This window comes from Magnolia sinica, chromosome 11 (assembly GCF_029962835.1).
Source record: "Magnolia sinica isolate HGM2019 chromosome 11, MsV1, whole genome shotgun sequence".
Classification (NCBI taxonomy): Eukaryota; Viridiplantae; Streptophyta; class Magnoliopsida; order Magnoliales; family Magnoliaceae; genus Magnolia; species Magnolia sinica.
The window spans coordinates 47718198-47790286 of record NC_080583.1 but is presented as its reverse complement, the minus strand read 5'-3'; the positions used below and the strand labels follow the sequence as shown (position 1 = coordinate 47790286).

At 41.7% G+C, this 72089-nt stretch overlaps 1 protein-coding gene across 2 annotated transcripts; it reads left to right on the top strand.

Moving 5' to 3' along the window:
- The first annotated feature begins 22723 nt into the window (after window positions 1–22723).
- On the top strand, window positions 22724–58854 carry LOC131219095 (homeobox protein HOX1A-like). Of its 2 annotated transcripts, none has more exons than XM_058214094.1 (9): window positions 22724–23032; window positions 34782–35553; window positions 45018–45183; window positions 45310–45433; window positions 45537–45649; window positions 46113–46700; window positions 47965–48426; window positions 57351–57440; window positions 57922–58854. In XM_058214094.1, the coding sequence occupies exons 2-9, from the start codon at window positions 34958–34960 to the stop codon at window positions 58348–58350; spliced, it is 2568 nt and encodes an 855-aa protein (XP_058070077.1). In that variant the 5' UTR covers window positions 22724–23032; window positions 34782–34957; the 3' UTR covers window positions 58351–58854. The 2 variants fall into 2 exon arrangements, with proteins under 2 accessions (XP_058070077.1, XP_058070078.1); XM_058214095.1 differs by having other exon boundaries at window positions 34772–35553.
- The last annotated feature ends 13235 nt before the right edge of the window (window positions 58855–72089 follow it).

Genomic DNA, 72089 nt, shown 5'->3' with positions numbered 1-72089 from the left:
AGGTTAACATGTTATCAATTCAATCAAGTAGAAATAATAAAGCAATACAACAATCAAGCCCTAAATACTCTTATTAATGCAAAGATGGTATGATATGATGCATGCCCTCACCTGCACTCCCTCTGCGAACTTCATCTCGCGGTCGTGGCATGCACCACTCTAGACACATGCTACTTCCTCGCCAAAGCACCGTGCGATGCAATGTTATGATCGTGTTAACCAAGTTCTTACTTAGGTTTATTCATACAGCAGGGTTAGGAAGCTAAGGTACCTCCCTTATATCAATTCCCAAACAATGATCTATTCTAGGGTCGTCAGTCCTAGTAAATCTCATACGATATTGCGGTTCTAGGTCACTACAAAGGGCTCGTCACCTGATCAGTGTAGGCCTAGTTTATACTTTAGTTGCTATGGAAAGACTCGTCGCCTTAACGCAGTCTCAAAGTATGCTCGAGGTCACTACAAAGGGCTCGTCACCTGATCAGTGTAGGTCGACAGCTCGAATACAGTGTCCCATACTATCGTATTTAGCTCACGAGGCGGTGTTGCTCACTAGTCCCTATGGGGAGGCTCGTCGCCCCAGCGTAGGCCGATAACTCGACCACGGTGTCCCATACCACCATGTCTGGCTCATGAGTCTTAGCAGATCGAGGTACCAAAGTTAAACGAGTTTTCTACTGGTGAGTTTGGTACCTTATATTCAAGCAGTAGCATCAATACATGGTGAACATACATCGGGCCAATCGGGTTACTTGACAAGCTCGACTAGTACGAGCATATATCGAGCCGATCGACATGGAGCGCGTAAGCACTCCGCGTGGCCTAACCACTGTCGACTAGCAACGTACGACTCGGATTCCTTGAACGTATCTGGTGTGGTGAAACAACCTCGGCCGCCAAACCAGGACGTGTTACCGATTGCCTGGACTATTTCATAGTCCAACCACACTCGATTCCAACAAGTAATCACATAAAGTAGTAAATGCAGTATTGAACAAATAATTCAGATCCTACAACCATTTAGCTTTTATGAAATACAACATAAACATGGATTCTCACATACGCATTCCATAAGTAAAACAGACAATATAGTGCAGGTTGCATGGAGAGATTTATACACACAGTTAAGGTAGTTGAGCATCTTTTCTTGACACCCGTATAAAGTATAATGCACCAAATACTTACTCATACCGACATTTTTACAAACACTTAGACTACACATATCAACATGCATAACATACGTTGATTATAACATATACTTGGACAGATCCTTCCAACAAGGAGCTGTCACATACACAACAATCATGTATTTGCATTCCATAGACACGGCAGGCACAAATCATAATCCCATATTCATTCAGTCATTTCAACAAACACTTAGACTATACACTATAACATACATGACTTATGTTGGCCATAACATGTATTAGGGTAAATCCATTCGCCAAGGGGCTGTCGCACATATAAGAACCCTATATCCATGACAGATAATCATGTCAAACACGAGCCCAAATTCTATACGCATTCAATCATTTTAACTAACACATGGAGTACACTACACTCAACATAATTCATATATATGTGTAAAGCGTGGGAAACATCGTATCTAAGCAGGTGATAGCATACAAGGTAGTCATAAATCATTAACTAACATTGAAAGCCTTGAAAACTATAACATAAACATTTATAGTCCACACCTTTTGCCGGTAGACTCGTAACGAACTCAGTTTAAACACTAAGCCTTTGTCTACGGTACAACGGCAACCTATAGCATGAAATAGGTTAGCTATTTCATATAATACACCATTTGGAAACCTAAAACAGATTAGGGTTAGGATTTCTTACCTAAGAATTAAACCAAAATCGTTGGTATAGCGACACGGTAGCGGTGTTTCGATACATAGAGCGGCAGGGAACGATCTCTATTGCAAAACCCTAACTTCCCTCACACTTTCTCTCTCTTTCCTTATCTTTCTTTTCTCTTCTCTCACCTAGGTTAGTAAATTCGTATGGAGTGAGAGAGAGGACGTTTTAAGCCTTTATATAGGCCTAGGACTGATGGAAATGGCCCAAGGGCCAAGGTATACTTAGGTTATTTCCAAAAGGGCTTTTGTTTCAGTTCAACGGAACACTTCTAGTGGCCTCCCTTCAGCATGCGATCGGACTGAAGCTCCCTGACATTGGATCTAGGTCAAGCTAAATTTTCAGTTTGATCGGATTTACAAATCGACCGTGGTGGACCAATTTCAGTTCAATAGTCACCGTTACTCGAACAGGGCCACAAGTGCACCAACATGAGTTGAAAATTTTTCCTGATCCGAGGGTGTAATTGGGTCAGATTCTGACAGTCTAAATCTTTAGATTTGGCCTGCAAGCGAACGACTCAATTCACTTAAATCTGGGTTCATTTTCTGAAGATATTCGCGTTTCTCACACACTTCGGTCCGGGTTCAAGTTATGCGTTTCTGGATACTGTTAGGACTTGATTTCCAAGATGGTTGTCAAGCCCAGAAAAGTAGTCATATTCGTATAGTTTCACGGTCATCAGACTTTTGACATGCGGTCCAGGTCCAATACGGAGTTTCGAGATGCTCCCAAGAGTAACCAGGTCTAGAGATTAATTCTAGATTTCAGGGTAAAGTAGCGACAATGATTCTACACATTTTAGGTCTTGCAGATCATATTTAAAGTGATTAGTGCTAATTTTACAGGTACTCTAGTATAGCACTAGCTAATTCTCATCTAATTTCTAAAGGATTTGGTCCTGAGTGATTTCTGCCTAAGGTGATACTCGGGTCCTTGTACGGATTTTTCCGAGACATTACAATCTACCCCCTTTAAAAAAATTCATCCTCGAAATTAGTACCTTCTCGTACTCCTCGAGAATCTGAGGGTAGTTTTTACAGACGTCAGCTTCAGTTTCCCAAGTAGCCTCTTCCTCAGTGTGATGCCTCTACAATACCTTCACAAGTGGGATAACCTTGCTACGCAATACCTGCTCCTTCCTATCTAGGATCCATGTCGGTCGCAGTACATATGTAGCGTCCTTACTCAACTGTACCTGCTCCCATTTGATAATGTGGGAATGATCGGGAATGTTTTTCTTCAGCATAGATACATGAAATACGTTATGCACGACCGCAAGTAGTGTGGGCAAAGTAAGACGGTATGCCACCACACTTACTCAATCAAGTATCTGAAATGGGCTAATGAATCTTGGCGTACGCTTCCCCTTCTTGCCAAACCGAAGGACTTTCATAGGGGAAACTCTGAGGAACACATGGTCTCTAACCTCAAACTCAAGCGGTCGCTGCCTCATATCGGCATAGCTCTTATGTCTGCTCTGTGCTGCCTGAAGTCAACGTCTGATGATATCGATCTTCTCTGAGGTCGCCTGTACTAACTTTGGGCCAATCAGACTCTTCTCACCAACCTCTGCCCAGCAATGTGGTGCTCGACAGGGGCGCCCATACAAGGCCTGATAGGGAGCCATGCCAGTACTTGCTTGGAAACTGTTGTTATAAGCAAACTCTGCATATGGGAGACAGTCATCCCAACTGTCCTTGAAATCAAGTACACAAGCTTGCAGCATATCTTCCAACACCTGATTCACCCGTTCTGTCTGCCCGTCAGTCTGTGGGTGGAACGCGGTACTGAACTTCAGTTTTACACCCATCGCTTCCTGGATACGAGTCCAGAAGATAGATGTGAATCGCGTGTCTCGGTCCGACACAATCTCCAAGGGAACTCCATGCAGACGCACAATCTCCTTGATGTACAACCTGACCAACTCGTCTGCACAGTTGGAGACTTTAATCGGGAGGAAGTGGGCCGATTTCATCAACCGGTCCACGATCACCCAAATAGAGTCATGTCCTTTTCTCATCTTTGGTAGCCCTGAGATAAAATCCATAGAGATGAAATCTCACTTCCATTCAGCTATAGGTATGGGCTGAAGCAGTCCAGGAGGTCAGTGGTGTTCAGCCTTGAACTTCTGGGACGTGAGACAATGGGACACATAATCTGCTATGTGGGCCTTCATATTATCCCACCAGTATGATCTCTTCATATCTCGATACTTTTTCGTGCTTTCAGGATGCATCGCCAATTTCGAAATATGTGTAGCCTCGAGAACCTCCTGTCTCAAATCATGAAGAATTGGGACGCATAAGCGGCCACAGTAATGTAAGCCTCCATCCGTACCAACTCTCCACTTGGCATCCTCATCGTCTCTAGCCTGCTCTCGAAGTTCAAAAAATCATTCATCATCCTTCTGGGCCTCAATGATCATATCATCAATAAGTGGCCGCACATGAACGTGCGTGACACTCTCAAACGGCTCCTCCACAGTGAGCTTCTGCTCGAAGTCTCGCACGAACTCTACCATACCATATTCTGCCACCATCAGTGGAGCCGCAAAATCTATAGTCTTCTTGTGGCTCAACGGGTCAACTACAAGGTTAGCCTTGCCCGGATGGTAGGAAACCTTGAACTTGAAGTCCTTCAAGGTTTCTATCCATCGCCGCTACCTCATATTTAGGTCCTGCTAAGTGAATATATATCTGAGGCTCTTATGGTCGCAAAAGAGCTCGAACTCCTCTCCGTAGAGGTAATGTCTCCAAAGCTTCAGTGCAAAGAGGACGGCTGCCAACTCTAGGTCATGTGTAGGGTAGTTCTCCTCATGTTTCCTCAACTGTCTCAAGGCGTAAGCAATCACCCTGTCCTTCTACATAAGGACACAACCCAGACCAATGTGAGACGCGTCAGTGTATATAGTACACTTAACCCCTTGCTTTGGTAATACTAGCACAGGGGCGGACGTTAACCTGTCTTTCAGCTCCTGAAAAGCTGCTTCCGCCTTCTCATTCCAGGTGAACTTCAGATCCTTCTATGTCAACTGAGATAACGGTCTGGCAATCTTAGAGAAGTCCCTAATAAATTGATGGTAGTACCCTGCCAGACCAAGAAAGCTGCTCACCTTAGTAACCGAACAGGGTTGCTCCCAGTCCTGAACCATGGCTACCTTAGCGAGGTTAACTGTTATCCCTTCCTTGGACACCAATGTCCCAGGAACTTAACTTCCTCTTTCCAGAAGTCGCACTTCTTATACTTTGCAAACAAATGGTTCTTCTTCAGAGTACCCAAGACTGCTCGCAGGTGTTCCTCGTGCTCTTCTCGACTCTTGGAGTATATCAGGATGTCATCTATAAATACGATGATGAATCGAAAAAGAAACGGCCGAAACACCCTGTTCATCAAGTCCATGAACATGGCCGGTGCATTCATGAGGTCGAACGACATAACAAGAAACTCATAATGCCCAAAACTGGTCCCGAAGGCTGTCTTCTACACGTCCTCATCCCTGACGCGCAACTGATGATACCCTGACTGCAGATCGATCTTCGAGAAGTATCATGCCCCCTTCAACTAATCAAACAGATCATCTATCCTAGGCAAAGGATACTTGTTCTTCACCGTCACCTGATTCAACCTGCGATAATCAATACATAATCGCAGTGAACCATCTTTCTTATTCACGAATAACACAGGCACTCCCCAAGGGGACACACTCGGTTGTATGAAACCTACCTCCAACAAGTCATTAATCTACCTACTCAGTTCCTCCATCTCGCATGGAGGCATGCGATATGTCGGTAGCGAAATGGGTGTCGCACCGGGCGCCTGGTCGATAGTAAAGTCGACTCTTGCCGAGGAGGTAGTCCAGGTATCGCCCTGAACACGTCCATTGACTCCTATGCCACTAGTGTGTTCCCCAACGTTGGGCCCAACTCATGCTCTAACAAGGCAGTGTAGCAATCAACTCGACAGGGCCAACTAACCTGAACTGGGAAAGTAAAGACCGTGCCCTCAGGTCTGTAGGCTGTCATGACCCTGGTCTCGAAATCTATCTTTGCCCTCATCTCGGTGAGCCAATCCATACCGAGGATAATATCATAGTGCCATAGCGGGGTGACGATTAGGTCGACATGCACTGTCCTGCTACCCAAGTCTAATGAACACGCCTCACACATCTTGGTAACATCTGACGAGGTCCCTGTAGCGGTGAGGATCCTCACTCCCCTCGTAGGAGTAGTGACCAATCCCAGCCGATTGACAATGGCGCATGATATGATCGAAACAGTGGACCCGGTGTCCACCAATAGAAAGACGGGCGTACCTTGAATCCGAGTCGTGACTTCAAAAGCCACAGGTGCTACGTCTGATGCCTTGGATGCCTCAGCTGTAAGTGAGTGCACCTAAGCCTGTTGTGAACGGTTCGGCTTAGGCACCATAGGCCGCTATGGCAGCCTAAAGCAAGGTGCAGATGATCAAAAGGAGGGGTGTACAGGTGTTGTCCATAGAGGTGGAGCGAAAATAGCCTAAGGCATTAAGCAGTTGATCCTCTGAGGCGGTGTGAACCTGCTATCCCTCATCCTGGTGAAACAATTCACCTCTGTGTGGCCCGGCCTCTTGTAATAGCTGCACCACAAATCTACCCATCGCAGCTGAACCGGCGGAGCCGCAAGCCCAGGAGGTGAATCTGTACGCGACCTCTTACTGAGGAATGGCCTGCTTGGCATGTCTGGTCACGACCTAGGTACCATAGGCACGCCAGTGCGGGATAACCTATCCCCATTCTGCTTCGCTCGCAAAGACATGTATATTAGCTCAGCATAAGTGAGTATACTAGCACAACACATCTTCGAGCGAATCTCGGATCGCAGACCCTCAGAAAATCGCCGCATCCTGATCGGCTCATCGGCAAGTATTAGAGGAGCATACCTAGCCAGCTCCATGAACCGGTTCTCATACTATGCCACTGTCATCCCTCCTTGTCAGAGGCGAAGGAACTCATTCTCCTTCTCGTGGCGATAAGTGAGGGAATAGTACTTCTCGTGGAAGTAGGTCTCAAAGGCTGCCCACGTCCATACATGTCCGACCACAACAGTGCGGAGAATACTGTCCTACTATAAGCTGGCCTCCTTCTCAAACATGAAGGTGACCAACTCCACCTGCTCTGCCTCAGTGCAGTGGAGTGGCTTAAGCATCTTAGAGATGCGATCAAGCCAATACTCGGCTTCCTCGGGTCGATGAGTACCCACGAAAGTAGGAGGCCGCAAGCGCTGAAATCGCTTAAAATGGCCGCTAGCACCCGCATTCCCAGCAGGGTGCACAGGTGATGCAGGTGGAGCCACACCCATACTCTGGGCAAAGACCTCCGCCATGATAGCCAGAAACTGTTACTGCTGCTGTTGTTGTTGTATCTACTACTGCTGCATCAACAGCAACTACTCTAACTATCTGGAGGAGGGGCCGTCTGAGGCAGGTAAGGTGTCGAGGTGGACGCACAGTTCTGCTCAGGAACCGGTGTAGCAGGTGTCGGCCCATTAGTGGGGCCAGTGGTCGGCTGAGAATCCGGCATGGTCTCATGAGTCGGGCTCAAGCTGGGGTCCGTATGGCTATCGCTTAGGGGAGGAGCCCCGTCAAAGGATTGCCCAGCATGAGACATGCCGTACTCCGAGCGGCCTTAGGTGGCATTCCCTATATACAGCATAGGGTGTAACCCAGGTCAAATTTAACATACTCACAACTCAACTACACAGCATTCATATTACGGCTCAAAGAAACTTCATGCATTTCATTTAACAAAATTGCCACAATACATATGATACAGTGTTACATGAATCATGACAGAAGATGCATATGAGCTAATACAATCAAGGCTTCAAACACTAAAACATACTACCAAACTACCACACCACTAAGCCTATCGAGGCTACACATAGAAACAAGAAAATAAAGTAAAATAAAAGACGACTGCATGCACGACTAGTTGTCAGAATTCGGCGATGGTGGAGGTACACCCATGTCCTACACACAGTACAGGATAACCCTCAAAGCACAAGACACCTTGCTAAATTTCCCCTTCATGAAGGCCTGAGTCTCTTCAACCTTGGCTTGGGTCTGTGTGATCTCCTGTTTCAGGGCAACTTGGCCCTCTTCAAGTTGAGCCAAGCGTACTTGTATAGTAGCCCGATCACCATCGCGGCCCTGCATAGTAGGAGGAGAGCCCTCATCAGTGTCTTGGGCCTCCTCTTCTTCCTCTGCCTGCTCTTCTTCTATTTCATCTCTACCTTCTTCATCACTCTCTTCCTCTTCACTTTCTGATTCATCCTCACTCTCGTCGAGTCAGGCTTGATGCTGTCGTGGCCCAATCTCCATATTGTTGGGAGTGGTGTCATTGATGAAATAGATCGGCATAGGGACTTTTACGCCAAGTCTGTAGGCGAACTCATGTGCAAGCTTGCATATAAGTCGACTGAATGGGAGTGAAATGGACATCCTGGAAGAGCGCGCAATCTACACTATCTATAGCAGCACATACGTAGGCACGCATAGCTTCTCTCCCTGCCCAGCTTGGTACAGAAAGTCTACCATCAGGTGTGTGCACTTGCTGCGATTACTCCACCTAGGATACACGTTGTACGTGAAGATGTGATGGAGCAAGAGGAAGTCGTCAGTCATATTGGTCGCTAGGAGGCTATTGTTTGGATTCCAGTGGGCCAGTTGGCCACAAAGGAATCACGTGCGGTGATCTTTTTCACGTGCACTCCGAAGATTCTTCTCACTTGCATGGACCTCACCAAGCTGCATTCCCATAACTCGGGCTATCAAGGCAGCATTGACTGTGAGATCCCACCTCCCCATAGGGAATTTGAACTACAAAGGCTCCAGCGTTGGCTCCTGAATGTGCGCATAGAAGGCTCAGATGGTGTTCACATTCACACGAGACTTGCCCTCAAATATGGGACCCCACCCAGCCTCGACCAGGCGGTCCATCAACAGATATTCCCCAAAGAGCTTCTCGTCCACGTGTGCTTCAAAAAGAATCCTACGACCCTGGAATCTTCCATGAGACAGATCCGCTACTAAAGCTCTCTCGAGGGGAGCCTGGGGATCGAGGTCTCACTTTATCCTTATCTCTCCATCACGGCTTGTACTAGCGGTGGTGCCTCTCGGTCTCCTTGAACGAGTAGGGCGACTAGGCCCAGCCTCCTCTATAGGAGTCCTCTTCTTTCCCATGAGAGAAAGAAGCGTGAAAATGGAGAAGATGGCCATCACAAGCTCGAAACAAGCCATGGAAGTGGAATAATATGAGGAAATAGGATGGGTTGTAGAACTTGAAGATATATGAGTCACAAATGGAATGTTTGTACACTCAAATCGAAGAAAATGAGAGAGATAGGAGGTGGGTGTTGATGAAAATGGTGGAGGGGTGTATGAAATGAAGGAAAAAGAGGAAATATGAGGATGGAGGGACGATTTGAGAGAGGAGAAATGGTTTTTGAAGAGAAAGGGAAGCTTGGAGGGGTGGGAAATGAAGTGGGGGAGCAAATGGAACAAATAAGGGGGGTCCCACGTGATTCCGTGGTACCCACAGCGTCCCACCTAGATTGGCCCGCCCGGCCCATGCCGGCCTGATAGGCCCAGTGCGCCCGACCAGCGATGACATCACCGGTCCCTAGAGGTCCCGATGATGCCACCCTCCCCCCCTGGGGGTGCCAGAAACATGCTGGGTCCACTCTGGGTCCCCCCGATTTGTACGATTTTGGCCCCGGAGTCCATTCGAGTCATTTCGGGTCCTATCTCATGTACATTCACATTTTTCGAGCCGTTTAAGGTTGGAATGGGTTAAATATTCATCTAAACCCGTCGATGATGGTCTAGAAGTGATTCAGGATCGCCTCAAGTGATCACGGGTGTGTACAGGCCCAATCTCAGCGCTCGATTTAGGTAAATTTCACCGATTGGCGAAACTGGGAATCCTATGCCTGTTCCTACATTTTATCGCTCCCTCCTAAGTCAAAGTACATCAGTGTGCATCATGTGACCATAACCCAGGTCCAGTTTAATCCAAATCATGCTCTGATACCAACTTGTAATGCCCTGAAAATCAGGGGTCGAGCAGGAGCCCAACTCCCAAGTCCCAAAACATCACTTATGCAACATATATGATGATGATTGAATGTTGTCTGTATTAGTGCATTAAACATGAGTGGGATTATACCAAATCAGTATATCATACTCCAGAGGCAGTTAAATAACGCAAGCAGAAGATTGAGAGATGTATATATGCATATATGGAACGTATAGACCATTGTCGGTCTCTAGAGTATGAATACATTGCCAAGTTAAATGATTACATGTATTAGTTCAAAATACAAAATATTAAAGATAGTCTAACTACAAATGATAAACCCTGTAGCCTCCGTCGATCAGGACGGTCTAAGTAAACTCACCTGATAACTGCATGAAAGAGAACTCCTCCTCCTCGTCGTAGAAGTCAGGCTCCACCTCATACATCGCGACACCATCTACAACTAAGACAGAGTCTGGTTGGTGTTTAAAACACCGTCCCAGAACGTGGGAGTGAGTGATCAACTCAGTGGACCTATAAGGTAAAGGTTAACATGTTATCAATTCAATCAAGTAGAAATGATAAAGCAGTACAACAATCAAGCCCTAAATACTCTTGTTAATGCAAAGATGGTATGATATGAATCATGCCCTCGCCTGCACTCATTCTGCGAACTTCATCTCACAGTCGCGGCATGCACCACTCCAGACACATGCTACTTCCTCGCCAAAGCACCGTGCAATGCAATGTTATGATCGTGTTAACCAAGTTCTTACTTAAGTTTATTCATACAGCAGGGTTGGGAAGCTAAGGTACCTCCCTTATATCAATTCCCAAACAATGATCCATTCTAGGGTCGTCAGTCCTAGTAAATTTCATACGATGTTGCAGTTCTAGGTCACTACAAAGGGCTCGTCACCTGATCAATGTATGCCTAGTTTATACTCTAGTTGCTACGGAAAGACTTGTCGCCTCGACGCAGTCTCAGAGTATGTTCAAGGTCACTACAAATGGCTCGTCACCTGATCAGTGTAGCCCGACAGCTCGAATATAGTGTCTCATACCACCGTATTAACTCACGAGGTGGTGTTGCTCACTAGTCACTACAGGGAGGCTCATCACCCAGCGTAGGCCGACAACTCGACCACGGTGTCTCATACCACCATGTCCAGCTCATGAGTCTTAGCGGATTGAGGTACCAAAGTTAAACGGATTTTCCACTGGTGAGTTTGGTACCTTAGATTCAAGCAATAGCGTCCATACATGGTGAACATACATTGGGCCAATCGAGTTACTTGGCAAGCTCGACTGGTACGAGCATACGTCGAGCTGATCGACATAGAGTGCGTAAGCACGCCACGTGGCCTAACCACTGTCGACTAGCAGCATACGACTCGGATTCCTCGAACGTGTTTGGTGTGGCGAAACAACCTCGGCCGCTAAAACAGGACGTGTTACCAATTGCCTGGACTATTTCATAGTCCCAACCACATTCGATTCCAACAAGTAATCACATAAAGTAGTAAATGCAATATTGAACAAATAATTCAGATCCTACAACCATTTAGCATTTTATGAAATACAGCATAAACATGAATTCCCACATACGCATTCCATAAGTAAAACAGACAATATAGTGCAGGTTGCATGGAGAGATTTATACACACAGTTAAGGTAGTTGAGAATTTTATCTCGACACCCGTATAAAGTACAATGCACCAAATACTTACTCATACCGACATTTTTACAAACACTTAGACTACACATATCAACATATATAACATATATTGATTATAACATATACTTGGACAGATCCTTCCAACAAGGAGTTGTGACATACACAACAATCATGTATTTGCATTCCATAGACACAGCAGGCACAAATCATAATCTTATATTCATTTAGTCATTTCAACAAACACTTAGACTACACACTATAACATACATGATGTATGTTGGCCATAACATGTATTAGGGCAAATCCCTTCGCCAAGGGGCTGTCACACATACAACAACCCTATATCCACGATGGATAATCATGTAAAATATGAGTCCAAATTCTATACGGATTCAATCATTTCAACTAATACATGGAGTACACTACACTCAACATAGTTCATATATATGTGTAAAGCACGGGAAACATCGTATCTAAGCATGTGATAGCATTCAAGTCAGTCATAAATCATTAACTGACATTGAAAGCCTTAAAAACCATAACCTAAACATTTATAGTCCACACCTTTCGCCGGAAGACTCGTAACAAACTCAATTTAAACACTAAGCCTTTGTCTACGGTAAAACGACAACCTATAGCATGAAATAGATTAGCTATTTCATCTAATACACCATTTAAAAACCTAAAACAGATTAGGGTTAGGATTTCTTACCTAAGAACTGAACCAGAATCGCTGGTATAGCGACACGGTAGTGGTGTTTCGATACTTAGAGCGCAGGGAACGATATCTGTAGCAAAACCCTAACTTCCCTCACACTTTCTCTCTCTTTCCTTCTCTTTCTTTTTTCTTCTCTCACTTAGGTTAGAAAATTCGTATGGAGTGAGAGAGAGAGGGGGTTTTAAGCCTTTATATAGGCCCAGGACTGATGGAAATGGCCCGAGGGCAAAGGTATACTTAGGTTATATCCAAAAGGGCGCCTAGTTCAATTTAACGGAGCACTTTTGGTGGCCTCCCTTCAGCATGCGGTCGGACTTAAGCTTCCTGACATTAGATCTAGGTCAAGCTAAATTTTCAGTCCGATCGAATTTATAAATCGACCTTGGCGGACCAGTTTCAGTTCAACGGTCACCGTTACTCGATCAGGGCTACAAGTGCACCGACATGAGTTGAAAATTTTCCCTGATCCGAGGGTGTAATTGGGTCAGATTCTGATGGTCTGAATCTTTAGGTTTATCCTACAAGCGAACGACTCAATTCACTTAAATCTGGGTTCGTTTTCTAAAGATATTCGCGTTTCTCACACACTTCGCTTCGAGCTCAAGTTGTGCATTTCTGGACACTGTTAGGACTTGATTTCTGAGATAGTTGTCAAGCCCAGAAAAGTGGTCATATTCATGTAGTTTCACGGTCATCCGACAATTGACGCACGATCCAGGTCTGATACGGAGTTTCAAGGTGCTCCCGAGAGTAACCGGGTCTAGAGATTGATTCTAGATTTCAGAGTAAAGTAGCGACAATGATTCTGCACATTTTGGGTCTTGCAGATCATATTTAAAGTGATTAGTGCTAATTTTACAGGTACTCTAGTGTAGCACTAGCTAATTCTCGTTTAATTTCTAAAGGATTTGGTCCTGAGTGATTTCTGCCTTAGGTGATACTCGGGTCATTATACGGATTTTTCTGAGACGTTACAATTGCACCTTCACCAAGGAAATGATTCGGAGGTGAAGGTGCAATGGGGTCATCATTTGGAGGCAGATGCATCTTGGGAACACGAGGCCGAGATTAGAGAGTGTTATCCCTATTTGTTTGATGATTGAGATATATATATATATATATGATGTTTATGCATTCTTATTGCTTCGATTTTGTTAATTTTGACAACAAAATTTCTTTGTTGGTGGGGAGGATTGTGAGACCCGACCTGAGTTCGCATATGTGCATGTGTGTGTGAGTGTGCATCTCATTCATTTTGGTCCCGCGGTCCTACTGGTCAAATTTCGATGACCCGCGACCTTCGGGTAGTGTTTACGGTTATCCTTGAGTTTGGTCACGTAGATCCGACTCGGATCGACCCGAGACCTATGCCATTGTGTTTACATCGTCGTTGTGGTTCCAATGACGCGTCTTGTGCGTCCATCCGATATGTAGATCAAAAGTTATGTACATTTCATTACATGACCCTTAATCATGTGGCCCACTTTGGTGGAATGTATGTGGACCACCACCTCCCTTGGCACAAGTTCCAAGGTACACTACCCACACACTACATAAAGATCCATAACTAACACCACCAAGAGACCTAGTCTAACCTACAACTTTGTAAACTCCTCCCTATGGTCATGAGTATTTTTCTTACAAACCCATCATTACCTCCCTACAACTCCTCCTCTCTCTCTCTTCTTTCTCATTTTCTCTTCTTCCCTCTCCCATTTTGTAAAAAACTTCTAGCCCCCTCTCCCCATTCCAGCACCTTTCTTCCTCCTTCCTCATCCATCAAGCCATCAAAACCCCATCTACACCCTTGAATCATCTTCCTCTTGAAGCCTACTACCTAGATCTTGGAGATTGAAGGCATCTTTAGAGGTGGGTGCTCCTCTCATGTGAAATCTGATTTTCATGGCTTAGATGTTTTCTTTCTTACTTGAGGAAAGTATGGGACCCACCAATCCATGGTGGAGATCCCACACAATCTCGTGGTTGTGGCCTAATGGCCCACCTTATGCATGCATGTCCCATGCATGGGGCTTTCCTTTATGGACCCCATCATGGTGGATCTCTTGATTTTATTGGATGATGAGGTCATCTAGACCTTAGGATCATGGTAGGAATCGTATTCCCACCATCCATTTTTATTTTTAGCCATGTATGTGTGAGATTCATATTGTACATGTATATCAATGTATGATGTGTGGTTGGATTGTTCTTGGGAGGGCTCAATAGTGGCGGAGCCCTTTCCTTATGGATGGATCATCTTTCTTTCCTTCATTTCTTTTATTTGTATTTCCTGATCATGGTTTGTGGCCCACCCTGTGGGCCAACAAAAATCCAGCCACCCAAAAGAGGGAGGACGCCCATGACATCCTACCCTATGACATATGGCCCCAAATTCCAACCAATAGGGGCACATACAAAGGTGTTTTGGAGGGTGGGATGGTTTGGATAATTGTGGGGCCCACTAGGGTGGTCTATCCCATGATTTTCTGGGATTAAATCTCATTTTAATCAGTGTTTATAATTATTTTATTTCAATCTATTGTTGCTATCCAGATCTGTCTGGACAAATTTTTGGGCCACTTTGGGGCCTGATTTGTGGTTATTTGGTGGAAAGATTGAGGCTGTTTAATATGTGATTCTTGTAAGTGTATGTCCCACCTATGATCATACCAAATTTCAGCCCCATCTGACCCTGATTGAGGTCCCAAAGGTGTGGCCCAAGTGAGGTGGTTAGTCTGTAATTTCTACATTGTTCCAGCAGCATATCAGTGTGGAATTCCTTAAATATAAAATAAAATTTCAACTGGTGGGCCATATCTGTGGACTTTACTTTGTAGTAAACATATGAGGAGACATAAAAACTAATTTTTTCCAAATTTTAGAGGCCTTTGATCCACCACATTGGAAGCTCAAATCAGGGCCTATCAAAAATCTGCACTAAACAGATTTTGTAGATAGTCTGTTTTCTTTAAATTAATTAAAATACTTTTGAGTATTTAAAAATCATGAAAATTTACAGAGAAGTTTTTCACAAATTTTAAGACCCACCTACCAAATTTTAGAGTCAATGGACCCCTGTGCACACCGTAGCAAGGGCTGGACCAGCCCACCACGTTGGGACGTTCAGATTAACCAGATTTTCTGAATAGTCTGTTTTATTTAAATTAATTAAAATACTTTTGACCCTCCAAAAATCACAAAAATTTGTGAAGGTGTGGCTCACCCATGAAAGGACCATCATTCAAATTTTCAGGGCCATCGGGCCCCTGTACTGACCGTGGTGCGCCTTGCAAATTTGGGTCAGTTTTGGGCCAAATACCCAGGCCCGTAGGACTACCCACCATGGGACGCCCCTACCTTGGGCTGTTGTTGGGCCTGTATTCCAGCAGCATGGACCATTTATAATATATGTTGTGCATCCCCCTCTCATCTGGTAGGACCCACAGCGATGTATGTAGGTCATCAGAAAATAAATACTATAAATTAATTTATTTGCTGAACTCCAACAAACCCCGGAAGCGGGTGGGCTGAAAATTCAGCAATGGGCCCAATGTTGCTACCCATAAATGTTTGTTTAGGGCAGTATGGCCTACTATATTTGAGGTTGATTTAATCAGTTAACTTGCCTTTTTCTTTCAGTATTTTTAGGCTTACTTAGTGCTTATCTAAGGCCCACCCAAGTTGGGTTTTATTGGATCATTATATGTGGTTAGTTGCTAGTTCTTTAGGCCTTTTGGACTGAAACTTTCTAAATATGTCCATTTACTTTTAGGCCTATACTCTTCTAACTATTGTGATGGGTTTATGGGATATAATATGTAAGTAGTTGGGCCCTTGACTACCCACCAAAATTAACCCTGTACTTGGGCTAAGAAGTGAGGCCCAACTCACTAGTATTAAATGTGAAATTGCCCACATGGTTAAACTATTGGGCTGCCCATGAGGCCCACCACAATATGTGGGTTTATGACCTTTATGGTTGGGCCCAAACCTTGCTTAAGGGCCCACCATATTACCTATAAGTTGGGCTTTATGTATAGCCCACCGGGCTATGGATTGTTTAGGCCTTGGACCTTACTTTATATACCTAGCAGGCTACCTTTTGGGACCTAGTTGAGGTTCGATGTCCTCCTTGGTAGCCCTAAGGTAGGCCCATAGGGTCTTTATGGGTGGTTGAAGGCCCACCTTGGACCTTGATCAAGACCATTCCTCTATTAAGACTTTATGACTCCCTTAGCTTGTGGGTTACCCCAAAGTATTGGGCCTCCACTAGAAGACTTCACTTCTCCTTAGAGTATTTGTCTATGTATCTAGACCCTGTCTCTCCTTGGGAAGGAGGAATGTATTCTACAAGTAGCGTACTTCTATCATTATGACCCATATGCATCATCTGTATGAATTGATTGCATTGTATGATGATCTTGAGGGATGGAGTTTCTTCCCTTATGCGCATTGAGTGGCTGAAGCTTGTGCATGATCTGTATGTGTGACTCATGCATTGACATCGCATTTTCAAGATGATACCACCCCTGCTTTATTAGGGCTTCGCCTCCACAAAGATATTCGTGGATGGATGGATGTGTGGACATCAGAAATAATACTTAAGTATACCGGGTGCATAGGATGCCCATGGGTGAAATTCTCAAAACTTCCACGGTACCAAGGGATTGCCCCAACGCCGTGACCAAGTGAAACCTATAAGCGCACAAGGGCCTTATACCGTTAGGCCGCAACTCCCACTATCGTGTAGTCGGTTGGGTAGGGATGTGGCCTTATCCGCCTGTGAGGGAGGGCATTATTAGGCTGAGTCTAACCAACTCATGAAATGGGTCCGCTGCCGTCGAGCCTTGTTGGTGATTGGCTGTCCACAGGCAGGTAGTGAGGTCTCTTACGCTCGTTTGACTGTGCGGGGTCTGTAGAGCGGCAGTCATCCTGCAGTGTAATGGATCCCGGTGATTTCCTTATGATTGAAAATGTACTTAATATGTGGATTGGATATGAGCATTGACATTACTTTGCATCGCATTCACATCGGCTGTATAAGCCCCTTCATACATTGCCTTGATATGGCGCCCAATATTCATTACATTGTATTCATGATAAACCTTGCTTAGGCTAGTGATATTGTCATTGAGCATGTTCATCTTCCTGTACCTCTTTCTATTCTTCTGTGCACCATTGTCACACACTTGTACTACCCTCTAAGCTTCTATAAGCTTATGCACGATTGATGTGTGCAAGAGATCCTAGGCAGGCGTCATAGCGGCAAAGCTTGGATTAGAGCTGAGCTTAAGGACCCTAGTGTTGCAGACTTTTCTCTCCTTCTCCTATTATTTATGTATGTCCTTTTGGACCTTATGAAAGCTTGTAAAACTTCAAATTCATAGTGGATTTTGTGATGTATGCCTTTATTATTCTCAGATATACTTGTTGTGATCTTGGGTATGCTAGTATTGGTAATGATTATACTGTTATGGAAATCCTCCTTGTAGGATCCAAGGATCGGAACCTGCTTCAGGAGCCGAGAATGGGGTACTACGGAGGTCACTGCGGCCAAAAACCGGCTATCGGGTTCCTTGTGAATCCGTTTATCAAGTTTGGGGCGTGACACCACCCATCTATCTTTCACACAAATTTCAACCAAGCCCATACCCTAACCATCCTTTCCTTACAACACCCATCCCATATCATCCCATCACTTTTCTCTCTCTCTCTCTCTCTCTCTCTCTCTCTCTCTCTCATTTCTCAAACCTCCCAAGCAACACCCAACGTCCAAGCTCACTCTCCCAAATCCAAGTGTGGCCCACTTTCCCACTCTCTTATCTCCCATCTCAACCATTCATTCATCATCTACCTCCATCAAAATTAAAGGCATGGAGCATAAGAATCCAAGGGACCAAGGAGGAGTGCAATAGGTGGGTGATCCACCGCCGATTTCAATTTTAAGGCCCACTTGTTGTGGGACCCACATTGATGTATACATTATAGAGAGGGGCCCATAGTGGCGGGGTCCCTCTATCTCACCGTTTCTCTCTCTCTCTCTTGTATGGATGATGGTGTGTTTGTGTGTGTGGCCCACCATGAAGTATATATTTTATCTATGTCATCCACCTTGTGGGACCCACCTAATGGATCCATTGGACAGAAAAACACAAATATCAGCTCTTTCTTGGGCTGGTGGGTTTCGCACATGGGACCCATCTGATAACGGATTGGCTAGTGGTCGTTGTTATGTGGGCCCCACCTTATTTGAGGTATGAGATACATCCCCACCGTCCATCAGGGATGGTAGGATTTCACCATGAAAATTGTCCAGCACACTGGACTATCTTGTTTCAAAATAATAAAAAAACAGAGAGAGAGAGAGAGAATGCATATAAAATATAATATATGTGTGTGTATAAAATATAGTTTATATATATGAGAGGAGGGCCCTATGTGGGACCCAACTTACTAGACGCTGAATTGGCTGGCTACCTCATACCAGCTATATTATTACTATGATGAGCGTCAACAAACCAGGTGGGCCACACTACCATGGACCCCACTTGGATGTACGTGCGTACAGCCATGAGGCTGATCCAAGTTCAGGTGGAGCCCACCGTACTACACCCAGTCCGTGGGACCACTATGATGCATGCGTTTCATTTACACCGTCCAGCTGAGGACGGTGTGGCCCACGTGATGTGGGTGTTTCACCCACGCTGTCCGTCCTACATACGGTGGTGCCCACTGTGCTAGCGTGCTGTAGCCAATACCGTCCACTGCCCAGGAACGTGGACCCCACCATTAAGGTATGTGTTACATCCAAACCGTCCATCCAACTGGCCATCTTGTCTCACAACGTGAGACTAAAAATAAGACGGATCCAATATCAAGTGGACCACATTGTAGAAAACAGTGGAATTGAACGTCTACTATTGAAACCCCTTTGAGTCACAACAGTTTTGAATCAATATAATATTTGTTTTTCCTCTATATCCAGATCTCTGTGACCTTATGCGCAGACTGGATGGAAAATAAAAACTGTGGTGGGTCATTGGAATTTAACGGTGGAAATCATTATCACCATTGTCATTTGTGGTATGGTCCAAATGATCATTTGGATATGATTCATTTTTTTATGCACTATAATGATCCCTAGCAATAGATGTATGGTGTATTCGACTCGGCCTATTCGACTCGGCCCATTTGATTCGGCTTATTCGACTCGGTCCATTTGAATCGACTTATTTGATTCGGCCCATTTGATTAGGCCCATTGATTCGACCCATTTGTATCGGCCCATTAATTCGGCCCATTGGTTCGGCCTATTTGAATCGGCCCATTTGAATCGGCCCATTTGATTCGGCCCATTTGATCGGCTCATTTGATTTATATGAGGCCCAATGAAACGTATGTGAGGCCTTTGTATGGGCCAAATGTGATGTATATGAAGCCCATTGTGATGTGAGATTCTACTATGATGCATTTAATGATGTTTTGACGGTCGTGCCTTGGGAGCAATGATGGTTTGACGTCCACATTATAAGAGCAATGATAGTTAAATGTTCGCATTATAACTCTCCCTAGGGCCTATTGATTGGCCCATACTTGTAGTGTGTAGGCCGTTTAGGCCCCTCTTCGTTATGAACAGAATCTATCACCATATAACATGTTTAGTATAGTTCCACGATTCATGCTCATATGCATCATATGTATGCTTGATATGAGGAGTAATTGATCATAGCATATGCCTTCGGGCAGATTGTTTATGGGCTCCCCGATAGGCGGAGTTGCCCTTCATGAGTGCACGGTATGTGCAGGACTGTTGCATGACTGGTAGTGTGATTCATGTACTTCGCATTTGTGTGACATGATTACTATATGCCCTAGAGACATAGGGTTATGACCTCTGCAGGCACATCATGGATGGTAGGATCAGACACCGAAAATATTGTTACTAAGCATCGGGGCGCCATAGATGTCCCTGGGTGAAAATCCTTAAACCTGATGGTACTAGAGAATGACTCTAACGTCGGGACCGAGTGAATACATGAGCATACGAGGGCCAAATACCAGGAGGCCGCGTCTCCTACTATGTCATGGTCAGTTGGAAAGGGGTGTGGCCTTACCCGCCCGAGGGTATGGGGCATTACTAGGCTGAGTTTGACTAGCTCGTGAATGGGTCTGCTATTGACGTGCCGGATAGATAGTGGCAGACTATTGGCCAGGTGGATAGTGAGGTTTCTTATGCTCACTTGGATTGCGCACCTGGAAAAGGGGCAGTGCCATTTGGAGTGTACTAAACCTCGGTGATTATCCAGAGTGAGAACTGTATTGATATTTGATGCCCTGGTGAGGAGCTATATTGATATCTGGATGATGATTGGCATGTTTGACTTGCATTTCGCATCGTATGACCTTGATATGACCGATATCATTCATGTCTTGCACTGCATAGCCTTGGTACGGCTGATTGCAATCATGTACTCATAATTTCACATTACTCTGACATTGCATTCTAAGCATGCTCATATTGCGCATACACTTACACCACCCACTAAACTTTTTATAAGCTTATGTATGATTAATATGTGCAGGTGACGCCAGGATACAGCCGTAGCTTCGCCGCAGTAGGAGCGTGTAGTCGAGCTTTAGGAGTTTTCCGTTATTATCTTGTATTTCTCTTCATACACATTGTACTTTAAAGTTTTTTATCATAATGAATTTTGTGATGGTATTCTTGTAGTTATCGTTCGTGGGTTATGCTTCTTATGAAACAAATTGATGTTGAAAATCCTCCTTTTAGGATTTCAGGATTGGAACCATGTAAATGGGTGCCGGGAGCTGAGAATGGGGTTCTACGGAGGCTGTCGGCGCCGGATTCGGTGATCGAGAATTTTGTGAGCCCGGTTTTCGAGTTTGGGGCGTGACACTAACCCTAAAATGACACAACAAAAAGGATGGGAGACATTGATTATATACATACATTAATGCGGGCCTATTTGTGTCGTGGTTTGCATGGGTCGTAGTCGCCACGTTATATGGGTCGTGGTTGTCATGTTGCATAGATCGTGGTATCCACATGTTCACTTCCTCTTCTACCAAACCATTGATACCATAGCTTAAGGCCCACAATAGGGTGATCTAATCCATCCACCTTGTCAGCCAGCTCGGCGTGGGCCCAAAAAGTCTTAACTTGGGCAATGTCCACTTCTAACAAACATCACAGTAAGCTTGGAAACTTTCAACAGTCACCATTATTTTCTATTTTATGGGACATAAAAGCACTGGATCGGGTTGATATTTGGGCCCTAGCCCTAAAATGACACAACAAAAAGGATGGGTGGCATTGATTATACACATACATCAATTTGAGCCCATTTGGGTCATGGTTTGCATGGTCGTAGTTGCCATGTTGTATGGGTCGTGGTTGTCATTTGCATGGATCGTAGTATCCACGCGTTCACTTCCTCTTCTATCAAACCATAAGTACCATAACTTAAGGCCCATAATGGGGTGATCCAATCCATCCACCTTATCAGCCAGCTCGCCGTGCGGCCAAAAAGTTCTGAGATGGGTAGTGTACACATCTAACAAACATCAGGGTGAGCCTAAAAAGTTTCAACAGTCAACATGATTTTTATTATATGGGCCACATGAGCACTGGATCGAACTGATACTTGGGCCCTAGCCTTAAAATGACATGGCAAGAAGGATGGGCGGCATGGATGAAACACATACATGTTGGTGGGGCCCATAGACCACAAAGCACCAACCATTGGCTGGTGGTAGGGGGAGTAGCCAATCTGTCACTTTTTCGGGGGTTGAAATAGAAGATAACTTATGTTTTACTGCAGGATTGTACAACTTCTGAATTAAGGATAAGCATTTGCGTTCGAAACATTCTTCAAACATTGTCAGAAGGCCACTTTTTAGATATATGGAGTGTTGTAGCTTTTTAGGTAACTTGCCCAAACTTTGAGGCTATTAAAGTCAAATTTCCTTTAAGATATGGTCTATACATGAAGCATATACAAATCTGAAGAGACCACACGGTAGGGGTTGAATTCCCACGGTTCAAAAACTTCCCAGGACACAAAAGTTATGCATGAAAACGTTATTTGTGTTTTCTCTTCATCTATGTGTACGTGACCTTATTAACAGGTTGAATGGCAAATAAACATATCGTTGGACCTTTGAAGTTTCTAACGGTGGGCGTTCAAACAGCACTGTCTTCCGGTGGTGTAGATAATCTAAGATTTGGATGTGCCTCATTTATGGGATCATGGACTAAAATGTGCTGGAAAAACAGATGAACGGCGTAGATATACAACACATACATCGAGGTGGGTCCCACGGTCAGGGCCTCACCCATTAGGCTGTTACGCCTACCTCACCTAATACCCGTCCGCCGAAGATGTCCACTGAAACTCGCAAATCCAAGCTCAGATCAGCTTTGCCAATCTCCGGAGAGAAAAGGGCCCTACAAGAAAGAGGCGGGAAAAAATTCAATCCAATCCAATTATCATTTCGATTCCGGACCCTTTAAATCTCATCTTCTCTATTTCCCCGAACTCTCTCGCGGCGTGGGGAGCGGTAGAAGAAAGAGAAGAAAGCCATCTTAATTTCTTCTATTTTAGTCTCCTTCCCTCTCTTCCTCCTCCTTCGAATCTGCTCTCTTATTTCGTCGAAAGCTCCTATTTTCAGATGAGATCTGGCCAGCTTAGATAAGGTTTGTTATTGATTCTCTTTCCTTGCCCTAGATTCTACACGTCGCAGAATACTAAAAATGCGGTCTTGAAATTTTCGAAATTCATCTCTTCGTCTGGTGGTTGTATTGTGGTAAATTCGTCGGGCGATGCAAGACGGATCTTTTCTGGGCGTGGCATCAAGATGTCAATGCATTTTGATTCAAAGCAGTTGCATGTGAATGTTTTGTTTTTTTACTGAGAATTTAATGTATCTTTATTTGAATGTTTCCTTTGTTTATTATTTCAAGATGAATTTTATTCACTGTGTGTTGAATTCATTGAGGATCGTAATTTTGATGACAAACCATGCGTTGAATTCATTGAGGAAAATAATCTTGATACAGATGTTAAGTGGGATTTTTAATTATCTCTCTTTCTTTTCAAAATTTCAAAATCATTTCCGTGCTTTTCTGGACTTTCTGAATAAATGAATAAAAAAGGTTAAAAAATGAACATATTGAACAATGCATTGTATCTGTCAAGAGTTTGATATGATATGTTTGATCAATGCTTTGAACCTTGTTAAACATGTTTTCTTTCCTTCTTCTTTTTTTAAAAAGTTCTTTCATTTTTTCTTGTTTTAATGGTTTCATATGTAAACGGTGCATTTGCATGTACCTGAAATCATGAGTGGTATGGATCCCTTGGCAGAACGGTTGGCTTTTGTTCGGCTGTGATTTTGGGGTGGCATGGAAAATGGAATCATTTTCGACCTTTTTGTCCTACACCAATGACTGGAGCATTTCAGGTTGGAAATGAAATAATGTTTTGATTTGGATGAAAGGAATCTATCAGGCTGCCCCCACTGGACTTCAAGATTTATGCAAACAAAGATGATAATCAGGAAAGATTCATATAGTTGTGGAGAAGGTTGGTTGACTCGCTGCCTTAGTCCATCTGTTTTGAACCCACTACCGAGTCAAAAACAGTGTCGACTCAGTGGGGGTTAAAAATGAACACCACCCAGCAACTTGGCCTGAGTTTTAAGGGACACGGTGACTCGTCCTAGTTTTGAGAACTGGGCGATTCGTGACTGTTCACAACTTTACGTTGTTTGAGTTGCCCTATTCACAAAAGTTGACGAAAGTCACGCTCCCCTGTAACTTCAAAGTTCTTTCGAATGGAAACCGCTCTCTGAAAGAGACGTTTGCTCGAAAACATCCTAATGTTCTGCAATGCAATACGCTGGTCATCCTTCAATGATCTAAATGTTTTATATGACAAGTCTTACTTTATATGGTGGAAAGACTAAATAAAAGATCTCAATTTGATTATTTCAACTTTTGATAATTTCACTTTTTGGCTTTGAACATGAATAGTCACCGTAACCTTTGTTTGATCAATGGGTTAAGATGTTCAATCTAAATGTTTTTTTTTTTTTTTTTTTTTGAACATCCTCCATCCAAGGTGGAGCCTATCAAATAAATGGTTTGTGTCATTAAAAAAGGCCCAAATCCAATGGCTAGTGTCCTGATTGTAATGTAGTCGAGCAAACCTTCTCCCAAATAACTGCACCATCTCTCCCATAAAACCACACTACCTTTTTACTAAGCAATACGCAGAGTCATACGTGGCTTGCCTGCAACTAACTGAGCACTATGCGTAGAGATTGTGCATCAGATCCATGCTGTCCATTAGGTGCACCACCTCATGTTCATTGTGGGAACCAAAAATTGGGTCACACCGTTAGGAAGAGTTGGGATGGGACGCCCACCATTTGTTGTGTATGGGGCCAACCATGGTTTATATATGCCATCCAATCCATTCATAAATATCTTTCCAACAAGACAAAGATATTCTAAAAAAATCATGCAATTTTGAACTCAAGTGAACCACCAACACGTGAATTTAGATGTTTTAGGCCGTTTTTACATGGTTTCTATGGTGAGGCTCACCTGAGTTTTGGATCAGTGTGATCTTTGTGATCAAGGCCTTACATGGGGTGGCTCATCTGATGGATGGGGTGGATATAATCCAGATGATGTCGTTTGTCAACCTTAGCGAATAGTCATGCCCTAGGCATTTCATAATGGTAATGGTGCCATAGCGGGCACCACTATTATGGTTGCGATACTGGCCGTAATGGCCCTTATGGCCTTTTTTTTTTGGTTGAAAAAACCTATTTCTGCCATGTAATATACCACTACGAAGCTGTTACGGCCGTTGTAGGACTGTTATGGGTTCGTTACAGGACATTACGGGGCTGTTAGGGTCAACTTTTCTGTAGTGGCTATTACAACCCCCGTGATGTGTAACGGTTACCACCATTACCATAATGTAACGGCTGTTACAGCCATTAGGTAACTGTTTTTGGATACCTTGGTCATGCCTCTGCATGACAATGGGGCTACACAAGCATTTTGGTGTCCAATTTTATTGGAAAGGGGATTTTGGCCATTTAAATGCACTATGACTAGGTGTAAAAAAGTCTTATAAAAACTATAGGCAATAATTGTAATTAGACGAATGATAGGTGGATAATTGTAATTAGAATATAATTACAGGTGTTTGATTGTAATTTTCTCTACGTGACTCACTCAAGCCACTTAGTTGACCCACCCAAGTGAATTTTGTGGGCTGACTAAATGGAGTTTGAGTCCTGAGTTTGCTGACCTTAGTTGTGGGTAACAAAGTCCCAAATGTTGGTCCTATCTGGACCCATTGTATGCTACATATGTTGTTTAATTGCTTAAAAGGGGCTAGCCTACAATCATTTCCTTTTAGTGTTGTGAATGAGGTTTATGCAGCGGAGGACATGGAGATTAAGGCAGATAAGAATTTGTAGATTTATGGGTTTAAATCTTGATTTAACCAGTAAATTTCTTAAGATGGATTTGCTGCCTTTTTTTTTTCCTTGGATATTCCAGCAAGTGCAAAAGCGGGAAATTTGGAAATGGTCTTTAGGATATAATGATTTCATAATTTTGATTTCAACAATAAGATTTTCACCTCCAAGTGTTGAATTGGTCTTCAAATTTAGACACTGACATGCCTTTCCTCTCTAAAGGGGACATTTTACAGTGGGGAGAAATGGATGCAATAGACCATGTCTTGATGAATCTGGAATTGTGTGTTCTCATGGATAGCAAGTCTTGGATTTATAGATTCTATAGGGACACAGTGTTGTTCTGGATAGTTACTTGTGTGTTTGTTTAGACACTCTCTCATCCATTCACACACAACTTTCAACCTAGTCAGCATGCCATGAAGAATAAGTCATGCCTTTTCACATATGCAGTTATCTCATTGTTACTTTTGGACAGGGACAATTATTTTAATAGTCAGAAAATATTGCCGCATGGCGAGACATGGAATTCCACCAGGATTATAGACAGTCCAACTGATGCCTTGTGTCTGGCACCCGAGTGTCATCTCGGTTGTATCCAGTTTGCACCTCTGTGCACCAGTTGGTTGAATCCTGGTATAGGGCTGTCAATGGGCATCCAAACTCATGAGTACCAGGTGAACTTGACCTGATTTAAATGGATGTGGATCTAATGTTTGGACCCATTTAAAATATCAAGTTGGGTTCAACTTCACCACTTCAGACCTGTTTGAAATCAGGTTGGGTCAGGTATCTAATCGAGCACCAGACTACCCGATTCAATTCTATTTTAATTATATAGTATTAATATTGATATTATAAATATTAATATGCATGCTCATTGCAACAAAAGGAAAATAAATGAAAAGGAAGTTTTATACTTTCACACATCTTGATTATCTAAACTTCAAGTAACAGATGTCAAATTTGCGAATTGGAGAAGCTTCCATCGCAATTGCTAAAATATTTAAAAAACCAAGATGGGAAAAAGTTAGTGTGTGTTACTTAAAAATACTCTTCTATTGGAATATTTCAACCCTTTGATAATTTAAATTTTTTCCTTGGATATGTACTGTGACACTAATAGTTGTTTTATGTGCAATCAAACATTAAGGATCTTCCAATCTTGAAGATTTTCAAGGCATTGAACATGATTCCAGACACAACGTGTATAGTATTGAAGTTTTGTAGCAAACCACTTCCACCGCTAAATTTTGTAAAAAGTATGGAATCCATCTATGAGAGAGCAAAAGTAAAGAGGAAAGTACTGAGGTGGAACTGAAAGAACTAGAGTATGGTAGAGCCATCTCTTTTCAGTACACTTGAAGAATGATTTACAATTTTGACCACCCATTAAATTGCACTTGTTGTTGATGGTGAATGATTTAAAGTAAATATTGATGATCCTATCCATATGATTTGTGGCCTTAAAGTGATAGTAAATAACTACTGCAATCAAAGGTCAATTATTCACCGAAGTAAATTGAAAAATTAGGTTTTCTAATAGGTATGTTTTTTGAAAAGAAACCCATTCAAGCTAGGGCCCATTAGATGGATGGATATTATCAATTTATAACCATTCCACGTGTACTATAGATTTGGATTTATGGTATTTTGATTCTTCCATCTTTTGTGGTATCATCGCTATGTATGCTGAATTTTGACCATTGAAAAGAATATTTTTAATGGTAATTTAAATTCCAAAAATCAATGGTCATAATTTCCCATTAACCTAACTATTGGATCATTAGTCTCTCAAAATATGGCCCATGTGATGGATAGTTCAGATGTGAGAACATCTCTTCATCAAGGTATTCAAAATCGGTTATGTAATGGCCGTTACGTAACGGTAACGGTCATAACCGTTACGCGTTACGGGGTCGAAACGGCCGTAACGGTCATTACAGAAAAACAGGCCATAACGGCCCCGTAACAGTTTTTTCAAAAAATAAAAAATGGCCGTAATGGCTAATACGGGGGCCGTTACGGCCCGTATCATAATGGTAACGGTGGTGGCCGTTACGGCCACCGTTACCGTACCTTGGCCTTCATGATCAACGGTAATCATGACATGGCCAAATCAAATTTCAATAAGTAATAATAACACCCTCCATCAAGGTATTCTGTAATGGTAACAGTGGCCATAACGGCCACCGCCATCACCTTTATGATACAGGTTAAACCAGGGCATTTTGTAGCAAAACCTCCTTTTTTAACCACAAAGCCAATTGGAGTCTTGAATAAGTAACCACATATGACATGCTTAACCATTTTCTAATAACAAAATAATATTTTGTTTTTGAAACTCAACATTCCCCCACCTTTTAAATAGTAAAATGCAGAAAATTTGTTGTGCATATCAGCATAGACAAATGCATAACTAAATGTATCATGTGGATTTGAACATTTATTTTAGTGAACGTGTATCAAAATTTTGTCAGGTGTTTAGTGACCCATTAGTCTTAAACTAATAACCTTATATGCCTAATAGGCCACAATAAACATCAAATTTATACACAAACTTGAAGATCTTAAAGTTGACACATTTGTGGACTTGTGCACATATTGATTTCATGAGCATTCTAGAGTTGATCTCAATCTCTCAAGAAGCGGCCTCACATCTATACTTGTATGGTGGACATATTATGGATGGTTTTGCCTTATCCTAGTAAAGATGCTTAGAGATCTATTTAGTACTCAACTTCTCTAAATGTAGAAACCAAAACACTAGAATCTTTGGAATAAGACTTACTTTTCTAGTGTTATCTTCAGTTACTCAACTTGCTTGTGCCTTTGAACCTGGCCTATATCCTAAGACCTTAGGGTTACAATCAAGAGTGAAAGTCATCATGTGAATCTTAGTCTCATTCCTTTGGTGGTTTTCCTTGTTTAATCTCATGCGAATCCTTTCATTAAGGAATCTTCTTAATTCTTGGTGGATTTAACATATTTCATCAAAATCACCTCATCCCTTAGTGATCCATTAACAAAGTTTTGACTTAAGGTGGTCTTACTCAAAATCTTTTTAGGCCCGTGCTTTTAGACTTATCAGTAGTCTTGCTCATTGCATGACAAAGGGTATCTTTGCTATCACAAAAGAGTGATGTTGTTGGAGTTTGTCTTAGCTGATATGGGAGTTTCATTGGTAGGTATCTTAGTTACTCTTACAAGCAGCTTAAGTGCTATAAACTCACTTTCATAGTAAATGATATAGACATTATTTTCTTAGATCTCAAAGATATTGCTCTTACATGAGTAAATATCTAACCATTGGTAGATTTTGGTTCTATGGTATCTGTATATCAACTAGATTGATGCATTCTTTTGATACAGTGGGATTAGATTGGTAATGTAGCCCATCATTGATAGTTCTTTTTAGGTACCTTGAAATCCTAGAAATTACTTCTTGGTGTTCTTGTCCTGGATTCCTAGTAAATCTGCTTAGGATTCGCACTATGAATGTTATGTCGGGTCTTAGTGCAATCATCAAACTCCTAATAATTCTAGTCTAATCTAGTTATGTCTTATGTCTACCAATTTTTCTTGTCAAATTTAATACTTGGATTAAATGGGGTTGAAACTGGTTAATGATCATAGTGGTGGAGCTTCTTCCCTAGATGAAGATTAATGAGGTTATGCCAAGGCTATTCTACCTTCAAATTTGTGTATCTTGATTCCTAATATCACATATGCTTTATCCATATATTTCATATCAAAATTGATGCTTAGAAACCTTTACATTTCTTCTACACATTCTACATTTGGTTCAAATGTTAACAATTCATCTACATCTTTGACTTAGGGAAAACATTGGGGAAATGGTGGATCCATCCAACCATCCATACATGCATGCACACACATACATACAATGTTTTAAATATCGACGATATCAGCCGATATATCCCACGATATATCTTGTATCCCACCTGTACGATACAAAATGCACAGGTAGTGTTGATATGTCCCACCTATTCGATTTAGTGAGGATTTTCGTTTTCTGATCCATGTTTTTGCTGTAAATCATGTTAAACCAGTGTCAAATGGTTACAAATTTATGATTCTTCATGTTTTCCACGAAAAATCATGAATTTGGAACTTCGATTTCGAGATTTGGGGGGGTAGGTCAAGTTGCGGAAAATTGAGAAAAATCAAAATTTCTCAATTTCTCGCAAATTAGTTGCAATTTTTGTATCCAAACACAATTAATCGTGTATGTAACCTGATTTAGTAATTCTTCTTTTGCTTTTGAATGTATTGCTTGTGTTTCCATACATGTCTTCTTATGTTTATAAATTATATGAATAAACTTCGAATATACTTGCATTAGTTCAGTTGGAAATCACATATATTAGGACCCCATATAAAGGAAACCCCTATTATGTACACTTTTTTTTTTTTGTAATGTTTTGATTTCTAAGTTTGTATTAATGTCTGTTTCAACAATCCCTGAAGTTTCATTGAAAAATTCAACCTATTTCCTAATGTTCCCATGTTTCCCAACAACACCGATACATTATGCAATACAACCGATATATCCCACACAAAAACCGACATGTATCCGTATCCCAAGGGTGCGATACATTATATGATAACGATATTTAAAATATTACATACATATAAATGCACATGCATGAACCATCCATCCATTCATCCATGTAACTATCTATCCATCCCACCAACCATGCATGCATGCATGCATACATAGATACAATGACACATATATACACACATGCATGATCCATCCATCCATTCATGCATGCATACATACCAAGGTATCCCAAATTGGTTACGATACGGCCGTATCGGCCGATACGTAACGGTAACGGCCGACACCGTTACGCAATACGGGGTCGAAACGGTCGTTACGGAATTCTATGACCGTAACGGCCGTTACGGGCCTTGAAAAAAAAAAAAAACAAAAACCTTACCTTTTTTCCTTTCTTTTCTTCTTCTTCTTCTTCTTCTTCTTCTTCTTCTCGGGCAGCTGCGGCTGCGGCCTTGGCCTTGGCCTTCTTTTTCTTCTTCTTTGTCTCTCTCTCTCTCTCTCTCTCTCTCTCTCTCTCTCTCTCTCTGTTCTTTCCCTCTTTTTTCTTTTCTCTCTTCTTTCCCTCCTTTTTCTTTTCGGTTTCCCTCTCTTTATAGTGGTACGTGTCACGCTAAGACAAGTGCTTAGCTGCTGTAGGTACGTGTCATGCTAAGATGAGCGCTGGCACTCCTCGATCTCCGAGTTGTACGAACGGTTCCAAGGAGATCAAAGTTACGTGGGCTCCACAGTGATGTATTTATTATATCTACACCGTTCATCTATTTTTAAATATCATTTTAGAGCATTACCCAAAAAATGAATCGTATCCAAAGATCGTCTGGACCACACCAAAAATAGCAGCAAGGATGATAATTTTCACCGTTAAAAATTTCTTAGGGTCCACTGTAATGTTTATTTTTCTTGTAACCTATTAATTGGGTCACATTGACGTGGATGAAGGGAAAACACACATGTCAACTTGATTTAAAACTTTTGTAGCCCCCAATAAATTTTTAATGGTGGACGTTTAATTATTGTTGTTTCTTATGGTGCAGTCCACCTGAGCTTTGGATGTGCCTCATTTTTGGGCTCATGCCCTAAAATTATTTGGCAAAATGGATGGACAGTGTGGATATAACACATTCATCACGGGTGGGGCCCAAAAAACTTTGACACGTGTGCTACACTTTCCAATTCGAGTCCCGCCTAATTCGGGCCCTTAAAAAATTGTACACTAGACATATATTAACTTAAAATTTACCAATTAAATTATGGACTGTAATTGCTAACTCACAATGCCAAAATCAAATTGTCTGAATAGTTTTAATTGTTAATTTGTGGACTTTTATTTTTTAAAATAAGGCCTTTTGATTTTTTTCATGATTCACTATCCAATAAATGTCCACCAATTCATAAGTGGGATAATGGCAATAAATTGCATGAATTTGAGACTAATTTGGAGCATAGATTGGTCCTCCAAGTCAGCCCCAAATTGGCAACGCCATCTACCTAAATTTAATTTCATTTTTTTAAAGAACTATTGGGAGAAATGATATTAAATTGTTAAGTATATAAATTAGATATTTAGAAAATTAAATATATGAATTTTGTAGTCAAATTCAGGTTACCTGGTTCAAAAATTAATCAGACAGTCCGATACAACTTTTCACCAAAGAGTGGACCGATACACCACCATAAACATGTTCTAATTTATAAATGAATGCATATTTGGAATGCTTAGAATATTGCGGATTTAATCCATATTTTTTTATATTTTTTTGGCAAAAAAAATAAAATTGTGCCGTTACGGGCCGTTACAGCCCTGTATCGCCGTTACGCCCCCGTATCCGTATCGGTTTTGAAGGGCACCATTACGCCAACCGATACCGATACGGGATACCTTGATACACACACACATGCATGCCTACATCCTTGCATGCATAGACATACATCCAAACATGTATTTCATCATACAATCACGCACCTATTTTAAAAAAAATTGAAATGGAATTTTTTCCCAAACAAAAGTTTGGCAGTATTATCGGAATATTGCCAATACACTAGTGATACACTTGACCTCTGGAATTTACCCAATTGAAAATATTGGTGAAACATTGGCGATACTTAGTGATGTATCGTTGATGCTTGGAATTTTTTATACTACTAATATTATCACTTGGCGATACCGCTAATAACAACAATATTATTGATGATATTGCCAATACTCAAAACAATGGCCTCAATTAAAGGTCTACTTTGAGGAAAACAGACGGTCTAATTGATCATGATGTACCATCCAACATATCTTTTTCAGAGACTTGTGGTCCAGTGAATTCTGCAGATACATCTGATATTCCTATTGCATAAAGAAAAGGTAAGCAAATGTGTATCGACCATTCCATCTCTAAATATGTTTCCTTTAGTTGTTAATCTTCAAATTTGTACAAGGCTATGGAGGAAGAGATGGTTGCACTTCATCAAAATGACACTTGGGAACTTATCACTCTTTTTGATTGGTAAACGTACTATGGGTTGCAAATGAGTCGCCATAATCAAGTTTTATCTTGATGGTACAGTTGAATGGTTGAAGGCTCGCCCAGTCGCTAAAGGATATACTCAAACAATTAGTGTTGATTATAGTGAAATCTTCTCATGTGGCTAAGTTGAAAATCATTCGAGTTATGCTACCTATTATTGATGTTAATCATGGTTGGTCCCACTTCCAACTTGATGTAAAAATGCCTTTCTTCATAGAGATCTTACAAAGTTTATATGGAACAACTTCCGGATTTGTTACTCAAGGAGAGTCTGATAAAGTGTCTAAATTGTAGAAGGCAATTTATGGGTTAAAACAATCTACACATGCATGGTTTGACAAATTCAACAGGGTTGTGTGTTAAACTATGGCTTTGTTCGAAGTCATGTTAATCTCAAGACCAACATGCTGATGTGTTCAACAAGGCTTTTCATTCCACTCAGGCATAGATATATATTCCAAGCTTAGCATAGATAATATCCATGCACTAGCTTGAGGAGAAATGGATGTGATATGAGTCTATACAATAGGCTTACTTAGAGGGTTATTTTGGTATAGGATAGAGGGAATTTTTGCTTTTGTTATCACTAGCATTTTTGTAATTATCAAACTTTCATAATATAAAAGGAGAGGGGGAGTGTGAACCCTAACTCGGCCCATTCTCCTCTCTATATTCGCTTTGCTTCTTTATATTTTTTTTCTTCCCTATTTTATCTCTCTTTTCACTATTTTATAGGGATAATCATGTTGCAATCTCTCTTAGTTCTCTCACACCTTCCTCTTCTCCTTTCTTCCTCTCCTTCTCTGTACCATGTATTTCAACAAGTATGTACTGTTTATTTGCTTGAGAGTAACTTAGGTTCTTATCTACATTATTGACTTGTTTTGATGTATTTCAGAGCCCTAGATTGCTGACTTGTTTGGATGGCTAATTTCATATTTATAGAGGGCTCTTATTTGGAAGCTTCACGAACCAATTATTTAATGAGGGGGCATTTTCACACCGGGCTCGAGTGGGGTGGCTTGTGGGATGTGGGGGCACACTCGGGGTGGGCGGCCTGCAGAACCCATGTGATTTGGGGCTCGTGTGAGGCAGGTGTCTTGTGTGACACAGAACCCACGTGATTTGGGGCCCACGAAGAGGGTTTGGCCGAAGACTTAACCCATGGATGTAGGGCCCGGGCTATGAGATAAATGATTAATTCGCCATGCTCTATCAGTTTGAGCTTTTAGAGCAAGTGGTTACTTGTCCTGCATCAAATTTGAATTAGAGCGGGAGGTCTCGTGTTTGGGATTCCTCACCAAGGGTGATTAGTGCAGGGGCACACTCGGGATGGGCGGCCCGCGGAACCCATGTGATTTGGGGCCCGTGTTAGATGGAATCCATGTGATTTGGGGCCCACGAGGGGGCAGAACCCATGGATTTGGGTTGGGGCCTACGATGAGGGTTCGGCCGAGGACCTTACCCATGGATGTGGGGCCTTGGCTATGAGATAAAGGGATTAATTTGCCATGCTTTATTAGTTCGAGCTTTTAGAGCAAGTGATTAAGTGTCCTGCTTTATGCCTCTATTGTTCCTTACCTGATTTTTTTTTTTCTTTTCTTTTTAATTGTCTAGACTCCGAAGCATCGACATCCACATCAATATAATTCTACAATATTTTACTTGTGAATACCTTCATCTCAATGTCCTGGAATGAATAGCCTAATCTTTGTAATTTATGTGCCTCTCTGGGTTGAAGCTGTAGTGCTTGGCAAAGATTCCTTTATGTTTTCCTTTGAACTATTTATATCTGCTCTCCTTGAATGAGTTACCAATAATTAATCTTTCTCAGTGTCTTGCAGGAATGACAAGTACAATCCACTCATGTTTAAAGTTGAAATGTGCATCTTACTTGTGAAGATTGATCTAAGTTGCAATTTCAACTCTTTCAAGCCATGCGATGTTTAGAAGGCTTCCAAATTCATCACATAAGATGCTGAGTTGAATTGCACTGCATGTGATTTATTGATTGCACTAGATGTGTGTTTACGATACTAAGCATATGGATGCTGCTTCTGCTCAGGAAAGCTGTCAGGCAATGAATTGTTCACGTCCCATGAAAAATTCGGAGCAGCAACAGAATGAACATGACTCAAAAGCTACGCACAAAAGATCTGCAAACATTGTGCTTGCAAGATCTGATTCTCTTGGCATTGAACAACTGAGACCTTCACTTGAGAGTGCCATGAATGTTGAGTCTAATCTTGGAAGAGGTGACATGCCACAGTCTGCATTGAAGAATTCTAGAGGATCTGCACGTAAAGGAAAGAAGGTTTCCTCCAAATTGGGAAGCAGGAAATACATCTTAAGATCTTCCTCAGATGGTGTAAGGGTTCTTCGGTCAAGGTCAAATGGGGCCTGTAAAAGTAAAACTACTCTTGATGCAAATGCTAACTCGGTGCCTCTGAATACTGAAAGAGGAAAGAAAAGGAAGAAGAAGAAGAAAAGAATAAATAGAGAGAAGAACGACGAGTTATCTAGAATCAGAAACCGTGTTAGATACTTATTGGCTCGGATGAGCTATGAGCAGAGTCTGATTGATGCATATTCTGGTGAAGGCTGGAAAGGACAAAGGTTTGTGCACTGATGCATTTCTTGGAGTAAATTGTGCTTCTTGATTGATCTAGCACACTTGTCCTCTTTATTTATTTATTTACTTGCGTCACTGACTTTGCAGAATTGATTATATTCATTGACAAGCGTAACTATCTGATTCTTGATTTATATCATGCAATCAATCTAATGGTCCACTAAAATGCTTTCTCTATTTTTGGCATGTGATGCTACTGAGCCTGTAGTTAGGAAATCTATGTTTACTGCACTTGAATTTGAAATGTTTATGTGCCATGAAAGATCTTTATAGACCTGCCTACTTGGAGTTGCTCACCTGTTCTGTTCTCTTTATATCATTTCCAGCAGATTTAGAATGATACGGCCTGTATACTTTTTTTAAACAAAATTTGTTCAATGAACACTTCCTGTCAGTATTTGCACAATGTCTTTATACTTTTTTCTATTAAATGTTACAACCCCGGAAGGTAATTATGTTATAAATGCAGTGGATCTCCCAATCAACTTTCATTCGCTTGTCCATGTTCCAGTCTGCTGCCGCATATCAACAAATTTGATAACCAGCTTGGGAAGTTTCGTTGGCCTTGGGTTACTAATAGGAATAAGAAATGTATCAGTTAGTGGTTCCACCCTGCCAACGTGCCGGTAAAATATGTCAATGCTTGAACATCAATATTTTGATGTGGTTACGAAACTAAGCAAAACTATTTTAGCAGTATGTTTCCTAGTTTCTGAGATGTGCAATATCAGTACGAGGAGACAAAAGCAAAGAGTACAAGATAGGTAATGCTGAAATTCTATTCTTGTAATTATTATTATTATTTTTTGTTTATGGATTTAGATGCTGAAGTTCGAAACTTTCATGAGTTGACTCGGGAAAATGTCAACTCTATCAAGGGGTGGGCCAGCCAGTCACTGGTTGTAAGTTTTTGAGATCCATCATTTAGTTCTTAATGTTTGGGCTGGGAATAGGTTGGAATATTGGAAGAAGTGGATAGAGAACACTGAATTATTAAAGAAATATTTGATGTAATAATACCACATCACAGTGCAATGGTTGCATTGCTTATAACTTGACATGATTGACTGGCATATGATTCTGTGTAATTTGGGATAATGCAGATATATCAATCTACAGTGCATACAAAATATGCAATCGACTAAAGTATACTCTAGGTAAAATACTGGGGAGCATCCAAACCCTTGCAGTAGGGCCTAAATGCTAATTGTGTTTACCATTCCTGGCACCTTTTAGAATATCTGTAAATGAATATTCAGTAAGAGTGCGTGTTCCGATCGATGTTTCCGTAAACAGACTGGTGGTCAAAATGGAAAGTTTTGTGGATCTCTTGTCATGAAGGGCCTTGGAGTGCTGGTTGAAAAAGGTGGTTTATCAGAGTCACTTTTCTTATGTGCTTCAGGTCATAAAGGATTATCACTTATTCATATATTTGGGATTTCTTCTTTATGTATATGCATACGCAGGTCATTCTGAAATGTTGAAAGAATGCTTTCATACAATGGACACTTTCCAACATGGTAGCTGTTTACGAAACTTTGGCCTACCGTGTAGCAATGTTATCACATGGAGCATATGGAACTCAAGAAATCAGGAACTGAACCTGAATACTTTTCTCACTGAATTCTGTTTGATTGCCCCCCTTATGTGTTAATTTAAACATGTTTGCTTACACAAATCCTCCAAACTAGGCCAAGATTTTTGGGCTGACCAAACTTTGTTGATGAAGAATAAGATGAGTAAAAAACCTATCGATATCACCATCATAGCCTTGTCCCAGCCATTTTGGGTTGGCTTTAAGGATCCTGCTTCACCAATAATTCGTATCTAAGACCCTCCATATCCCTTTCCATCATCTCAAGCGATTTGGTGGCATCATAACGTTGTGTGGATAGTGTCGTCTGGATATGTTTATTTTTTGATGATTGTTGGTATGATGAATACAATACTTCTACGGTATTTTCTAGTCATGATACCTATCAGTATAGGCTTGTGGATAGTGCAATGATTAATGCTGGATAATTTCTCACATCACGACGTTTGAGACAGGCGAGGGCAATTTTTAGGTTATGCTCCATCCATGGTTGAGTCCATGACTTGGATGGTCTGCGTCGTAGTATAACCATGTCATGTATACATATTTCTGAGTGCACATCTTATCAAGTATCACACTCCAAACGCGGAGTCCCCTTCTCTCATCATTGTTTACGGAAACTCCTCGGGCATCACTTGCCTTGTCATATGGGTGGTGCCTACTGCTTAAGTGAGACAAATGACTTGTTTGTGTGAGATCCACATTGTCCATTAGGTGCACTGCCTCATGTCTAGCCTTGATCCCAAAAATCAAACTGATCTTGAACTCAAGTGGGCCAAACCATAGGGACAGTGGAAAATCATGCCTCAAAGCTCTAAATTCATGTAGTAGTGGGGCCACCTTAGTTTTAGAATGGCCTGATCTATGGTGCATGCTTCCTTATGGTAGGGCCTATTAAATGCATGGATTGGATGGCATATATACACACCATGGTGGGCCCCACAGAACTTGGTAGGAGTCCCCATCCTAATTGTTCCCTAAGGTGTGACCCACCTAAATTTTGGCTTAGACTTATTTTTGGCTCAAGGATGAACAGTGGGGCAGCACATCTGATGGACAGTGGATCTCATTACCCTTCCCTCTCTTGATGTGGCTACACGAGCGACACTAGCATCTTCTTATCAAAATAGCTAGATTCCGCGCCCCCCCCCCCCTCCCCCCTCTCTCTCATCTAGCTATTTGCATAATGAGGCAATCAACACTTGTGGGGAATAGTGTTATTTTGCCGAATATGCCATCATGAGCATAGCATGTTAGCACACTAAGCACAGAATTGTCTATGCTGATAGTGCTATGTGCCAATACCACTATGATGCATGCCAAATAGCCCCAAGTCTCTTAGGCAAAGTTTTAAAACCCGAACTAGACTTTGATCAATTTCTGTGGGTGGTTTGGTCCAACTAGCGATACCCATTTTAATCTACTTTGGTGTAGAGATATACTAAAAATAACTAAAGTAAAATAACTTACATCATAGTGGTTGAGGCGTTTGCTTACATGTAGAGGTGTTGGTTTGAAGTTTAATTAGTAAAGTTGGTTTTTTATTTTTTATTTGAAGATAATAGTTGACTAGCTAGTTGACATGGGTTTTAAGTTACCTCGCCTATTTCAATTGCTGAGTCTGGTCAAAATTGGTTTGGTCAGGGTTCTTAGATATTGCTTTTAGGTAATCTCTGCATTCTTTCTTTCTAGCCTGTCAAAGAAAATGTCAGACGTGTTAGATCGATGACAGAGCGATGGTTCTTCGGATAGATGGGTAAATGTGGATGCAGCTGAAGACATGATGATTCGGAGGCAGAAGATTTGTTGGATGAGGCAGTTATTATCACACCACTTTGTGCATCCAATGTCAACGATGTCTTGGAGACCGAAGATCGCATGCAGCTGGTGGTGATCAACAACAGTTGTTGTCACATTCCAAATGAAGATTCCATCACAAAAGAACAATTTCAATGGTTCAAGGATGTTCTCGATAGGGTTGGGGGCATGGTAGGTATGTCCTTTGGGGCTTGCAATGAGAATGTTATTGACTTTCACCAGTTTATTAGAAATAAAGCGATTGAAAGACAACATGAGTTGTAGAATTTGAAGGGCAAAAGGTCTCCTAAAGGCTTTAGGGAGCTCCTCACCCTTGAATGTTCCATCAATTACGACTCAACAACCAGATCAGGTTTAGCCAAGAGGGGAAGATTGGGGAAAGGAGGTGACCAATGATAGTTCTATCATGGAATGTTAGAGGTCTGGGGTGCAAGGTCAAAAGAGCCCAAATTTGAAAATTTTGCTCCAAGGCGAAAGCAGAAATCATAGCATTGCAGGAGATCAAACTTCAAGCTATTGACAGAGGTACGCTTGATTTAGTACGGGGAATTAAAAGGGATGGGAATCTGTCAATTCTTTTTCTTTTTTTTTTTTTTTTTTGGGGGGATTCAACCTGCTTGGAATGTTGATATGTGGAAGAGGGGTTGATTCCTTTCTAGGTTCTTTTTCCCTATCTATATTGTTGTAAGAAATCTCCTCGTGTAACTGATAGGTTTTCACCTTTGTCTATTGACCTTACCCTGGTAACTTCAGAGAACAGTTCTAGGTTGAACTAGACTGTGTCAGGCAGAAATGGGATGTCCCTTGGTGTGTGTGGGGTGATTTCAATGTCGTGCGGTTTCTGCACGAGAAGTCCAACGGGGGCAAAATGACGACTAGTTTGTTGAGGTTCGCTGACTAGGTTGTCAGACTTGAAATGTTGGATTTACACTTGCAGGTGCTAAATTTATGTGGTCCAATGGGCACAGAAATCCAATTCTTTCTAAGCTAGATAGACTTCAGATCTCCTCAAGCTGGATCGAAAAGTTTCTGCTTATGTGACAAAGGGGTTTGTCAAGACCGATTTCCGACCATCGCCTATTATCTTGGGGGTTCCCAATGACGACTAGGGCCCCAAACCGTTCAAATTTGAGCTAGTTTGGTTAGAAATTGGTGGCTTCAAGGAGTGCATTAATGATTGGTGGAGATCGTTGTAGGTTTGTGGTTATGTTGGTTTTAGGCTGAGCTTTAACCTTATATAGCTGAAAGAAAAATAAAATAAAATCAAAGGGTGGAAACATGATGTTCTTAAAAATCGGGAGGTGGAGTTTGATAGTATGGTTTCAGAGATTAACGATCTGGACCTTTTAGAAGATGGTGGAGAACTGTTGGTTGAGAATAGGGATGAAAGATCAGAACTTTATGCCAAATACGATAAGCATTCAAAGGAAGAGAAAATCAAATAGGGAGGGAGACAAAAATACTCGCTACTTTCATAGCATAGCTAGTGCTCGGGCTAGATGCAACCGCATTGGCAGCTTGATAGTGGGCAGTAAAAGAATATCAAATGAGGGTAAGATTTGTGAGTCTGTTGTATCCTTCTATGAGAATCTCCTTTCAGTTGTCTCTTGGAATAGGCCATGTTTTGACAACTTGGACTTCAACAAAATATCCAATGAAGACTCTTCTTCTCTTGAGGCTCCTTTCTCAAAAGAGGAGGTTAAATGTGCCATTGATTCCTTAAGTGGTGATGAAGTTCCCAATCCTGGCGGATTCCCTATGGCGTTTTTCCAAAATTTCTGGCATACCATTAAAAATTTGTTTTGGAGTTCATGGTCAAATTTTACTAGTGGAGTCGGCTATCAAAATATTTGGGGTCCTTGTGTATTGTTCTTATTCCAAAGTTGGAAGGGGTAGAACAATTGAATGATTTTCGTCCTATAAGTCTGATAGGAGGCCCATATAGGATCTTGTCCATGTCCTAGCTATGCAATTTAGGGGAGTCCTTTCCAATGTCATTGCCAATAATCAGGGGGCCTTTGTTTTTGGGAGACAGATTCTTGACACTACTTTAATCGCGCACAAATGCATTGATTCCCAGCATAGACAAAAGATTAGCGGGGTGGTTTGTAAACTAGATCTGGAAACGTCATATGATCACGTCAGCTAGAAGTTCCTAGACTATATGCTAGATCGGTTGGGGTGTGGTCACAAGTGGAAAGGTTGGATGAGGGCATGTGTGCAGTCCACTCGCTTTTCGGTTTTGGTTAACGGGGCGCATTAAGGTTTCTTTAAGGCCTTGAGGGGTTTAAGGCTAGGAGATACCCTCTCGCCTTACCTCTTCATCATTTTGTGATGCAGATGCGAGGTCGGTGGACAATTTATGCAAGATTTTGGTTTGTTTTGAAGCTATTTCGGGGCTTAAGATTAATGCGGCTAAAAGTGAGATGGCTAGGATTCATGTTTCAGATGATGATTTACGTCGGTTGGCGAATGTATTTGGTTGAAAATCAGGTTCTTTTCCATCATTGTACTTGGGTCTTCCTCTTTGCATAGGTAAGCCAATCAAGCATCTTTGGGACAAGGTTATTGAAAGAATCGAAAGGAAGCTAATTAGTTGGAAGTGTTGGATCCTATCTTTTGGCGGTCGGCTAACCCTCATTAAAGCAGCTTACTCTCCAACATGCTAATGTACTTCATGTCTCTCTTCAAATGCCCTAAGTCGGTGCTAGATAGAATTGAAAAAAAATGAGAAGAGACTTCTTTTGGAGAGGGGCTAACGAGGGACACAAGTTCCACCTCCTAATATGGGGGGAGGTCTGTAAGCCTATTTCGGAAGGGGGAGTGGGGCTTAAGGAATTAGGTCTTATTAATACTGCTGTTCTCGGTAAGTGGCTTTGGAAATTGCGAACCACATCAAAAGGGCTTTGGAAAAATGTAATTGTTAGCAAGTATGGCACATAGGAGGGAGGTTAAATGATCAAATCCTCTTCCCTACATTGGGCCTCTGCAGTTTGGAAGGCAATAATGGCTATAGAGTATCTCTTTCGGCAGGGAGTAGCTTTTAGTCTTGGTGATGGGAAGCACACATGTTTTTGGGTTGATGTGTGGTGTGGTGTGGTGTAAGCTGCTCCAAGTTATGTTCCCTAGAATTGTAGTGATAGCCACAGACCGTTTCACCCCTATTTAGCATTGATATTCTTTCTGTGGCAAGTCATTTGTGTGGAGTCCTTTCCGAAGGAAGAGATTGTGGAGTTAGCGCCCCTTCTGGAACTCCTCAATAATGTATCCCCTTCAACTCAAGAAGAAGACTATGATTTGGTCTGCTCACTGCTTTAGTAGATTCTCCATGCGCTCTTCCCAGTTATGAACTTATGATAGTGGGCTCTCATAGTCTCCCGCCTTTTCACCCTTTTCACAGTTGGTTTTATGGGGCTCCTCGGGTGGCAGTGTTTGTGTGGCTTGTGGATAGAAAGAGTCTTGAAGGTTGATGACCTACAAAATAGGTCTCTCATTCTTCCGAACATATGCTTCTTTTGCATGAAGAGTAAAAAATCGTTCGATCACCTTTTTATTCATTGTCCTTTTGCACGGGAGGTATGGGGGTATTTCCTTAGTTCGACTTAAGGAAATCATAATTTAGTTGATGTGATAGAGTAGGTTAATCATAATTTAGCCTCCAACCATGGCGATTGGTTTGAAATGGCTGGGTCGTCGTTGTATGTTTTTTCCATCTAGCGTTTTTTAATAAAAGTTGTGTTACCTTAAAAAAATGCACAATCAATTAACAAAACATAAAATCAATTCAAGAAATAGTATTCATGAACATCACTCTTAAAAAGTTTGAGAACCCTAACAAAAGAACAAAAAAAAAATAAAATGAAAAAGAACCAAAAACCTTGCGTGTATTTCTTCTTCTTCTTCTTCTCTCTCTCTCTCTTTCCCTCTCCCTCTCTTTTTGCCTTATGTGTCATGGTAGCTATAACTAAAAACGAAATAAAATCTAGAGCATGGGAGGAAATCCATACGAGTAGTTTCTTGAACAATAGAGAACGAAGGCAAGCTTGAGGGATTGGAGTAAGAGATTTTTGGTTTAACAAAATAAATTCATGTAGAGAGAGAGAGAGAGAGAGAGAGAGAGAGAGAGAGAGAGAGAGAGAGAGATGAAAGGAAAGCTTTGTGGGGAATTCGTTTGGACAGATGAAAGGAAAGCTTTGTGGGGAATTCGTTTGGACAACTCGCTTAAAAATGTCCAACATGTGGCACTATCCAAGTTTCCAATGACATCACTTGCATTAATTAGTTTTGAAATGCTGGAGCACTACGGTCATGGTTGGCTTTGTAGCTTGTGTTGATTTTGCTCTATAAAATTGTAGTACACCAAAACAGTGGTCTCTGTCCTCGGTCTTTAGATCCCATAATGATTATTAAATTCGGCATAACAGTCATTGCTAGTCAATGCATTGGTTGTATGGAAGTATATTTGATGCAGGACATGAAATTCAAGTATGATGTACAAGATTTTCAGGCTTTAGATTACACTAGTTCAAAAACAATTACACAAAATTCCACATCCCACACAAAAGTTCCAACACTCAATTAAGGGGAACCTTATGCGGATCCAGGCCTACACATGCTAGGGCTGGATCAATCAAAATTATAGACCAAACAAGAATCAGAGGAGGGTAAATTCATCCACACATGCACAGAAATTATTTCCTCAATCCAAGGGATTCAAAAATTTTAATTCGAGGAACCCTAAGGTTGAAGAAAGGGCATAAAATTGGGGATTTGAATAATTTAGGTTAGGTTTAGGGATTTTGGGTGAAAGAAGATTGAAAAAGAGGAGAGAGACAAACCAGAGAAGTACCGCACGTGTGGACAACAGAAATGGCCCAGACACACGTGCGTGTGATCCCGACCGCACGTGTGTAGGGCCCACTACTCAGAAAAAGGCCAGCTTGGCCCTGGTCGGACAGGGGTGGACTCCAAAACCTTTAAATTTCAGCTCGATCCGATGCACGGTTTGTGCGTGGTGCTCCGCCGAAGTTTCAGCCCTCCTGTAGGGCCAGATTCTGCAAATCTATTGTAAAGAGAAAAACGGTTGCAATAGAGGATGAATTTGAAGTGTAGATGATTGTAGGAGAAGAGAAATATGGATGGAAAAAGGTGGGGGTGAATTGGGATAGGTGTGGCGTCACACCACGGTAGTCAACCTTTGGCGTAAGGGAGGGTTCACACCCAATTGAGTCTCCACAACTCAGAAATTTAGAGGAGCAGAAAAAACGCAGAAATTTTACTAATCTTCAATGAATAAAAAAGACTACAAGGGGTGCTTATTTATAATAAAACCCTTTACCCCAAAACTCACGCCATGTGCGCAACCTATTACTTGGCGACGAAGTAATAAAAAATAACAATTAATCAAAGTAATCTAAACCGTCCATGATACTCTTAATAACAATAATAAGAAAAACGCAAAGTACTAGATTAATTAGAATAGTGGGCTACGATCATGAGAACCCATGGTGGGATCACATGACTACCAGGTCCACTCAAACGAAACAAAACGCAGTCCTCTAACTAGGAGACCCTCCCTGGAAATCGTCATCGATCCAGATCGATGGTGGGGCCATCCTCCTTACGTACGTGCGTAGGGGGGCGTGCGTGTGCGCGTGATGTCCCTATCAATATTTGGGTTACTTTTATCATTTTTTTATTTCATATGAATTGTTGTCACTTTATCATTAAATTCAGTGTGAATGTTTTGTTTTGATATTTTATTTCATATGAGACCTTTGACCTAGGTTCTGTTATTTTCTTTAATAAAACATCATTTACTATTGATGATGAAAGATTGATTTCCTGTGGGGTATATCAGTTGTCCTACTTGGCCATGATTATTCATTGTTTATCAGTAATCTGCAGCTGCTGCATGTTACTCCTTCCAATATAACCATTGCGTGCAATGCTGCATGCATCGTATGGAGCAATTTTATATTTTGAGTTGATGACCCCGTGACTTTTCTAAATTTAGCCATTTGCTTAAATTTGCAGTGCAGAAAAATTAAGGCCAGAGAAGGAGCTTCAACGTGCCACATCTGAAATTTTACGTTGCAAATTAAAAATACGAGATATATTTCAGAATCTCGATAATATATGCTCTGAGGGAAAGTTTCAGGAATCTTTATTTGATTCTGAGGGACAAATCGACTCTGATGATGTATGTAAAATCTTTACTCTTCCATAACATCATTGATCAATTCTGTCTATACTTTTCAAGATGTAATTGATACAAAACAGTTAAAGGGAGCATTGATTGGTTAACCATGTGGTCATCTTTTGGCAGATCTTTTGTGCCAAATGTGGCTCCAAAGAATTTTCTGCTAATAATGATATTATACTCTGTGACGGCATCTGCGATCGTGGCTTTCATCAGAAGTGTTTGATTCCCCCATTGTTAAATGAAGAAAGTAACACTCAAACCTTCTACAGTGGTTTTTGAGATTTCAAGTTGGTGTTTACATGAAGAACATGTTCTAAGTATGGGCTCCCTTCTTTGTTGCTTCCTTGCAGTTCCTCCTGGAGATGAAAGTTGGCTATGTCCTGGATGCAATTGTAAAGTAGATTGCGTTGACTTACTTAATGACATTCAAGAAACCAACCTTTCCATTGAAGACAAGTGGGAGGTGCATTGTATAAACCATTATTATCTCGTATTTTGGTTATTGTACAGACTACTGAATGCCCTGTTGGATCTGCTTCTGCATAGGGGGTAGCAATAGTTCAGGTTTATGCCAGTCCTCTCTTCGACTGTTGGTTATCAGGCCTAAAAACCAGGCCTGGGTCCAACCCTCTTTCTCAGTTGGGGCTGAAATCCTAGGCCTGTCGAGTAACAGTCATAAACAGGCTCAGGTGTGGATTTAGACCAAGTCTCAATAGAAAATTTGATAAAACTTCCCAGCTCAATCACAGGCCATAAAAAAAGGGCAAAACCCAGCTTCATTGGGATGTGCATTGAAACCCAATACACCAGCCTGGCCCATTATCAGTTCTACTTCTGTCTTAGAAATAGCTATTCCTGGCTCAGAGATTTCTGCCTTTAGAATCCTCAATTATTAAACCCTAATTTTATTTTCTTCTCACATGCAGGAGGTTTTTCCTGAGGCAGCTGCTAGTGCAGCCGGGGATAAGCAGTATGATGACTTAGGGCTTCCATCAGATGATTCAGAGGATGATGATTATGATCCTGATGGTCCAGATCTTAGCGAGAGGGTTCCAAAGGAAGGCTCAAGTTCTGAAGAGTTAGATTCTAGCTCCATATCTGATGACTCAAGTACTTCCGCCAGTGAAGAGCAACATGAACGTTCTGGATTTTCCTCTGATGATTCAGAGGATAAGGATTATGATCCTGATGTTCCAGATGTTGACAATAAGGTACAAAAGGAAGGCTCAAGCTCTGATGAATCTGAATTCACATCCGATTCCAGTGGTTCGAGTGCTTCAAGCCATGATAATGCTTCTTCAAGCTCAGATGAGGTTCCTGTGGGCTCATCAAGGAATCACTCTGATCCTGTTGATAGGTTGGGTAAAGGAAGATCTAAAATGAGCCCTGAAAAGAGAAAACCGCTAAATTCTGAGCTTATATCCTTATTGGAACCAGATCCAAGTGGTAAAATTGCTCCTCCTATTTCAGGAAAAAGGCATTGTGTACGGCTGGACTACAAGAAGCTGCATGATGTAAGTTTCCCTTCATTACATATCAATTTTTATGTTGGGGTTTTCAACTTCATGCTATGTTCCACTGTATGTCTGTGATTACAGGGCACAAAATGCTATTTGGTACTTGGATAGGAAGCTACTAGACTGAGAGAGTGGATGCATTATACGAACATAGTAGTTCTATGATACCGAGATGTGTGCATAGATCAACGTGTTCTGTTGGGCATGACATGCGAAATTTTTGAAAAATGTAGTGTGTAGAAGATATGAGCGTAATTATGTTTAAATGGCTTTCAAGACCTGCTGTACATCTTTGCCATGTCTCTTTTATCTATTTTGGGGAATGATAAGAAGGAATACACCACAAACTTTTTTTTTTTGTGTGCATACACTGGTCCAGACTGCATCTTTTGTGGGCCTTTTTATGGATGGGCACATCACAAAAATCACACCAACTGTACAATCCAAACAGTCCTATTGTGGTGTGCAGGTGGATGGTTGAAGAAAATGGCCGATTATCCTTGTTCAATGGTCAAGAGTCCATTAGTTGGACCATCTGATTGTTAAAAACTTCAGACCACGGATTATTTCCATGATGGGCTCATGGACTTTCGAGATCTCCTAAATGTAGTCATGTCACAACAGAAACTTGCTGCTAAAGAATTTATTTTTCTTGCAGGGCATCTTCCTCTGTCATTGTCCTGATTTGTTGCTAATGCTAACTTCAACTCAAATTTGACTAGTGTCATTCATTTACAGTAAAGTGAATGTGCTGCTACTCGAGTGAGTAGAATTTCAAATCTTACTCTGCAAATGTGGCCAATTTGTGATGGATTTAGGACGTTCATCAGGTGAGCCCTTTTTGTTTATATCCAGTGGCTTAAAAATCAGCCGAGTCCAGTGATCCATTGGGCCACACATTTATGAAGAAAGTGGACAGATACAAAAGTTTGAACAGAATCCACATTCAGTGTACACTTGTGACCATTTGACGACCAGACTGGTCTGTTTTTGGGGCAATGGCAAATCAATGGAGGCACTCACCTGATGAACGGCCTTGATCTCCTACAATCATGTCATGGTGGCACGTGTGGGGATAGTAGGATTCGAACTTCAAAGTCCTACAGGGTTCTGCTCTAAAACCATCATCATCATCAGATCATCTAAGCCATGTCCTAATTGGGTCAGCTGGTTCTACTCTAAAATGCTTCTGCTAAACTTTAGTTACCCTGTTTGGTTACGGGTTGGCTCATCCTTGTTTATCTTGTGCTGATTTATGAAGGAAACATATGGAAATATACCTTCCGATTTGAGTGATGATGAAGACTGGACAGAGATGAGTACACCAAGGAGAGAGAAGAGTGATAATGTTATACCATCAAAGAGAAACGCTCGAACGCTCCAGAATGAACAATTTTCTACCAAGGCCCAAAGCACTCCTGCAGTGAAAGATATGTTACCAAAGCCAATTATAGACCAAGTGGGAGTAGCTGCAAATATCCCAAATAGGAATACTTGTGAGAAACTGGAAGTTGAAAGCACCAATCATTCAGTAGCTAAGCTGCAGAAAGATAATCCCAAATCAGTATCTCCAAATAGGAATACCTGTGAGAAACTGGAAGTTGAAGGCACCAATCATTCAGTAGCTAAGCAACTGAAAGATAATCCTAAATCTGATACTGATAGTAGCGCAAAGAAAGCTACCACATCAGGCTCCAGAAGTTTCTCACTAGCAGTATCTCAGGTACTAAGCTGTATGTTTTTTATGCTGGTTTTCTGAATTCAGTTATTTTTAAAGTCATGAATAGCTGTAACTTTGTAAATCTCGGCAGAAAATCTGACATGGTTTCAGTCAATATGGAAAATATGGCATTCTAAATGCATCTTCAATTCTGCATTGTAGGAGCCAGGCGCACTCAACACCTAATACATTACACGATGCCTAGGCAGAAGCCCGGAGAGTCCTCCTAGTGCATTTTTTTTTTCAAAGAGTTTTAGCTTTAGATATAACTTTTACATTAGAAAATAGAACTAATTTTAAGTGTATAATAAATACCTATATAAGTAGACACCACTCCTGGAAACTCAAACATTCGAATGAATCAACTAACCATTCTGATTAAACCTTTCGGATTCTACAAAAACATGGCATCAGATTCAAACTATGGTTTTGAGTAAATGATGTTCAATCACATTTTTTATTGTTCAAATATTGTCGAAAACCAAAAGTAAACAAAGGCAATAAAGCTGATTATCCACCAACCTGTACATGGTGGGACCTGATGAAAGGTTTAGATCTCATATATGTGCCACATTTCCATCTGTGGGGAGTGATGCAAGATATACTATCATGATAGCCATCAGAGTTATCACACACATTCAGTTATTAGGTTTGCCCATCGCAGGTCAACTATTTCATTGTCATGGTACACTACTTTTCCAAGGTCTACTAGAGTGAAACTTTAGGGCATACCAAACTACATCTTGTGGTTTATTTTGTTCTGCATCAAGATGTCAACAATGTGTTGTTTCTCGTGTGCATGTCAGGTAAGATAGTTGTGTCATGGGCATGGTGTGCCGTAAAGGCCGTTACGTAAAGGTAACGGTGGTAACTGTTACACGTAACGAGGTTGTAACGGCCGTAACACCTATTATGGAAAAAAAATGACTCGTAATTTCTGTTAACGGCACGTTACGTCCCCTATAAAGGCCATAACAATCCCATAATTGTCTGTTATGGGGGCAGATATAGGTTTTTCATACTTTTTAATCAACATTATGGGACAAATACATGTTTCTCTGGATTTTTTTCAAAAAAAAAAGAGACCGTGATGGCCGTTACGGGGGCTGTAACAGCCGTTACAACCCTTGCCGTAAAGGTAACGGTGGTGGCCGTTACGGCCACCGTTACCATGACAGAACACCTTGATCATGGGTTATGAACGAACCCCATTATTTTTCCATACCTAAGATCTGTTAGTATGATTGCTTGTCTACTTTGTGATTCGAGCATCAATCGTGGCTCAAAATCTGCGTGGAACAGTTCTTGCTTCCAAAACAATCTGTATCATCTATCACATTTCATTTCCCCTGGGTTGGCAATATGTATGGGGGTACCAAGTGCCCCTAAAGTCATAGAAGAGCAGTCTAGTTCTCCCTCTTGTTACTAAGACATGGGATAATTGTTGGTGCTGGACATGGATACAAGTGCTCCAACACATGCTTTTTATCCTCCAGATTCACACACATTTGTAAAACATTTCTTTTATTATTATTATTGTTGTTGTTATTTGTGGTTACAAGTATGCCCATATCTTAAATGCGACAAGCTAGACTCAGAGATGCTAGGGCAACATTGAACCGTTCGTATCATTCAAGGTCAAAATTGTGAGGGGTGACATTGAGCCATTCTTCTCGAGAGCCTGTTCAGGAGGTGGAAGGTACGCGTTATTACCAAGGGCGGGTTCAAGAGGAAGGTCTTCAGCAAATCAAGGGGGTCTTGAAAGAGGGTGATTCAAGAAAAAAATAAAATAAAATTACATTCTCAATAAGGGAAGAAGTGGGTCTGTCGAAGGGAGAAAGGGGGGAGGCTCACCAAGAGTCGGGGCAAGGGCACTGGAGTGTGCATGGCCGCCATAGCAAGTCTAAGGTGCATGAGAGTGGGGGCCTCTAGCAGGGGCATGAGCATGATTTTTAGAAGAGGCAATCAGGGATTAGGAAAAGCAACCATTAGGTGAGGGAGAGTGGGGAAATTGTAAAAAGGGTAAGGAAAACCAAGACAGACCATCTTAGGAGAAGAAAGCAGGGGGCAAAGAAATCATTGAGGGGAAATGGGTTAGAATGGAGAGAAAAAAGGTAAAGAGGGGAGAGGTTCGGGCAGGCGAGATCTCTCTCAAAACTATCGACGGTCTTCATTAGAAATTTTCTAATGGGATAGACTGGATTTAGCTTCAAAATGGCATTCGGGAATGTGTATATGCTAAAGGAAGTGGAGAGAGGGGAATGTGGAAATGCTAGGGTTCCACTCTAGTGCTTCTTGAGAAAGTGAAAGAGGTGGGGAAGGTGGTGGCAGAGATGAAGGGTGGAAATTGGTGGTGTAGAAGATGAGGTATGGTCTAGAGGTGATCAATAGGCTTTTGGAGAAGGGATGGAGGCGGAGGGGGTAATTAGTAAAGGGAAAGGGGTGATGAAAGAGGGGCCAATCAAGGGTGTAGGTAAATATGGGGTCAAGACATCTTCTTAGAGAGACGTAGTGTTGAGGGGCCTTGTTAGTTGTTGCCCTCTATCGGCCAGGAAGACGTTCTTCGAATTGTAGGTCTATTTGATTGGCCTTGACAGTGTCAAAGTTTGCATCATCCGGAGCATCATCAATGACTATGAATGTCATGGCATAAGGCGCTTAAGAAGCCGTGGAGGGCCTTAAGAAGGGCACCAACATGTGTTGGGTGGCATAACTTCCATTTGGAACATGCTTTGCTTAAAGATCGTAGCAAAGACACGTGCCTTCACCATTGCAACCCTAGTTAGCGAGAGAGACTGGCGGTGGTAGTGAAGGTTCCACCAACATTGGATGAAATCTATGACATTCTCGCTAAGGTACTATGTGACAGCCTTAAGCTGGTCATCTGGCATCATAATCAAGGTGTCCCATATCGGTTACGATACGGCTGTATCGACCGATACGTAACGGTAACGACCGACACCGTTACGCGACACGGGGTCGAAATGGCCGTTACGGAATTCTGTAACCGTAACGGCTGTTATGGGGCTGTTACGGGCCCTAACGGCCGTTACGGACCTATAACGGCTGTTACGGGACTTGAAAAAAAAAAAAAAGAAAGAAAGAAAGAAACTTACCTTTTTCCCTTTCTTTTCTTCTTCTTTTTCTTCTTCTCTTTCTTCTTCTTCTTCCTCTTCTTCTTCTTCTCGGGCAGCTACAACCTTCTTCTTCTTCTTCTTCTTCTTCTTCTCTCTCTCTCTCTCTCTCTCTCTCTCTCTCTCTCTCTCTGTTCTTTCCCTCTTTCCCTCTTTTTTCGTCTCTCTTCTTTCCCTCTTTTTTCTTTTCGGTTTCCCTCTCTCTCCCTTTTTATTTTTTATTTTTATTTTTATTTGCAGGCGTACACCACACTAGCTAGCTGCTGCAGGTACGTGTCACGCTAAGACAAGTGCTGACACTCCTCGAGCTCCAAGTTGTACGAACGGTTCAAAGGAGATGAAAGTTACATGCACTCCACAGTGATGTATTTATTATATCTACACCGTTCATCTATTTTTAAATATCATTTTAGAGTATTACCCAAAAAATGAATCGTATCCAAAGATCGTCTGGACCACACCAAAAATAGCAGCGGAGATGATGGTTTTCACCGTTAAACAATTCGTAGGCCCACCATAACATTTATTTTCCATCCAATCTGTTCATAAGGTCAAAAAGACCCGAATGAAGAGGAAAAACAAATTTCATATTGATCCAAAAGTTCTGTGATCCCAAAAAGGGTTTCAATGGTAGACGTTCAATCCCCCACTGCTTTTTGCAGTGTGGTCCACTTGATAATTAGATCTGTATTATTTTTCATGTCAAGCCTTAAGACGATCTCGTCAAATGAATGGACAGTTTAGATATAACACATACCTCATGATCAGACCCATAGGACTTACTGACGTTAAAACACACAGGTACACCAGGCAGACTCTCTGGAGTTACGCAGCACGTTTTGTACACGTGCCGCGTGGCCCCACCATAATGTATATATTTTATCCAAGCCGTCCATCCATTTTGCCATATCATTTTAAGTCATGATCCAAAAAATTAGTAAGATCCAAATCTCAGGTGGACCACACCATAGGAAACAGTGGTTATAGAATGCTCACCATTAAAAATTTCTTAGGGTCTACTTTAATGTTTATTTTTCATCTAACCTGTTAATTGGGCCACATTGACGTGGATGAAGGGAAATCACACATGTTAGCTTGATTTAAAACTTTTGTAGCCCCCAATAAATTTTTAATGGTTGACGTTTAATTATTGTTGTTTCTTATGGTGCAGTCCACCTAAGCTTTGAATGTGCCTCATTTTTGGGCTCATGCCCTGAAATTATTTGGCAAAATGGATGGACGGTGTGGATATAACACATTCATCATGGGCGGGGCCTAAAAAAACTTTGACACGTGTGCTACACTTCACAATCTGAGTCCTGCCTAATTCGGTCCCTTAAAAAATTGTACACGAGACATATTAACTTAAAATTTACCAATTAAATTATGGACTGCAATTGCTAACTCACAATGCCAAAATCAAATTGTTTGAATAGTTTTAATTGTTAATTTGTGGACTTTTATTTTTTAAAATAAGGCCTTTTGATTTTTTTTTTATTTTTTTTTCATGATTCACTATCCAATAAATGTCCACCAATTCATAAGTGGGATAATGACAATAAATTGCATGAATTTGAGGCTGATTTGGAGCATAGATTGGTCCTCCAAGTCAGCTCCAAATTGGCAACGCCATCTACTCGAATTTAATTTCATTTTTTTAAAGAACTATTAGGAGAAATGATATCAAGTTGTTAAGTATATAAATGAGAAATTTAGAAAATTAAATATATGAATTTTGTAGTCAAATTCAGGTTACCTGGTTAAAAAATTAATCAGACAGTCCGATACAACTTCTCACCAAAGAGTGGACCGTTATACCACCATAAACATGTTTCAATTTATAAATGAATGCACATTTGGAATGCTTAGAATATTCCGGATTTAATCCATATTTTTTCATATTTTTTGGCAAAAAAAATAAAAAATTGCACCATTACAGGCTGTTACGCCCCCGTATCACCGTTACACCCCTGTATCCGTATCGGTATCGGAGGGCACTGTTATGCCAACCGATACTGATACGGGATACCTTGATCATAATGCCATCGTAGTGGAAGCGTAGACAAATTCCTTCTACAGATCTGCCAGGATTAAAGGTTTGTGTTGGCTTGGAAAGATACCAAGCCATGGCTTGATTAGGAGCTGCTAAGAAGGGGAAGTACCTCTTCATTCGTGTGTCTCTCTTTATTCATGTTTGGGTTGCTCTCTATGCGTTGGCAATGTGAGAGCAACACTCCACTTCAGGACGTACCGGTAAGGGCACTTGTCGGGGAACTTATTCCAATGAAGGAGTTCCTGGATGGAGGAAAAGCGCTGGGTAGAAAGAAGTGCAGTAGGAAGATTGGAAGAGATCCATCAGTTCCTTCCATGTATGGATTCCTTTGAAAGCGCTCGAATCATACCAGTCATGGGACCGGACTCTAAGAGACTGGTGGAAATATCTAAAGGGTTGGTGAGAGTCATGACTCATCACTGCAACATTCCTTTGTGTAATTGATCTAGTGTTGTACGTGTGACTCTATGCCTAAAAACTGAGAAAACCAACTAGGGCTTCCTCTTAGTCATTGCCTTTTGGAAGGTTGGTGAACTAGTCGGGTTGGATGATGAATTGATAGGGCGACAAATATTGCTAGACGACTGGCAATATATTGTTATAAAAGATCTCATCATCATCGTCATTCCTAGATCATGAAGGTTGTACTCTTGGGTGCAACAACATCCATGAATTGCATACTGGCATGGGCTCGATATGCAGAGGGAGCTTGTCCCAAAATATTTTGCTCATCTCGTCATTGTTGTGGGAAGTGTCTGGCGGCAGCCCTGCGGATTTTGGTGCGACCAGACCGGCCAGGTAGTACTCCCGTAAGGTGATGGGGTAGTGTAGACCTTACTCCAGGAGGTCAACCATCTACTTCTTATTCTGTTTAAGGTGCACAACAGATCTGTGACATCGGGCAGCAGTGATAATGGCTTGTTTTGGCTCAACTGTATTAAGTGGGAGAGTGATGGGTGACTCCGTGAAGGGAGGAGGCGGAAGAGTCACCACATGGTAAGCAGGTGTGTAGAAAACAAAGTTGGCAGAGGCATGTTTTTTTTTCTTCTCTTTGTCAATAGTGATATGACTGTCATTGACCATTTTTTGAATGGGGTTCGTAAGGATATAGTAATCCACCATCTTGTGGCTAATGATCCAATGGTGTTGGTAAAACTTCGAATCCTTAGTCTCATTGGCCTAGGCGTCTAGATTGTGGTAAGGTAATGTTTACTTCTAAAACCAGTTGTTCAAATATCTAGATAGGGTTTGACATAGGGAATGCATACTCCTTTTGGGTCATATCACGCCTTTGCCTTTTGTTTGCATTACATGAACTTTTGTCCTTTCTGTCGTCAATCTTTGGCCTAACATTGACCTTGACAAACTTCTTGCCCTTATCGACAATGTTTGAGGCAGAGGCCTTGTTTTGTTCACGACGAGACCTATCATGTCGTGGGTGGTGTCTTGCAGCAAAATCTGCTCGACATTAAATGCCAAGGTGGCCAACCCTGGAAAGGTTGAGAAGATTAAGCCTACTAACCCGTAGGCAAGGTATTCCATAATGGTAATGGTGGTGATTAAGCCTGCTAACCCATAGGCAAGGTATTCCATAATGGTAATGATGGCCATAACGGTCACCATCGTTACCTTTACGATTCTGGTCAAGACTGGTAATGATGGCCATAACGGCCACCACCGTTACCTTTACGATACAGGTCAAGACGACTGTTATGGTCTCTCTTTTTTATTGAAAAAAAAAACAAAAAAACTGAAAAACTTGGGGGGGAGTAACGGTGGTTGTGGGTAAATTTTCCAAAACAGTTGTTACAATCTCATAATGTGTTTGGCACTATAACTTTTATGTAAGTCGTTGCTTGTTTTATGGCCAAGTTGGGCTCACGTCTTGCTCGAATAGAAAGAAGTTAGCGAGGAAAGTATCCTATGTTTGGTCCCTCGTATGGATAGATTTTAGCAACAATGTGGTATACCATTTGAAGGCCTCTCCCATGAGAGAGGAACCAAAGAGTTTGAGGTATTACTACAGGATGTAGGCCAAGTCCCCCATTGTCATGAAGAATTTGTGAGATGTTCTTCAAGTGGCGTTGTCTCATCAAACTTTTGAAAGCTTGGCCTTTTGAAGTTGGTTGAGGGGGCCAACACATCGACCTTAGGGGGATATGGTGTACGAATGATGAACTTGGTCCTGGACTCATGCTCACGCTCTTGACGGAGCATGTTAGAGACGATTTACCGCAAATCGTCTTGCGTCGTAATAGGAGGCGGTGCTTATCTGGAAGCATATGATCTGGCCCGCTGGGGTTGCCCCCATGGTGGGGGAATCTTAGTAAGGAGGGTGCTCCCTAGGTGGGAGGAACTCAATTCCATGGAATCTTGGAAACTGAGCAGATTGGCACCCGCTTGAGAAAGGCTAAGCGCCTAGTGCTTAAGCATTAGCATTTGTGCCTTGACAATCATGCGCTAGGAGCTCTGCGCTTTCCTCTAAGGGCATGTTGAAGGGCCCTATCGCAGAGCAGGCACAACGGGTGATTGTAGGTGTAGAGCAACTGGAGGGGATCTAAACAGGCACTGCGCCTGGATTTGTTTTAGTGAGTGACGAACTTCATGTCAATACATGCATATATACATATTTTATATTTGTGTCCGAAATTTTGGTCCTGTATGTATTATACCCAAATGAGTCCGTCTCCGACTTTTTGGCATTTCTGTACTTTCATGGCTGAATTTTTATCTGTATTATTCAGTTCCTACATCAAATGATACTCAAAACTTTTTCGGTATTGTACTTTTCCATTTGCCGATTTGCTAGATATGATCATGAGTACTTCCTTCAAGCACTTTATCTTTTATTAGAGCAACCTTCATTTTGTTAATTACTGGATAAGAATAAGCAATTCATCAAAGTAATAGAAGAGAACTAGCTTCCTCTGGACAAGCTAAGGGGTCCGTTTAGAGAATTGGCTTCCCTTCAAGAAGTTGAGTTCAATTGAGAACTATCTTGCCTTTAATATCCCTAAGGTTGTGTTTGGTGGAAACCAAAATGATAATATGAAAAGTTAAAATGGCATTGGAAATGAAAAACTGTGGTTTCCAACAATTCTATTATTTCTTGTGGATTGCTGTTTTCCATGGAAAACATTGGGAAAGGAAGCCAAAACAAGAACATGCAGTTGGTGTGTTGCCTTGCCTTGGAAATGCATGCAACACCTTTTTTTGCATGATACTGATTTCAACAATTTGCCTCAGCAAACCTATGGAAATGAAAACATATTCCACCTGTTTTTTTCTTCTTCTCTCTCTCTCTCTCTCTCTCTCTCTCTCTCCAAAGATGTTGGATTCCATGAAAATCAATATCCTTTCCAGGGTTTTGTAACTTGGACTTAATCTCATTCACAATGAAATAAAATTTCAAAGGAGCTGGATGCTCTCAGAATGCCCAAGTAATAGCATTTATAGAACACCTTCGACAATTAAGGATCCTGTGAAAGGCTCATTGGAAGGGCTCACACCAATTGCACGGCCATGATTTCCACACCAAATTAGAGACGTCAATGCTGGTAGCCCCAGAGAAAATTAATGAGCCGTTTATCATTCCTCACCGCACCATTGATCCCGGGATTCCCTGGGATACCGATGGAGCTATCTCATGTCAAATGTCTTTTTAGGATGTTATTCATTAAGCTGTTTTAACCCGATGTGAATTGTTATCCTTTAGTCTGACGTGCTCAGTTGTTATGCAGAGACTTTCTGAATCTTTGATGGTAAATGAGTATCCTGACCGGGTGACAATAGAAAATTTGTCGAAGGAACTAGGAATCACGGTCCAGCAGGTCTGCCCATTTGCTCTATAGGAATGCTATATGCTACTTGGATTTTTGCATCTACAAACACCAACACAAGTGCCCTACACATGCCAACATGCTCAATTTTAAGAGAGCTGTACTGTTCGTTGAGCGAGATCCATGGTGGAAAAAAAAGGTGTCCTTGCCCCAAAAATGGGCTGGTCCACTCTTCAATTAGGCCATGGATGCATGAAAATATAGACAGTTATTCCAGATTCAATTTACATGTGCGACCCACCAAGTCAATGGACTGTAATGATTTTTAGGCTGGGGTACATTCAATCTAGGGACTTACTAATGAATGACCTGGATCTCACAGGCCAGCATGTGTGGGATACCTGTTTTTGGCTTTGCATTTCTGCATCTGCAAGTAGCATCCCTCTTTCCTCTTTGCATTTACCACTCACTAAGTAAAAATTTTATGAGTTTCCCTTTTTGCTTCTTAATTGTTATTTGCATAAACTTGCAGGTTAAAAAATGGTTTGAGAATGCTCGTAGAAGTTTGCGCCTTAAATCAAACAGAGAAGAGACTAAAGCAGAAAACAGGACTCTGGACAATGACACTGTCATTTCCAAGACCAATGGAAAGGATACCGAGTCCAGAGGAATTATCGTTAACTCTGCTAGCAATGGAAGTGAAGTGATGAGATCAAATAAGGCAGACGTTGTGAAGCCTACTGTGACTCAACATGGTGTTGGGGAGAGGAAATGGAGGAAACAGGTGGTTAGTAGAAGCTACTGGAATTCTGCAAAGCATGAGTCGAGAAAGAGAAGAATGGACAAGTTAAGTGATGGAGCTCCGGATGTTGCCTCTAGGGCCAACATGAAACTGACAAAGGGTAAGGAAAGAGATTCAGCAGGAGTTCAACGGCCACAGGAAAAAAGGCCAAACCGCTAATCCTTAAGATACCCAGACTAGAAGTAGAAGAGCCATTGGTTTAGAACTCTGATTGAAGGACTTGATGATAACCCAATCACAGTTGTTCTCACCATTTTCCTGTGTAGGGAATTCCAGCATTGCACTCTCAGATTGTTTGATGTTGCTACCTGAGCATTACTTGGGAGTGGTATTCTGGAACTGGAAGAGACATGGATGGTTCGAACACAGATTCCTGCTAAAAGAGGCAGCAGACCTGCAGCCTGCACATTTTTGTTGAAATGAATGTTCTATCATTCAAATGAGGCCCTATCTCGACTCTCCACATTATTATTATTATTATTATTATTATGGGTGGGCTTTTAACTGCAAGTGCAGTCTCACAAGCTTTCTTGGACTTGGTCTCATGCTTGTATTGTTTGCCATCTGTGAGTTTTTGCCATGCTCTTGTAACCTTTAACAGCACGTAAAGATAGCATTATTGGCATACTCATTCTTTAACATGATCCGGAACATGTTGAGACATTTGCATGTGGACTTGATGTATTTGTGGAAAAGCCGTTTAATCCTCAACTTCCTACTTATGAATTAGGATATTAAAAAGTTTTCCTGATTCATAATACATTAGGATGAGAGTAGCATCCAAATGCACCGAGTGAGAACAAATGTAACTCATGGTTTAATAATTCAATTTATTAATACAATGAGACTTAATATAGATGAGGGATTCTCCAAAAGTCTCCAATGTTGGGATATCTTAGAGATTTGATTGTTGATCTTTTTTTTATAGACCATAATGAAATTATTTCTTAATTTGTTGCAATTTGCATGTCATTGATCACTGTTAGCACCTTTTGATATGTCAATTTGCATGTTAAAAACTGTCTAGGGAAAACGGTAAGATTTGGAACTCGACCTTTAATGCTATAAATTGAAATTAAAATGTCAAAAGGGCTTTAGCGAGGCTCACAAGTCTACAATGAACAAAGAAACATAATAGGAATTTTATTAGCAAATCGATGGGAACATATGCATCCAATTGTTGAAGTCTTGAGTATTTAGGTTCCACAATTTGAGTTTTTCAAAGAATATATAAAATACCAAAAAATAAGGAACCTCTTTACTGGTGTTTGTGGATCGATGCTCCAATAGTTAAATGCAGGGAGAGCGATGATGGATGGAGTGAATGGCGTTGATGGGCAATGAATGGTAGGCCATGAGGACCTTATGTGAGGCCCGAATGGATGCCTGCACGTCCAATTGCTCTGAAGAAGTGTAAATTTCAATGAAAATAAAATAAAATTGAGGGAATAGATAAACAAAGACAATAAGGGTCTGTTTGGATACCACCAAATAAGTTACTTTATCTACTCACAGCAGTAGAGAGTAACTTATTTTTTAAAGATCAATTATAAGTAACTCTTTTTTTATATATATAATTTTTTTTTTTTAATTTTTTAATTTTTATTTTATACTTAAAAGTTATTTAATCACTTAAGCTTAATAAGTATAAACTAAGATAAGTTACTTGATGCATAAGTAACTTACAATTCAAACGCTTCCTAAGTGATTTTGAGACCCGAAGACAGTGATTTTGAGACCCATGTATAAGGATTCTCGACGGGTGTTAGGGGATTTTATAGTGGAGAAGGGGAGAGATTTTAACAAACCAAGGATATTCATATCCGTGGGGATGTAACGGGGTGATTGGGAAATATTCTCGTATTTTTAACCTTTTTTTTTTTTTTTTTTTTTTTTTTTTAACAAAAAAAGGGCGTAAAAAAAAACAGGGTGTTACAACACTAAATCAATAAAAAGTTAGGAATTTTTGGGTTAATGAACATGAGGCGCTCTTGATCTTGGCCAACTCATGATAAGAGTTCCTGGGTAATACCAACATGGACTTGGTAATTTAGCCATTAAAAAATAATTTAAACTAATATTAATGTTATAAATATTTTTATTTTTAAAATCAGTTCTCCGTCCATTTAAAAGCATAAATTAGTACCAAACATTTGTAAATGTATGGGGAATGTTTCAGCGGTGTTATTGATGATTCGACCATTAGGATGGTGGAGTAGCAATCCTATATCAATACATAAAAAAGAAAAAAGAAAAAAAAAAGAAAAAAGAAAAAAGAAGAAAAAAAAGAAAAACTACAGTTTAGAAGAGCATACTGCCTACCGTGATCAGCTGTCTCCTGACACACGTAATATGATCTATAATTTTTCATTGTGGTCTCCTCGTGTGAATACACACAATAAAAATCTAATAATATAAGGAAACTAGTAATCTTATGTTACAAGAAGAATTGAGATGATGCCATTGCAACTAACACTCTCATTACCCAATAAATTATTATTATTATTATTATTACTATTTGTACTTTCTTGTGGGGCCTCTAATTAGTTAATCCAAGCCATTAGGTTTTGTACGCATCCAATGGATGAAAAACTTGTTTCAAGCCATTGGTCCACCAATTTCAACCATCTAGAGCATATTGTTGGTTGATCCAAGCACGTGGCCCCCAAAATTATGCCAAATTTCAACCATACTATGTAGGGCTCATTATTAGTTGATCCCAGCCACTGGATTAATAGTTCACGTAGTTGATGGTAACTTGTTTTAAGTCATTAGCTGACCAATTTTGAGAAATTAGGAGGGGCATGTCATTGTTTGAGAAGACCACTGGGATTAGAGGCCCCACAAGGAATGGGGACCTATTTTAAGCCATCGGCCTACTAATATGAACCGTTTCTGTGTATTGCAATGTGGGGGCCACTGGTGGATGATCCAAGCCATATAGGTTCCACGGTGTGGATCGCAAATTTATTTCAAACCCATGGTCGACAATTTCAAACGTTTCTTTTTAAATCAGATTTGGGGCCATCTTTAGTTTATCAAAGCACTTTGGCTGATAAACCCTACAAAATAATGGCTAATGTGCTTTAAGCCACTGGCTGATGAATTTCAACCATTGTTACATGTTTTCTTGTATAGTTGTTTATGCCTGATCCACTCATCAGATCTAGTGATTCAGATGATGCCACGTGGCAGTGAAAGCTCATTAAGAGAATGAAAGATTCTTTTTCAGCTGCCTTGATGGCCAATGTGATTTGAATTCGAAAAGCTATGATTAGTTGAAAAAGGGTTAGTTCGATTATAACCATGTGAAATGTGTTACGTATCTCTCTCACATGGCGTAGCGGACTAATTTGCACAATGGTATTATTACCGAAAATGAGCATCAACTAAAATATAGTTGCGGCCATTGATGGATTCAGTTGATGCGCCATAACATCGAATGGAAGGCCTTGTGCCCGAAATTGCTTAAGGAGCTACGTAACAATGATGCCAAGTTGGTCGAGTTTTATGGTGGACTACGCATGTTCATCCAAAGAAAGAATTAATGATCACTCACACTTGGCATTATAAGAAGAATTCTTGTTCATGTAGTGGGAGCAGGACATGCATGCAATCAATGGCCAACCCCACGACAAACAACTAGCATGTAGCATTGCATAACAAATTACAATTGTCTACAAGCCCTAACGATTATTTCCACATCGACATACGTGAAAAGTGACTATGAAGATCTCTCTCTCTCTCTCTCTCTCTCTCTCTCTCTCTCTCTCTAGCTATCGCCTTAAAATTTTATAAATAGGAGCATAATCAAGGAGCTTCAGGCCTTAGCCCACTTAATACAACAAAACTCTACGGTGCAATGCTGCTTATCTTATCTTAATTTATCGTAACTTAAGAGTAGTGTAATCCAACCCATTTACATTGCTATGTTGGATTAGTTTTAACTTAGGAGTAGTGTAATCCAATCCATTTAGACTTAGCTTGAGAGTAGTATAATTCCCTTCATATATGCCCAAGTTACCCCCCCCTCTTTTTTTTTTTCCTTTTTTTCTTTTAGTAGCATAATTCTCTATGTCTATTCCCAAGTCGTTAGACCAAGAAAGACCATAGTTCTAGGACCTCACCATCTACGCCACCAACACTAAATCATAGAGGAATATTTTTTAAAAGTTTTTATTTTTATTTTATCAATATAATTTAGTTCCTACTTTCACATTATGCGAATCAGTTTATCTTTAGTATCATGATGAGAAAAAGACTTTTGGCGGAAAGGAAAAAAAGAATTCATTCGAAGGATGACCCTCCACTTTTCAAATTGCCTGATTTCTTTTACAGGTGGTTGGATAGACGGCCAAACTGCTCAGTTCTCAATTATAAACGACTGCTCACAGTCTCTCTATTGATCTTAGCAATTGAAGTTATAGGTGTAAGGCCCGTATCATAGTCTGTACCGTTCTGTACACTCCCGCGATCCTTCCTGTCGAATTCCTGCAACCTGTGACCTGTAATCGGCATTTGCGCGTGACCCTGAGTCGCATCTCGTATATGTGAGTCGGCTCGACTTGAAACTTGTACCTTAGCGACCGAGCTGTCGCTGCGGTTCCGATGTCGCGTCTCTCGCGCCGAGGTGATACCCAGGCCAGGAGATGTGGGCCCGCGTTCAGTTTCAGGAAAACACCGCGCGTTGCAATCCCGAGAGAATCTATCACATCAAATGTCAAGTACACATCACATCACTCCCAACACTCACACCCATCCCTAAGTACAACTACCCATCCCCAAAAGTCAACTTTCCATCACTTCACCCATCCCTCTCCCCATCACTCCATCACTCACATCACCTCTCTCTCTCTCTCTCTCTCTCTCTCTCATTTTTCTCCCAAGCTTCATGAGAGCAACCCACGTCCAAGCAAGCTCCATGAGAGAGCTTTGTGTGGCCCACTCCATACCACTCAATCCAACCCTTTAAAGCCTATCTCAACTGTTAAAATCCACCCTTTGGAGCTCTAAATCGCATCGGTGGAAGGAGGAGTCCGAGAAGATCAAAGGTGGGTGATTTTTAGTATTTGATTTTGTGATTTGAGGGCCCACATATGTGGGACCCATCTTGATGTATGTATTATAGAGGGAGGGCCCATAGTTGCGGGGTCCCTCCCCTCCTCACCGTCTCTCTCTCTCTCTCTCTCTCTCTCTCTCTCTCTGTGATAGGCGTGGCCCACTAGATCAACACGTGTGGACCCACTAGGTGAATGCGTTTCGTCCATGCCATCCACCGTCCAGCTATCTGGACGGTGGAAACCCATCGTGGTATGTGTTAACTGCACACCGTGCACCCACAGGGAGCCCCACGTTATGTATATATTTTATTTATATTCACACCTTCCACATAGATGGACCCCACTTTGGTGTATGTATTTGATCCACACCATCCACCCTTTTTCCCAGCTCATTTTAAGCATTGAGCCGAAAAATAAAGCCAATTCGAATCTCTAGCGGACCATAATGTAGAAAATAATGATTTTGGGTGATTTAAACTGTTAAGGCCTAGTGTGATGTTTCTATACGCCAAATTTTTTTTTGTATATTGGCCTCATTAGATTTGTTACGAGCTGGGGAGACCAATAGTTGGCATGGATCCCCTTGATATGGGTCCCACCTATAAAAAAACCTCACAAAAACAACAATATATATATATATATATATATAAATATATAAATACGATGCTGTTGTTGTCAGCGTCCTCTGGACGCTGCAGCAAGCAGCGTCCTTGCTGCTTGTTTAAGGGTGTGACGGTGGGCCTACTGTCAGCGTCCTCTGGATGTTGTAGCAAGTAGCGTCCTTGCTGCTTGTTTAAGGGTGTGACGGTGGGCCCCATCACAGGCCCCACCACGATGTATGTTGTTCATCTACACCGTGCATTTGATGGGTCCCCTTTGGGAACTGGGATTCCCCAAAAATCAGCCGTATATGGGGCTCAGGTAGTCCCCACCACCACAAATATTAGTGGATTGAATGTCTACCATTGAAACCTTTCTGAGTCACAAAAGTTTTGGATCGAAATGAAATTTGTTTTTCCTCTTTATTCAAGGTCTCTGTGACCTTGTGAATAGATGAAATGGAAAATAAACGTTATGGTGGGCCCAACGTGGGACCCACTTACCGTGGATGTAGAATGGCTGGTGTACCGTGCATCTACATGGCTACTGTACTGCACGTCAGTGAGCTCCTTACGTCAGCAAGCTCGGTAAGGCATAGACACTGGAGTGTTGATGCATGTATTTTTTAATATAAATATATATTATAATATATATTTACTATAGTGCTATATGTGGGCCCTACATGGGACCCACCTTGATGAAAGTATTCTGTATCCCACCGTCTAGAGGTTTGGACGGTGGGCATTTAATTATGATTATAATATTTTATAATATATATTATCATATCATATATATATATATTACAAGAGAGGGATGTTGTGGTGGGCCACTGCTACGTGGGACCCACCTTTATCATGTTTTATGCACCGTCCAAAGATGCTGGAGTATGGGCAGCCTCCTGCCACTATAAGTGTATATTATATTATATTATATTATATAATATAAGATTATATTGGTGGGCCACTACGTGGACCGCACCACGATGTATGGTTATATCTGCACCGTCCAGTTGCTGGACAGTGCAGCAAGCATGATAGCCATGCCGTCCATCCATTTTATGGGTGGAGCCCACCGTGATGTAAGCCATGCCGTCCATCCATTTTTATGGGTGGAGCCCACCGTGATGTATCCCTACCGTCCATCCATTTGGCGACTTCGTCCCTGGGCTTGAGACTAAAAATAAGGCAGATCCAATATCAAGTGGACCACACTGCAGAGAACAGTGGGATGAATGCCCACCATTGAAAACCCTTTGGGATTACTGGGTTCTGGATCAATTTAATATTTGTTTTTCCTCTATATCCAGGTCTTTGTGACCTTATGCACAGACTGGATGGGAAATAAATACCATGGTGGGCCCATTGGAATTTAATGGTGGAAATCATTATCACCACTGCCATTTGAGGTATGGTCCAGATGATCCTTTAGACATGATTCATTTTTTATGCTCTATAATGATTTCTAACAATGGATGAATGGTGCATTTGATTCGGCCCACTGACTCGACCAATTTGAATCGGCCCATTTGACTCGGCCAATTTGAATCGGCCCATTTGATCGGCCCATTTGATCGGCCCATTTGATTCAACCAATTTGAATCGGCCCATTTGATCGGCCCATTTGATTTGGACCATTTGATTCGGCCCATTTGAATTGGCCCATTTGATCGGCCCATTTGATTCGGACCATTTGAATCGGCCCATTTGAATTGGCCCATTTGATCGGCCCATTTGATTTGAACCATTTGATTTGAACCATTTGATTTGGCCCATTGGTGCGACTTATATGATGTGGCCCATTTGATGTATATGAGGCCCATGTGTAGGGCTCACCTGTTGCATATTTATGGCCCGTTGATGCGGCCCACTTGATGTATATGAGGCCCACTGATGCGGCCCATGTGATATGACCGACTTAATATATATGAGGCCCATTGGTGCGGCCCATGGATGTGATCCACTTGATGTATTTGATGGCCCATGGGTGGAGGCCCAATATGATGTATATAAGGGCCATGAGTGAGGCCCAATGAGACATGTTTGGGGCCTTTGTATGGGGCCGAATGTGATGTATATGAGGTCTATTGCGATGTGTGATTACTCCATGATGTGTGTAATGATGATTATGGCGGGCTATGCCTTGGGAGCAATGATGGTTTAATGTCCACATTGATGGGCAATGATGGTTAAATGTCCACATCGTGACCTTCCCTTAGGCCCTTTGTTAGGTCGATTCCGATTGTCGAAGCCGATCGGATAAGCCGATTATCGAGGCCGATTATCGATGCCGATTATCAGTATCGGTTATTGATACTGATTATGAGTATGTGATAACATAGCATTATGATACATGCCCATACGCATCATCCACATGTTTGTTATGAGATGTGGTTGACCATTGTATATCTCACTAGGTAGGTTGTTAGAGACTCCCTGATAGGTGGAGATTGTCTCACATGAGCGCACGGTATGCGTAGGATTGATGCATGACTGGATTGTATGACTCATGCATCTTGTATTGTATGTTGTGCTTACTGTACGCCCTAGTGACATCAGGGCCGTAGCCTCCACAGGCATATCTTGGATGACCAGATGGGACACCGAAAATATGTTATTAGCATCGGGCTGCCATAAATGGCCATGGGTGAAAATTCCTAAACCCTCTTTGTACCAGAGGATGCCCTAACGTCGAGACCGATTGAATATATATGAGCGCATGAGGGCCATATACCAGTAGGCCACGTCTCCCACTGTGTCATGGTCAGTTGGGAGGGGGTGTGGCCTTACCTGCCTGAGGCAGTAGGCATATTTATGCTGAGTTTGACCAGCTCGTAAATGGGTTCGCTATCGATGTGTCAGGTAGATATTGGTTGACTACTGGCCAGGCGGATAGTGAGGTCTCTTCCACTTACCCAGTTGTGCGCTTGATGGGGCGGCAAGCTGTGTAGAGTGTACTAGACCCCAGTGATGATCTCAGAGAGGAATCGTATTGATATGTGGGCTTATTAAGCAGGAGTTGCATACTCATTCATTCATTCACTATCCACTTGGGTTGGTGGTGCGCAACGATTTATTACGTGTACCTTTGCAATGGCCAGGATTTCGGTTGGGGCGCGCGACTAACCTGAGATCAGGAGTTTTCCACATTGAGTCTGACTATCCAAATTTAGGTATGACACTAGTTTGGATAGAAGTCCCTTGTGATGGACCCCATAGCCTGCGATACTACGTACTATCATCCTGACTTCACACTCCAGCATGGTCATTCCATTCACATCGTATATCGCATTACATCCACAACATATGACATTTTGGGTTATTATGTTTATTCATTTATACGGCTTAGATACGACTGACAATATTCATAGACTCATCAGGATTTGCATATTGCATTGTATCATTGGCATCTGAAATTTGGCTTGCTGTCTCCACATGACATAGCTAATCTACATTGCTTCATCAGTTTATGATATTGTTTTTATTATATTTCTGCATCGCATAGCCTGGATAAGGCTGATGGTATTTATGGGCCTATCAGTATGTTTTCATATAACTCTGATTTCGTATGATTTTTATGAACTTGACAGTATTTCTGATATTGTATGATTTATGAGCTTGTCAGTATTTCCGCTTACTCTGATTTCTCTGAGATTGCTTACTTAGCACTTACCTTGTGCACATGCTTTCACCACCCACTAAGCTTTTTATAAGCTTATGCACGATAGATGCATGCAGGTGGCGTTATGTTGCAACAGCGTTGAGCATGGAGAATGCAACGGTCTTCTGGAGCTTTGATTTTGACATATGTATTTCCCTTTCAGCATTGTATTCAAATGTTTATATTAGTGGATATGTGATGATAATGTTACCTTTGTGATTTGGGTAAACTTGTGGTTATGCTTCTTATGAGATAAATGTATATTGGAAAAATCCTCCTTGTAGGATCCCAGGATTAAAATCTGGCATATGAGTGCTGGGAGCCGAGAATGGGGTACTACAGAGGCTGTCGGCACCGGATTCGGCGATCGGGTTTCCTGTGAGTCCGATCTCCGGGTTTGGGGCGTGACAGAAGTTGGTATCAGAGCATAACTTGGGAATACCTGAGGATAACATCACATATCTGCTGATAGCTACCCTACACTCTATGATTGTTGAGAACTTAGAATGATTACGTCCCCGAGTTCGAATAACTTAGAGACTTTCTGATAGAGCCCACCATCGTGTTTATATTTGAGAGTGTTAAAGGATAATAGGTGCCTTTGTTCCTTCCTACAGGACATGCCGCCTAGGAGAGCGATGCGAGCGACTCCCGCTCTACCAGCTGAGGCTCCCACTCTTAAGACTCCCACTCCCCCACATGAGATCCCTACTCCCTAGCCTGAGGATGTCGTTCCTTCACCTGAGATCGGTGCGAATCGTACCGTATACATGAGTACTTCCCAGTTATAGCAGATGTTACAAACTGTGATGGCCGCCCTTCAGGGGTAGGGTAGGCACCCCATTGTTTCGCCAGCCCAGGCAGAGCAGGAGCGCGTGAGCGCCCTTCTTTGGGAATTCTGACAGCTCAATCTCCCGCATTTTCAAGGCGAGCCAGATCCGACAGCAGCCAAGAGATTGCGCTCCGATGTGGAGAAGATTTTTGATACGATAGCATGTACGACTCAACAGTGGGTCCGGTTAGCTGTATTTCGTCTTCAGGGTGAGGCTGAGCACTAGTGGACATCCGTTACCCGTGTTACAGGGCCTGCTTTTGTCTGGACATGGGAGGATTTCATAGACCGATTTGACTAGCAGTATTTTCCCAACTACTCTCGTCGGCAGCGAGCGTTAGAGTTCGAGACCTTAGTGCAGGGAGACATGTCTGTGGCGCAGTATGCATCTCGTTTTGCAGCGTTGTCCAGATTCGTGCCATATTTAATTGATGATGAGGAGCGGAAGGGTCACCGTTTCGAGAACGGCTTATGTTATAGTTTCCGAGGTCGTTTTATTGGTCATGAGCTCTCGACTTTCGAGAAGGTAGTACAAAGGGCCCAGATTTATGAGGACGAGTGGGTTAGTTCACAGAGGGATCGCAACCAAAGAAGAGACCGGAAGAGGCAGCCCCCTCTGGTAACTCTCAGCAGCAGCAACATCGACGGCCGCAGAGGCACAGGAATCGCTCATCCATCCAAGTATCGTTAACACCCCTAGCATCACCTTTGAGGCAGTTCACCGGTGTCTGTCATGGGTGCAGCGAGACGAGACACTGTTGGCGGGAGTGTCTCTTCCTTCAGCACCAGCAGCAGCGACAACAACTCCTACCATCGGGACTCTAGCAGCAGTCGCGGCAGCAACAACCACAGAGAAGACACACACCTCCCCAAAAGGCATAGGGTAGACTTTATGCAGCCCAGTAGGACCCTCAGTCGTCAGAAGGAGTTGCCGACGATTCGGGCAACCAGTTCTTAGGACCGTCTTGTTAGATTAATCGTTGATAAAATTTTGAGGCTGTAAGGTATCCAAGTTTCAATCGTTTCTAATCCAGGATCTGAAGTTCAGGAGGGGTCACCATAGTGCTGATGAGGCGTCTTGGGAGCGTGAGGCCGAGGTTTGAGAGCGCTATCTCCATCTTTTTATGATTGATTATATATTGTATCTTGTATGTTGTCTTTGATTTTACATAATGATGCTATGTTTCCTCTTCCTTATGAGTTATGTCTACTTGCGATGATTATATAAATTTCGAGGACAAAATTTTTATTAGGAGGGGAGAGCTGTAAGGCCCGTATCATAGTCCGTACCATTCCGTACACTCCCGCGATCCTCCTTGTCGAATTTCGACAACTTGTGACCTGTAATCGGCATTTGCGCGTAACCCTGAGTCGCATCCCATATGTCTGAGTTGGCTCGACTCGAAACTTGTACCCTACCGATCGCGCCGTCGCCACGGTTCCGATGCCGCGTCTCGCATGCCGAGGTGATAGTCAGGCCAGGAGATGTGAGCCCGCGTTTAGTTAGAGAAAAATACCGCACGTTGCAATCCCGAGAGAATCTATCATATCAAATGTTAAGTACACATCACATCACTCCCAACACTCACGCCCATCCCTAAGTACAACTACCCATCCCCAAAAGTCAACTTTTCATCACTTCACCCATCCCTCTCCCCATCACTCCATCACTCACATCACCTCTCTCTCTCTCTCTCATTTTTCTCCCAAGCTTCATGAGAGCAACCCACGTCCAAGCAAGCTCCATGAGAGAGCTTTGTATGGCCCACTCTATACCACTTAATCCAACCCTTCAAAGCCAATCTCAACCGTTAAAATCTACTCCTTGGAGCTCTAGATCGCATCGGTGGAAGGAGGAGTCTGAGAAGATCAAAGGTGGGTGATTTTTAGTATTTGATTTTGTGATTTGAGGGCCCACATATGTGGGACCCATCTTGATGTATGTATTATAGAGGGAGGGTCCATAGTTGCAAGACCCCTCCCCTTCTCACTGTCTTTCTCTCTCTCTCTCTCTCTCTCTCTCTGTCTTTGTGATAGGAGTGGCCCATTAGATCCACACGTGTGGACCTACTAGGTGAATGCCTTTCATCCATGCCATCCACCGTCCAGCTATCTGGACGGTGGAAACCCACCGTGGTATGTGTTAACTGCACATTGTGCACCCATAGGGAGCCCCACATTATGTATATATTTTATTTATATTCACACCTTCCACACACATGGACCCCACTTTGGTGTATGTATCTGATCCACACCGTCCACCCTTTTTCCCAGCTCATTTTAAGCATTGAGCTAAAAAATAAAGCCAATTCGAATCTCTGGCGGACCTTAATGTAGAAAATAATGATTTGGGGTGATTTAAACCGTTAAGGCCCGGTGTGATGTTTCTATATGCTAAAAAAATATTGTATATTGGCCTCATTAGATTTGTTACGAGTTGGGGAGACCAATAGTCGGCATGGATCCCCTTGATATGGGCCCCACCTATAAAAAACGTCACAAAAATAACAAAAAAATAGAAAAATACGACGCTGTTGCTGTCAGCATCCTCTGGACGCTGCAGTAAGCAGCGTCGTTGCTGCTTGTTTAAGGTTGTGATGGTGGGCCCCATCATAGGCCCCACCATGATGTATGTTGTTCATCTACACCGTGCATTTGATGGGTCCCCTTTGGGAACTGGGATTCCCCAAAAATCAGCCATATATGGGGCTCAGGTAGTCCACACCACCACAAATATTAGTGGATTGAATGTCTACCATTGAAACCTTTCTGAGTCACAGAAGTTTTGGATCGAAATGAAATTTGTTTTTCCTCTTTATTCAAGGTCTCTGTGACCTTATGAACAGACGAGATGGAAAATAAACATTATGGTGGGCCTTATGTGGGACCCACTTATCGTGGACGTAGAATGGCTGGTGTACCATGCAGCTACATAGCTGCTGTACTGCACATCAGTAAGCTCCTGACGTCAGCAAGCTTTGTAAGGCCTGGACGAGAGAAATTTGGGACTGTAGACCCCACCTTTTGTCCAACGGTTTTTATGGAGCAATACAAACTTTCTCTTGGAACTTAGACCTGCACGTGCGGAGATCAAATTCGAGGACGAAAATACCCCTCCTTTCACTACTGTGGATTTTCCTCTCCCTTTCCACTGCTGCTTCACTACCGTTGCTTTCACCCCCTTTCCTCACCTCATTAGAAAGACCAAAAAAATCCTTTTTATGGGCCCCCCTTATCAGCATTTCATCTTCTTCTATAAATGGTCACTTCGGTAGCAAGTCTCACTACTGAATGTGTGCGCTGAGTCCCAAATAGAAACGGAAATGGATTAGCTACTCCCCCTGACACCAGCCCCATGGCTGGTGGTCCGTGCTCTGTGGGCCCCAACATGATGTATGTGTTTCATCCATTCCGTTCATCCATTTTAAAAGTTCATTTTAGGGCTTTATCTTAAAAATAAGAGGGATATAAATCTTAGATGTACCACACTACAGGAAAACAATAGTGATTGGATATCCATCATTTAAATCCTCTTGAGGCCCACTGTACTGTTTATCTGAAATCCAATCTGTTTATTAGGTCATAAAGACCCAAATGAAGGTTAAAAACAAAGATCATCTTGATCCAATACTTTTATGGCCACCAAAAAGTTGTTAATGGTCGATGTTCGTTAAACCTTGTTTCCTGTAATGTGGTCCAATTGAGATCAAGATATACCTCATTTTTTGTATAATATCATAAAATGATTT

Bases quoted from the DNA above. Each gene is read 5' to 3' on its own strand.
- LOC131219095 (XM_058214094.1), top strand. From the start codon at position 34,958: ATGTGTGTTTACGATACTAAGCATATGGATGCTGCTTCTGCTCAGGAA. The intron at 45,184-45,309 runs GTATGTAAAATC...ATCTTTTGGCAG, and splicing joins GACAAATCGACTCTGATGAT to ATCTTTTGTGCCAAATGTGG. The intron at 45,434-45,536 runs GTAACACTCAAA...GCTTCCTTGCAG, and splicing joins CCCATTGTTAAATGAAGAAA to TTCCTCCTGGAGATGAAAGT.